General features: G+C 43.2%; 1 protein-coding gene across 1 annotated transcript; it reads left to right on the top strand.

Annotated features, from left to right (window-relative positions):
• Positions 1-38253: 38253 nt before the first annotated feature.
• On the top strand, positions 38254-39134 carry LOC131284375 (GILT-like protein 3). The gene is made up of 4 exons (XM_058313230.1): positions 38254-38457; positions 38527-38691; positions 38790-38936; positions 39042-39134. Exons 1-4 carry the CDS (start codon positions 38254-38256, stop codon positions 39132-39134), a joined length of 609 nt encoding a protein of 202 aa, XP_058169213.1.
• The last annotated feature ends 32955 nt before the right edge of the window (positions 39135-72089 follow it).

Here is a 72089-nt window from a genome sequence, read left to right as displayed (position 1 = left end):
TTATTGTAAAAATTCTAAAACACTAATTTTTGTTCAGGAACAGATTTTAGAAGTCGATGAAATCAGAGAAGCAGAACATTTTATTATATTATCGTCAACAGGGAGATGTATTTTAACAGTTTCACATCTTAACGAAAACTCTTTTTTTATCAAATTTATAAAATTTAATCGTACAAATTAGATCCTACTATTTGTTCTTGGGCTGTAGCAAAGGTATTTAACAAAACTAGATTTTCATCACATATTCAAATAGTAAAAACTTAGAAGTAATGGTTTTTCTCACTTTTCAAAAATAATTTGGTTCGAAATTTTTCCACACTTCCGACTGATTACTATTTCAAGACATCGATGACAAATACCTTACGGAATAACATAGGCACTAGCCAGAAACAGATAATTATTCATAAGGGACCGATGGCAATTGGAACCCGGAAGCATTCAGTAATTGCTTTTTGGTCACTTCCTGTAGGACTCTATAGTAATCCATTGATTTGGTTGATTCGTTAGACACCTAACCGGTACGATCCACTTGAGCTAGGGGTTTGTTTAAACTCTGTTGAGATAAAATGTGGACAAAGATTGTTCTGTTTAGCTTCAACTGTTGGATTTTGATCGCAACAACACGTTCCAGTTGCGTAGCGCCACCGAGTCGTGACGATGATTTCCAATTCAACGATTGGTACATAACAAACTTCAGCTTAGATGAGATCGAACCCTTGCCGTTTCGATTCTTCAACCATCACTATGGGCAATGTATGCGAGCCAACGCAAGTTTCATCCAGGATCACCTGAACATCAGCATCTACTGCCCCGAGGCCAGCATCGTCCCATCGTCGGTGGAGGTAGTGAGGTGGAATGTTATACGGATCAACGTGTGGATGGAGATGCACTATATGCGCAAATCATTCGTTCAAATGAAACTCACAGCGTGCAATCGAGAAAGTGGCGAGCAGGGTTTCCTCACGTTGAACAAGCGATTTATTACATTGCCGGAAGCGATGAATCAGACAACCCGCGTGCTATATGATATCGAGTGTAGGTGTTCTTATCACATCGAAATAGTGATAACGTTTTCTGGGAGAGGATTGAACAAAGATCGTCTCTCATCTTCGAAAGATGGGAAAAAAGAAATTAACCATAGTGACAAGCACACCTTCTACGCAGCAGGGATCATTTTGATTTTGTTTGTGGTCATCCTAGTGGGGGCTTTTTATATTTACTTGTTTATGCAACATGTTTAGATTACATCTTAAGCTATCCAACAAAACTGTGGTTCGACTAAAATCTGTTCAGTAGGGAATGTAAAATAACAGACAATGAACTTTATTACCTTGAAGTTTTATTCTTCGAAAATCCTATGTGTCTGAAAGCAATCTTCTGTTCCCTAGTCAGGTCAATCCTAGAGTATAATAACGTTGTGTGGTCTCCATATGCCGAGACCTGGAAGACTCGGCTCGAAGCGATCCAGCGTAAATTTAGCAGAGTTGCGTTATGCCGGTTAAGATGGACCAGCAAACCAGACTATCATACTCGTTGTTTGTTATTAGGATTAGAAACTCTCGAGAAACGCCGCAACGATGCTCAGACTATGTTCATAACCGGTCTTTTCCTTGGTAACATTGACGCTCCAAAAATCCTCGATCAATTATCGATTTACATTCCACGGCCTAGTCTTAGACAGCGCCCCTTTCTGCTGGTCGATACTACAAACTCTCTATATGCCTACAACAGCCCAATTTTACCGCTAAGAACTATTAAAAACCAGCTCAGGTATAGATATGTTATGCGTTCGTCCTAAAACTGTTAAATGTGCACTAATGTAATATCTCACCCGGACATGTTAAGCCAACAATGGCGGACATGTACTAACAAATAAAATAAAATAAAATAAAATAAAATAAAAAATAAAAAAATCGAATATTATATTTGAAGTTAACAGTAGGTTCAAAGCCTTACGTTAAATATCATTACCAAAAAGTTAATAATTTGTATGATATGAAAAATAATTTGTATGATTTATTTTGCGTATATGTTTCAACAAGTCCAGCTAGACGTCGTTATATTTGACAATTCACTCATATAACCCATTTGCTCCAGCTTGTCGTATTAAAATAAATAAGTAAACAAGCATTAGTTAGTGGTAAAATGGTTCAAATTTCCCATAAGACCTTTTTGGGGTTTTCTTTGCCATACGTCGGCTGACGTTTGTAAAGAATGAAAGAATTGTAAATACAGAGAGAGAAACAGAGTGTGAGAGAGAGAAAAAGAGAACGTAAGAGAGAGGAAAACGAAGGCAACTAGAATATCTATTGGTTGAAAGACAGACTTCGTGGAGCTGATGAGCTAGATTTTACAGCTGAAAATCAAAAAGAAAAAAAGTTCGTCTTCTGAACCTCGCGGCATCCAACAGTGTATGGAAGGGCGGCAAGCGTAGCTGCGAAAAATGGGAAAGTTTTGATGGAAAACGCGCGGACGCGTCGCGCGTTCGAGAGGAAAAGTTATTACACTAAACGGAATTTTTAATGACAAAACGTTAATGTAAATTTTTTTTTGTTTTTCACTTTCTCCATCTCGTTCCACTTTGTTACGTTTCCAATGTTCGCTTCTTTTCTCACTTGCCTTCGGAAAAGTTTTCTTCTCTTTGCCCAAAATCCTCTGCACCGATCGCTAGTACTGTCACAGTCCGTGCTAAACTAATAAACTTTTTGTATAGTTTTCTGAAACGATTCCATAAATCAGTTTTTGCGAGACTCGTTCTTGTTATGCTAAATGTGGACAAAATGGCGAAGTAACAACACCATGAGTATAGAAATAAGAGTAAATTTAATGCTTGATGGAATCGGTGCATCGTTAAAGCGATATCTTTGTTCCCTTATAAATTGAAGATTATTTTTACAACTTTTAATATCAAATAAGAAACAAATCCGTAACAGGAGAAGGTTTTCTACGGATGAGGTGGGAAAATTAACGTTGTTCCATGATGTAGAAATATTTGTATTGTAAATTTTATTGTCTTCAATATCAAGTTAAGGACGTTCTGCTCAATGTCGATCTTCTTTATTTTGGTATACCCTGGTGACACTTTAGTTTGATCAAATAAAAAATCACATTATGTTAAAAACCCGTTTTAGGTTTTGAAATGCTAACAAACTTTATCATTGAATCAATAAGACAGAATACACTTTGCTTCCATGCATTCTGATAAAAAATATTGCACATAATGAGACTCAGTTTGCTAGAAATAGTGAACTATATCGCGAATAAAATGTAAACTCAACATAATACATGACATGTCAATATAAGTAAAATGTTTACAAAAATGTACAATAAGCTGCTTGATTTAGTTATCGATTTGGAAACATACACACACACTTGAAACACGGTTTAACTTTTTTAGATTTTAATACACACGATTCCCAGCACGAGAAAATAGCAGATAGCGAAGCGGCGTACAACTAATGGCGCGGGGATGTGTTTTGAATAAAGCGTAACCTTCGGTACAAGTGCCACTAATTGAAAAGTGTCATGTTTCTCTCCGCTTTTTACCCGGGCACGCAAAGCACCACTGGATGGCAATGTTGTCCAACAGGATGTTATGTCGGGATAGACATTCAATTTCAGCCCAAAGGCCTTTCGGTTTTTTTTTACAAAATTTAGTTTTTGCGTCGCGCATACATTTCGTGTCGCACACCGTCCTCCCCCCATGTTGGGAGGCTCGCACGCCGCTGTAACCTATTAACGAATCATCCCTTTAGTGTTGTGCACCGTTTCGAATGAACTCGGCCGATTGGAACGAGTGCACGGTTCTGGCCACGGAGCACGGTTTTATGCTAGTTGCGTTCACTTTAAATTTAATTAAAGTCACGTTTGTCTAACAAACGATTTTAGTAACCAGCGGTGCAGTGGAGGTATTTGACATTTTTTTTAGCATGGACATTTTTTTTCTCCATGCTACTGATGCTGCTGGTAGGACAATAGATGAAGTAGAATTAGAAAGACCTGAATAAAATTAAAGTAGTAGTGAAAACAACAATTAAATAACGTTTAAAATACGTTCAAACAGAGTCAGTGCGTTCCATGAGCTATGTTAATCTGGAAAACATTTGGATAGTGATAACAATTGACTGTTGACAAACATCAAACTAGATTTGAAGAAAAAAACCCATCTTTTTCGTGTGTTTGTTATTTTTAGGGGCGTGAATTTTACACAAAACTTCAACAAATAAATTTCATTTACTTAAACTAATCCGTGAAATGTACGAACAGCACTTGTTCTCTTGTAAATACTTTTATGTCCATGTTTGGTAGTAACGAATGGGGCGCAAATATAGCAACCACTTGCAAATACACTGGAGCAGAAATTGGGTGTTCCTGTGCCATGTTCCGTAACCCCTTTGTTATCAAATATGCAGCATTGCCGCAGTTACTTTTCGCACCTGAAGTCACGGCCCGAAGTGTGGAGTGATTCCGTGTACAACACATTTTTCCCCCCGAGCAGCGCGACGAGAGCGCGTCGTGCAATATACGAAAAACATGCCATTATCCACGTTTTGTTTTCCATTTGCCACCGGGCAGCATGCATGCAGCCACATTTTTTTATGCAAATGGGCAACATCGATTGGTTTGGCCCGGCATCGTTGGGGCTGGAAGGAGGAGCGCATTGGAAAGGACGTATGGGGTCGTAATAATAAGCTAGTGTACGACACGCAAGCAGGATGCATGTTAATTAGTACGATCGAGCACGATGCTCGGGTTCGGTTTCGTATGCTGTCGTCATTGTTTTATTCTTTCAGCCTTAAGCCATCGGGCTGGGCGTTATAGTGCACCCAGTGCTGCAGGGGCTAATGTTTTGGCACCTAAAATGGACGAATAGCAAAAGGGTAAGCACGGTTAAGTGATCTTTTGGACGATGGTAGTAAATGCTTTGTTTTTATTCGCCCTAGCAAGCAAATAAAATACAATAAAAAAAGCAAATAAAAATACAATAATTGAAGAAATCATCAGTGCCATTGACAGAGGTGAACATTATTCTAGATTGATTTCGATGCAGACGAGAAGTTATTTTGCAATGGCACAAAATAAGAACGCCAAATTAAGGAAACCACAATTAATTTTCAAGATTACAAGAACGCCTACTGAAATACCTAATATTTATCATTTGCTAGGAAAGAGAAACGATAAGTTATATCATGCAATACTTGGTTAATTATTTTGTTTAATTACAGTTTGAAACGGTGATGGTGAGAAACATTAATGCAAAATTAAAATTATATCTAGTTTGTGAAATTTATAATATTTTTAATACAAAAATGATTACTTCCCGATTTTCTTTGGCCACGCCGGTGGTGCATTTAATTACATCATATAATTACAGGAACAAAAAAGCAATTCTCACGATATCTCGCCAAGACTACTCGAATGCCGTGGCATAAACAATCATTTGTTTGCCCTTTTTTGTGCAGTTTAATTAAAAATGCTTCCTAGTCCCCCCATCGCCCATAACGGTACAGGCACATAGAGGCAGGCATCTGGGCAGCGCGAAGGCATCAAAGAGAAACACAAACCTAGCGAACGTATCCTCCCCAAGCCAGGCGTGCACCTTGCTCAAGACTTCGTTTTACGAATTTCAACTTCAGAAAACGCTCCCACTCTTCAACCCGGAACAGGGGCAATTGGCGAGCAGCACTGTTTTGCTCCACTTCGAGGAAAGCGCAAGCAGAAATGGTGATTAAAAAACAGAGGCAAAGGTAAATGGAGCCTGATAACTGCATTCACTGCTGGTGCAAAATATATGGTGTAATAATGGGAACAGGGGTTCTAATTTGCAAAATTAAATGCGCCATCCGGTCCGTACTGGCCAAATGCATTACCAGGCGTCAGGAGGGCGGAAAAAAATGCGGGAAAATGAACCGAACTTTAACGAATCTAGATAAAAGTTATGAGTGAATTGAACGGCGGGAAACTTGAGTGAGAAAACATTGGCAAGGATCGGTTTGAAAGGTAGGAAAAAAGCACACCTTCAGATGGTCCTAGGTATGCAGGTAATTTGAAGGAGCAAATCCTATCCTTTGGTGTGTTCAACATAAAAACAAACTCATCCTATGCACTTGAACAAACGAAAAGCATTGTATGATTTTATAGTGCTACTCTCTCTCTCCCCATAATTATGGAAATATTGTTTTTCAAGCATATATTTTTTAACTCTGAGCATGCCGGGCAAGAATATTGGTAAAAACAGCACATCGAAGCATCACATGGACTGAAGCAAATATACAGACTTAGGAACATACGGGACGTCCAATAACCTGCTTGGGATCGCTTTGCTGGTCGTTCCACCATACGGAACCAGTTCGGGAGAAAACTAATGACGTCTTCCGATGAGGGCATATATTTCAATAATTTCATTTACCACCCTTTTCGGTACGGAGCCGGCAGAACGGGTTTGCATGCGGTACGAGCTTTATGAACGCCACCATCCGGTGAATAATAAGCTTACGCTTCAGCATCGAGTGTTGACCGGAAGAAAATTAATTTTTCCATCCTGCCTTCGTTTTTCGGTGGCACACGAGCGGGCACATATGGCCGTTTCTTAGGCCATTTCACCGCTCACTTGGCTCACGGCCCAAGAGTACACAGTACGATGGTTCTTGCGAGCGTAAGAAGGCCAGCGGACGTTCGAGTAGCGCCCAGTAGCCCATAAAGAAAAAGGTCCGTAGCTGCCCGATGCTGAGCCATGCATAGCGTAGGGTGTGTTCAGGGGGGCAACCCTGTGCCGGGATGCGTGGCGAGATTGTGGTGAGCGTGGCGGTTTTGTCTTGTTGCAGTTGACGTGCCAAAAGATTGTCGCCGGTGCCACCTTCTGGTCGCCTAATGAATCCGAAAAGCAAGATCACGGTACCGCAAGCCACGCCAAAGTGCATGCCAGGAGTCGACTTCTGCTGCACACCTTTATGAATTTTAAATGATTGCAGGGTCGTTCCCTATTCTTCGGTTATGTACCCGAGCGCTATAACTCACTGCATGCTGCCACCACCATGACGCTGGCGAAGGTGCCGCTGGGAAATTTGTTCAATTTTTAATTAATTCATACCCGTCATTTGCGCGGTTTGCATAAACGTTCGCTATATTTTTCGTCCAAACAAAAGTTGGAAAAGAACAAAATAGAAGAGCAGAAATAATCCAAAGCGTATTTCCATTAGCTAGTACTTAATCCGTTACATTAAAAACAGTAAAGTGGTCATATGTGATTCTTCAAAGCCAATATGGATGCATAAAATGGAATATGTTTAATATAAATGGAATTTGACGTTGATCCAAGTGATTCAATGCACGATGAAACCATAAAAGGTTAAACATAAATGAGACAACCATCCATGCAAAGGTTTCCAACAAAATTTCTTATCAAAAATATCAAAATCAAATAAGCTTTATATATTTATAGTAACCCGTGGCAATGCGATTATCTTTGTAGCTTCGTTCATCTAAAAATCATAAAATCACCGAACAGGATCACTCCGAATGACTTCAGCTTACTGTCAGCGTTCAAATGACACTCTCTTAAGTTGTTTATTTTTATCTTTTAAAGCCCCGCCCGATCTGAAGTGAGGCCTACGGGATCATGTCGGTAAAATCCTGTAATCGGCATCAGCTTCACTGCCTTTAAGCCAGCTCCGAGCTCGGTCAGAGCGTATTTATTAGCGTTCAAATTTATTCACAAAATATGATTTAACGACCAACCATAATAATCATTTATGTTTTATTCATAGCGGTCCTCTTTCAGGCGTGATTTTGTTTATGTGTGTGTATGTGAGGTCTGGCTGGCGAAGCTTCTTCTTTGGTCGGGTTTCTCTTCAGTGGCTCTTTAATAGGTCTCCTGGAGGTTATGTTTATGTAATGCTCACTTTGGGTACTGGCTTGAAAAACAAAAATTAGAAAAAATAGCTTTATTTTCATGAGCCTTGGCGGACGAATCGTTTTTCTCCTTTTTAATCCCATAATACTGAGAATTGATCTGAGAATAGACCCTATCGAGCATTCAAGATTTTGAACGATTTGATTTTTGTTTTCTGCGAGTTTAGCTTTTCAAGAACAAGCAAAAACACGTTCCGCCACAATTAAATTAACTTCTATAATTTATCTAACTGTATTCAAATAAAACCGGTCAAACGTTCACTTTAAGGAAAGCGTCTTACACTATGCATTTGTTTTCCATGGTGTTCATTAAATTAAGCGATTTCTTTCAAGCATGTTCTGACTTACTTGAGGGTTTTTTCTTCCTATGAAGCACGCTTTCTCCTAAGTCAAGATGCGCTCTAGAAGACAGGGAAAAACAAAACACTTGAACATGAAAGAGATCCTTTCGATCGGCCTTTTGTACGCCGGCACGGTAAGTAAACGCTTGCAACCGGGATCAAATGTTTCCCCAGTTTTACGGTTCGAGCACCATTTGAACTTTGTTTTATAAACTGTGAATATCCGAATTTCCAGTCCATAGCATTGCATGTTAGTCCACTTGAGCGGGTCGCCCGAGATCCTTTTCCCAAATGAAGGAAAATTCCAATCCCTTCGCCGGTCCGCTGAACAAAGAGAATATTTACGGACGTCGACCGAGGGTTCCCAAGGTGCCTCAAGAGGGTTCATTTTCCAACACGCACCGAATAAGCTAGAAAGACGTTCGGTGCAATGTTCTGAATGGTATAAGAACTAGTTTCATGGCAAGATGGGAAGGCGTTGAAGTTTATCATAAATAACTAAATTTTTTCCAAATCACTTCAATTTGCACAACTATATAGTTTAAACCGAAAAAGTTAAAGTAATTGGATGTTTTGTTTTTTATTTAATGACTTGTTAAGCTAAACTTTTAATCTATAAATTGAATGGACATATTTATTTGATTCTCAACCGTTCGAAGGTAGAAACAAATATAAGGCAACAGTGACTCTAAATAACAATCAACTGTCTTGCCAAAAGTAGCCTTGGCAACAAACATTTTTTTTTAAAGATGTCCGCATGTTTAGGCCCCATCCGAAAATATCACATTTTGTCGGCAATACTGTAACGTGTGTTGGAGCATAACTGAACCGCAGTAACGAACGAAACGATATCCCAAGGTGGGAACGGCGGCGACGGGATTATTCAAATGAAAAGCTGTTTACTCGTGCTCCGCGAAGCAGCTTTACTGCAACCGTGACGCTCTGGAAAAGGCTGCTTGCTATAGTACTGGAACCCCGCCAGCCCAGCGACAGTTTCGGGAGCAAAACTCACGCGCGGAAGATGTCAAACATGGTCCGGTATCCAACCGTCTGCCCGGGAGAAGGGGGACTGCGGTTAGGTCCTTACCAGTGGAACGAGTGCATAGCGATACAAGATAATGACAATCGTGTAGAAGCGTGCGATAATTGGATGTTGTGAAGGTAGCACAAAGTCGCTTCTAAATGTGGTATGCGTTGAAATCGGATCATGTTAGAGGGACATAAAAAAAAGAAACACACCCACAGCAAAACCCCTCCACGGACGGCAGGTGCGGTACGGTGTTCGTGTTAGTGACAAGCGGGACGCCTACATAAAACATTTCATTTAAGCCTCTTATCCATTAAATGAGCTGAAAGCAGGATTTGCACTGTTTGTAATTCACGCGCTTATGGTTTCTGAAACGGATTTCATCGTTACAAGGTCCACAGCGGCTTGTTCATACTGTATTTGAATGAGGTTGAGGGTTGTCTTTGGCCTCGTTCATTATAACCGATGGCTTCCCTGTCCAATGTTTTTTATTTCACCAGAATAATCTTCTTTAATTTTACAGAGTTCAAAGTTATTTTTTGTACGAAATTTGTATTCTTGTGATGTCCTTATGTGTGGCACAAAAAGCGGAACATTGAAGAACGGATCAAACTTTTTCATATTCTTTATAAGTGCCTTGATTACACCCTACTATTGGCAGCTCAAGCAATACTTATACTGTACCTATCAACTTGTTGGATTTATTTTTATGATTATTGCTACAAATGTACTGCTATACGCTAAGTTTTTAAAAAATATTGTTAACGCATATTAGCTCAGCATATTGCAATTGATCAATGTTCTTTGAAATTTGAAACAATAAATTAAATATATCTTTTTTAACACAATTATCAAATGGATCAAATTTTTTTGTCACGCAAAACAAAGTATAATTTAAAATTATATCTTGGATATGACTCATATTGGTAAATCATGTTTGTAATGAAACATTTAATAACTAACCTAGAATCACCTCAGAAGGGTTAAACATTCAAAATTAAGGAAGATTTATTTAAACGTGACATACACCGGCCAGTGTGTAAACTCTTTTTAAACGCAATTTTCGGCAAATTTTAAAGGAGAAAGATTACAGAGCAAGTATAGTATTTTGGAACTATGTGAGTGTTAGGAACGATTAGGATAAATTCAACAAAAAGAGTGGCCAAGGTTGATAAATAAGGCCACACAGGGAGACATCTCAGTGCTATTGAAAACGTATTAAAATGTTTTCTGCGGTTGGATGAGTTATGTTTCTGAGCAAGCTCAGGAAGCTAAAAAATCACATATCACCTACCCCGGATGCATATGCATTGAAAGAGTGTTTCTACGTACCAATAGCTTGTGTGATGTTTTATTTATGTCTCCTGTTAGCGACAGAATTACGTACGGAACGAACTCGCCTTCCGGGCAGCACAATGAAGAATAGCAACCTCTTGGTTCAACCGCAACATGTCGTAACTAATCAGCAGGGCAATAATGCGCGCATCTCCAACCGGCCCCGTCTTCCCGGTCGGGCGACGTCTTGCAGCTATATATTTATGCTCAGGCCGATGCCTGATTGTGGACGCCTCCACAAAGACTAGCAAACCGCAAAGCCATAATCTACAACATGTTGCCCAACTCCATCAAGGGGTGACCGGACGATGCCAGCTACATTTAGCCATCACCAGCGTCCGGCAGAGCTGGAAGCCGAGGCTCGGCAATTCGACCGTCACTTGACCGTTACCGACCGCTTTGCCGGGGAAAACACTGGGCAAATGAAGCGTGATGCTGTGTTTTTCAAGACGCCTGTTTCTTGGCCTCTCCATCAGGCATCGAGACCAGGATTACCCGGTGGCTTTTGCTGGAAGCCACACTACAAAGCCATCCGTTATCCGTTACCGAAGCTCTAGCACTCTACGGAAACAGTGCACCGTCACTTATCCTCCCTTAGAAAATATTGCTTTCGAGGCTTTCCGTTTCCGTTCGCTTTCGATTACAGCTCGTCGCTGCAGCTTCACGTTTGCACTCGGTACGAGAAAGCGATACAGAACTTGTTTCAACACTTGAATGTTGATGGTTTCCTGTGCTCCCTTATATTTTTGTGTTTGTTGACTAGCTAACATTGAATTTATTTACCGGAAGCTTTTTATTCTTTGTCGAGCGATTGTATAGCATACATGTACCGTTGAAATGTCTGCATTCCAACATTTTTACACAAAAAATCTTTTGCTAAACTTGTTTTAACTATCATAAGTAACCTAGTAATTTTTTTATCACGCTGATTAACAATATTAACAGCTTCTATCATTTTCGATGAAGCAAGTGAAAATAGAACTTCGCGTTAGATTTTTATAAATTTAATTACCATCTTTGCGCTTGAGTTCTGCATCTAAAAAGGGCAATAAGAGCAAGTCATTCAGATAGCAAAACGAATTCGTAATAAATAAATCCGCACCGTAAAAAGTCCGTTCTACACGGATTTTATTCGCTTTGTTGAGTTCTCAGAGGATTTACATCACTTCCTTCATCACGCCTGGCTGAGCATTGCCGTCGTTTGAGTCATGAATTTTCCGGCCGGACAGTCTCTTTTTCTCTAGCGGGGTGAGAAAATAAAAGAGAAAAAGACAGCAGAAAGACAGGAAAGATAAAGTGATTTTCACGAGTCAAGCTCATCGTCAACCATGCGATCACGTCGCCAACGTCCAGACGTGGCGTTACCGTACACTTCGGGACGAAAATGCTTATCAGCTTGAAGGAGACAAGGCTTCTCTCATGGATGGTAAACAAGAAAAACAGAAAGTAAAAAAACCCTTAGCATGGTTTCGCTTTCCGGGAACCGTCGAAGCGGATCGCACATCGAAGCGCACTTTCTTTTGACACCTTGCCTGCCTCTAGCCGGAAATAAGCCGTACTTTTACAAGCAGCCTTCAACTTACCGTTCGGCTTCGACATACCGGGTCTTAACTTTGTATAGTAACGTGGGGCAAAATTGCGTATCTTTCACTCGGAAAGCGATAACTGATAGCAATGAACAGGAGAGATTATAATACAATCAGATAAGGACAACCGTTTACAATTCTGATTGAAAATGTCTTGCGTATTAGTAATTGGAAAGATTATTGTACAATGAACAAAGAAGGAACAGAAATCAATTACAGAGATACATTTAGCAATAAGCTCATATTTACTATATAAGTAAGGCCATTAAAACAATCAACTCTTTTATTATTAAATAACTTTTTTTTGTTAATTTACCTTTCTTCTACTGATATTACTTTTTTCTCTACTTTTAAAAATACCAAGGGTGGTCCAAATTGTTTAAACACACACACACACAAACATTTTATCCCATGAATCACAGTTTTGGTGTTAAAAGCGTCTTAAATTTCAAAACTTTATTTTTATTGCAAACCCAACAATGAACGATAGCGCTGCTGAAAACTTTCAAATGATTAAAATTGCACAAGTTTGCCCCCACCTACTTTTCTTAATCTTAACTTATAACTACTCTTTGCTTCTTAAAGGATCCGTTGAAGAGAGATAAAAAATCCATAGAATAAGCTGGAAGAGTGTAGAATAAAAATAACTATTTCATGTCTTAATCCTTTAATTAGTTCCTTCCTTGACATTCCTTGATCCATTGTATAATGTGTTTATGCTATTGGGATGTTAAAACTATTTATATTTTCATAGGTTTTTGTTCTCAATTCCCTTCACCTCACAGTATTTTTTGAAACTGGAACATTTTAAGAAGCGTAATTGCATAGCGTAAATCTAATGTAACTCACGCCCCAGCGCCATCCGGATGATGTTTCGCAATTCACTATTTCGAGCGACACATGCCGAATTAAAACCACATCGGCGCTTGCTCGACCATTTAGGAATGCAAATTTGTTTTTCACTCTTTCCCGGAAAACGTTGCCGACCAGACCACCAGGTTGGTTGACTATTTGGCGGGCTCTAAGCCCCGCCGTGATGGGGCACCTCCACCATACAGTCCCCCGCCCAGGCGGGCAACATTCGGTGAACCGATTTTGAGCCATTGCCGCGGTCTACCACCGATTATGCCATCGTCACGATGCAGCGGTCGCCACCGGCTAAACACCTAATGATGTTTACGTATTCGAGTAAAATGTGTCCCGAATCCGCACCACTCGCCCGCCCATGGACCGCGGGACCGGGTACCGGAGGTGACGTCCGTGACCGCAAAGTAGCCTGCGTCAAGTTGTTTGTGTTTTAATGGGTACCGTCGGCCATGGTTGTCCCTTTTCGACAATCGCTCGGGAAAACCCAAAAGCCAGCGGAGTGGCAGCGAGTTGGCGGGACTTCGTCCAAACATGCGCTCATCACTGTCGGTGCACGTACATTTCGGTTCGGTTTCGCGTGCGTGCAAAGTTTACTCAATGAAAGCCTCATTTTCCGGTGGTAGAGCGGGAAAGCTGGAGGTGGAGTTCCACGAGGGGTGGCGCACATTTTAATCACTTGATCTGATATGAAGTTTAATCCATTTAGTCTGCCCGGTTGGACAGCTCTATCGAAACCAGATTCGACATCGGCCGGGCCCCATTGTGCTCCTCCGAGCGGGCTAATGATAATGATTTCCCTAATGTAAAGCGCTCGCCCGGGTTTGCAGTCGATTAGCGAACGCATTTTGGGCGCTGAAAGTGTAATGTTTCCGATACGGATCGTATTGTTTTCAACGGGTGGCCAAGGGCTTTTCCCAGTGGCGGCTCAGCTACGCTTATCAAACAAAGCTGTTTACCTATCGAACGAATTGATAGAAATTACTTTCACCTCACGATAGCACACGGTTCGTGGCGTGGAGTATTCTTAAACCGCTGCAATTTGCAGTATTACCTTACTCCATGAATCGTTTGCATATGTTTGCCTAACCTCGTTTTTCACCTGCCGGTAAAAGGCGCGAGGGTAGAGTCGTGTAGAACGTATGTGTACGTTTGACTTGTCATCTATTTTTCAAAGGCATTTCTTTTTTCCTGTTGGTTCTGTTTTACTTCTGAGCTCGATGGAAATGGCTCCGAAGTGGCAACAGTGCGTGAGAACGAGCCTTTCCGCAAGCCCTCCGGGCGCATTTCCCACATTCGAAGCCAATATATGCTAGTATACCAGCGCCGTTAGGGGAGGTGTTGAAGCAAGGTGTGTGATTGAGCGCAATCAGTTTCGGTGCGTGATTGTGTTTTATTGACTTTATCTGCCTGCCGTTCGCAGCCATCGCTACCCTTGCGCGGCCATGCTGTATGGCGGCTTGGGCAGGAATCGGTAATATCCTACGCTCTTTTTCCAAATCATTACCGAACCACTCCCCTACCTTCCTCGCGCTCGGCAAAAGTGTCCCGTTACGTGAAGGTGCTCTTTGGTTGACATGTCTTTTTTGACATCATGATGTGAGTCGTTGGACGGTGCGTCGATGACACAAAACGATGAGATGTGCTACCCCAGAGTCCTTATTTGATTTAGCCTGTTTCCTATTAAACTCACTCGGCATTGGTTCACTCCACTCCGGGAAACTGATGCCTGGCACGTGATGTAATATTTCTCCCCTATGGAAGATGGGCAGGTAATTTTCCTACCGAAAAAATCGATCGATAGAGTGCGATAGTAGGAAAGGCATGAATAAAGTTGTAAACGAGACTTTACTTACTCCTAGGAATAGTGCAGGCCAATAGTTCAATTACAAACAAAAAACGGAATATGACAAAATCAAATAGCGTAACAAACAATGAAATAAACATCAAACACTCTTTGCTTGTTTTAATTTTCATTGTTCGGAATGCTTTGAGAACAATCAGAGACAATAAACACGTCCACCCGTTTCCCGAGTTGCATGTAAAATTATTTTTATTTATGCAAAAGCACCCACGGCTAGAGGATAGACATTCCACTTGGTGGAGAACTAGCCGCAGTCATCACTGACCACGAGGTCCATGTCGAGCTGGTGGAATCGCTATAGTTTTTGCCACGATTTATGCTAATACCCTACAGTTTGCTAGTGAACCAGGAATAATAAGAGTAAATTATTCTTGCACCCCGCGCTTCGTCTTCCGTTGCCATTCGTTTGCCGCAATCCACAAGCGTCGTTTCACGCCCTAATGAATGCATCGTTTCGAGTATCGGCGGCCATCTTTGAACCACTACTTTAAGTTTCCCTCGCTAACCATTTCCTCGCCGTCGCCCGGTGGACAGATCAAAAAGGAGACATTTATTCAACCGCATCGGCCCTCGATAAGAAGTCGACCGGGTGCGGGATAAAATCAACTCCGGCCGGGAGGGTTACGGAATCAAAGAAAATGAATTATTTGCATTTTGATGTCCGCAGCCAGTGGCCGGTCCGCATCGGGCAGAGGGCGCATAATTGATACCGGGACTCGTTGGGCGAATGAATTGCATCCACTTTTATTACCGCAACGATTTCCGCTAGATTCCATTTGTTATGCTAATGAGTTGCAGATTGCAGCGGAAAGACCGCGCCGACAGTCCGGAGACCAATTCACAATCACGCAGTTACGATTGACTGTTGAGCGGAGGGCACGAACTAGTTTTTTTTTTCCGTGGGGCACTCGTGGAAATAATCATTTCCCCTTTGCGCCCCTCGCCCCGAGCTGCTTCGAGTTGTGTTTTGATGTCAATCTCATCAATCGCAGCTTTCCACTGCTTGAGCAATGTCGGTTATGACCGTTGGAGGATCTCAAACGACATAAAAGCTCGGTTGTGAGAGGAAGGCATTTTTATGTCTCCATACTCTCAAGAAAGCCAAGAAAGGATTGATGTGGAGAAGCGGTTGAGTCGTGTACAATTTCACGCACCATTGCATCGATTGGAATTGCAATGGACGGATTTGTTCCTTTTGATGCGGAACGGTTCATGGGACATGAAACGAACGAGCCCGTATCCGCTGGCTGGCGAGCGGATCCGTCCAACAACCCTTTTGCTTTCGCCTCCCTGCCAGCCTGGACTGACTTTTCCCGGACTGTAAGGGCGCATTTGTTCGCATAAGCACACACACACACACCGGTTCGGTATGAGCGGCCGCTGCGAAGGCTGTCACGTGTGTTTATACACGTGTTGTGGAGGCGGATTTTCCCAAACGCACCTCCGTGCGATAAAGGAGATCAGTTTCAGTGCTGTGTTATTTTTTCCCAACGGTTTTTCTTCGTTCCCGTTCCGTGCCTATTTCTCCGTCGTCGGTACGGCAACACGCAACCCAACCGGATCATACATGGATAATCGTTAGGATCCTACATACCTACAGCAGGCTCAGCGAGGATATTTTGAATAAACTGTCCAACTTTCAGATGCTTTCCCTCCCCCGCCAACAAGGTGCGCTAGGGGTAGCAAAAAAAAAAACGAAGCGGAAAAGTCATGGCAAACAGTGGCGAATCCTTCACCATTGCGTCCGTTTATTTATCGCCAACTTTGGAAACCCGGTTACGGGTCATGTTTTGCATATGATTCGGTCGTTTTCCGCCACCTTTCCTGCAAAACCGTAACGCGACCAGCCGGCGGGAAAGGTCGCGAGATAACGAGATCGACAAGCAGTACAACAAAAAAAAAAAAAAACGTGACAAAGGAAACGGTGGAAAATAGCCCATCGCTTCCACCGACCGAGGCGGTCGGCAAACATTCGTTGCGCCGGATGCCGATACGCTTGATGTGGAAGCTACTGTTTTTCCGGGGTTTCCACCGCGCTCCGCCCGGACCTAATCGTGAGCGGTGGTGAAACGGTTGCAAAGTTAAAATACAAAAAAATAACCAACGCAACATGGTTTAGCGGTGGACTGACAAACAGCATTGCTTACTGGCACTACAGTTTTCCGTGCATGAACAGTACGTGAGTGGTGCACGTGTCGCGTCCGTTGTGAATAACTCTAAATCATGCGTTGTTGGACGACCTTTCTGGTCGGGGATTAACATACGTTGGATTCAGGCTGCATTATGATAGGAAATTGTCCTTGGAAATGTGGAATGTTTCTGGAAATGTGTTATGGTTGCTCAATCGAACTGCATTATTTGTACGTTGAAAGTGTATTATAGGCGAATCTAGAAATAATCGTATGATTCATCGTGCAATGCGGAATAAAAAGAACCTTTTTATTTCTTTAGGCAGCAAGCAAAAAGAGAATATGTAAATAATCAAAGTAAAATTATTTTGCAAACACGTTTTCGATCATCCTCAACACAATAATGATATTATATTACTAATGTTTCTGAATAGTGACTCTTCCTTTTCCATACTTAACTATGGCATTCTGAACTGCATTATTTTATAATGCGTTCTCTAATTCGGAGAAGGCCATGTCAAAAATAATTGTACAAAACGAAAGCTGGAGTGAAAGTTCTAAAGTTATGAAACTTAAGAGAACTAGTTTGTTTCTCTTAGTTAACTCTGTATTGTTTAGCTTTGCACCAGCATGAGAGTTAGTTATGCTTGTCTGGCAAAGTTATTCGATTAGCTAATAAACTCTCGATCATTCGACGCACAGCATGCAACATGACTATTCAACAGGCAGCTGTTCAATTTCCGCCTTCACCGGTACAGGCGCGTAACACATCTGCAAAGTCATCGAACATTAATTTGATCGTTCCTCACAAATCACGATGACATTCTCCGGTGATCCTGATTACGCGCCCGGTCCCCCCCACGCGGTGCGCGCGCGCTCTACATCCAAATGAGCAAACAGACACCCAAAACCTTGTTGCTGCTGGATGTCATATCCACCGGGTGCCTCGGACTCCACCGCCCCATCCAGATTTCCCCCTTCTTCGGACCGTCCTCGAGACAGGATGATTAATGGAGCGCTCGCACGACGCCCATGGATTGAAGTGTCACATATGCTAACCAACACGACGAGCAGCAATCGCCCTGTTCGCAGCCAGATCTTGTCAGTGAGGTGGCCACTTGCAACTGTGACACTGGCGGTGCGATCCATCGTGTGCGGCAAGGGAGTGGAGGGGCGAAAAATGGATGGATTTAATTTTCTCAACCTTCGCTCAATCATTATTATGCTAACAATCATGCTACTTTTCATTCGATTGTGGGTGTGGGCAGTGTGGGGGGAGGGAGGAAAATGACATGAAGCCAACGGCGGGGAAGAATAATGAGGACGTGTCAAAATCACAATCAATCAAATCAAAGACGTTCGCCTCTCTCTCGGGCGCTTCGTCCTCCGTCGGGATCTAAACGTGGCCCTCGGGCGAACCTGAAGGAAATATAGGCAATCGGTGCGCCCGAAGGGGGGGCTTTTCGGACATGATCTTTCCTTTTTACACCGTGTTGCTTCGGGGAGGCGACGTACGACCTAATGAAATTATGCTTTTTGCTCTACTCTGTTCCCATTTCCTCGATGACCAGCGGTGCCCAGCGTGAGGTGAAAAAGTTGGATTAAGACGTTCCCTCGGATGGCCCCACTTTCCCGGGGATCGAGCCTTACCATGCTTCGCCAGCAGCCATCGGTGGAACATGCAAACCCCAGCCCGAAATGGATGATTTTATCGGAAGAAATATTCTCCTCCGTAGAGATTCCATTAAATCCTTTTTTACTGGGTTTTTCTTTTCACTTCCGTGTTTTTCTGCCAACGGAACTTTACCTTCGCCAAGTTGGCGATAAGTTTTTCTTTCCCATTTACTTCGTGGCTAGTGTAATTTTTGGTTTTTTTTTCTCGCAATGTTTAAGCGGCTGAATAGCCACTCCGCTTACCCCGGCATTATGCGACCACCGGCGGCCATTTGCTTTGTCACCTCCGGTGCGCGCGCTACATTAGCGACAACCGGGCGGGGACGGTTTTGTTGGTTGGAAAACATCGAGCGAGGAAATGAAATTACGCTCCGCTTCTCCCGCCCTTGACCTCCGTCCGGGTGGCCCGGTTGGAAAAGGATTTGATTTGATGCGGGCAATTGCATTGACCCAAGCGTCGCGCGGGAACGAAAGAGAGTGCTCATTACGGCTTGCGTCCGGTGCCCTGTGGCCCGAACGGACGGACGTGTAATTATATAATTGGATAACGTGTAATTATTTCATTATTGAACTATGCTGCGGACCACGGACCGGACTGTTTCCGAGCGCAGCGGAGGACCGCGGGAAAGTGAAAACCCATTTCCTTGGAACCGTGTGCACGGGAGAGGTGTGTAGCCATGGTCCTTCAGTTGGCCTTCCACGATAAACAACGGCGAGTGATTTAATTTGTCAAATCCCGTGTGTTCCATTAAAGTTAACGCGCCCAAATGGAGGGGTGCATAATAATCTGATTTATTAACAGTTCGTCGGCGACACAAATGGAACGGAAAATCACACATTCGGCGCTGTTCGTAATGCTCCATCGATTAACTTTCTAAACATCTGTCGATGAAAAAATTCTTTTGTTTGTAATTGGTTCTTATTTTATTTTCTTTAACGATATAGAAAAGAGTTGCGTCCAGCCTTTTACTCCGTAGAGGAAAACGACGTTTAAGTCTGATTTATTACCAACATGCTAATCGCTAGTTTGTAGAAGCAAGCCTCGCAAAGCCACCCGTAAGCTCGACTTCTTGCTTTCCTGCATGAGCCAACGTTATTTTGTTTCCCACTTGAACCGCTCGCAATCACCAATCGTTAGCGTCGACGTCTTAGCGGTGTGCCCATTGATTGCGAAATCGCCTGCCATTTGCACGTCGTAAGCCCAAATACAGAGCTCAAGTGAGCTCGCCGAAAGCTCAACATTCCGCTCGAGCAAAACTGCCTCTGGGTAAGCCAGCCTTATGCTTCTTTCCGTTCCAACCCCATTGCCACACATCGATCGGCTTCGCATATGTATGCACGGATTGACACGTCGAATAAAAGCGCGCACGTATCCGCCAATTTGCTCTTTCAATTACCGATTGATTTGCACTTGGAGTGCCGACCTTAAGAGCCGACTGGCGGCGCAGGGCATTTTATATCGCCACTGAGACTGTTAGCCCTATCCCCGTCCCCGCGAACCCCATCCACGAGCATCAACAAATCCGAGGTCTCCGAGAACGCCTTTTCCAGCCACAATCGGCAAGCATATGGCATATCCGCCGCCGCCGGCTGGGGGGTGGGAAAAGGGCGAGAAAAGTTTCATTTCCGCGGAAGTGAAAGCGAAGGGAAGCGAAAACGGGGACGAAAGACGCATCATCTTGAAAGTGAAAAGCACAAAACCACACCGGGGCCGAGTGATTACCGGCCGGGGGGTTTGGGGTTTTTCCTCGGAACGAACGAACGTTTTCCCACGCGAACCACATTTTCCCGTCCCGAACGGGCGTAGCAGGCGACGCTAGCGGAGGGCGAGCGAATGTAAATATCATAAGCTGTATATAATCATTTTTGATGGTATCATTTATACTGTTTATCGATTCTGACGGGTGTTGATCATGGGAACAATGGGGATAGGGGAGGAACGAGTGGGCAGGCAAACTGGGGATAATCGAGTAAAGTGATCCGTCCCCGAAGGGAGGCAGGAAGGAAGCAATGCTTCGGAGGCGTGGGTGAGGTGGGAAGCTAATATTGGAGGCTTGGTGGAAAACGATAGAAAAAGAAAACAAATCCACCCTGTGGCCGGGGAGGGATCGGTTTTAGGAGGAAAACTGATAGACTTCATCCGACACGCCTCCCCGAACGGAGCGGTGTGTCTTTACTTTATGCCGCTTTCCCGTACGATGTGTTCGGCTGGTCTGGTTGGTGTGGGGTGCTAAATTGGATTCGTTACGATGTCCTGGATGGTGGATGGTGGATAGAGGGGCACGAGGGGCAAGCGATCCCAAAAGAGAAAGTTATCGATGCCGGATGGATTTTGGATTTCTTTCGGGCGAAGATGGGTGCTCGCAAGGAATGGAATCGAACGCGCCTGAAATAACATTTATTCCATCAGTCATGCGTGGAACAATGTTTCTTACTTTATGTTTTGAGTGCTCCGGTAGCAGCTCAATGGTTGTGCATTATTAATTTCTTCCAACTCGTGGGTGAAATCTTAACGCGTCTCTGATTGTTTTCAGCTTCCGAAGTGTCGTTTTGTAGAGGGATAAAAGGATCGCTTTTTACCTTTACTGGTTAACTATCTTAACACTTTTCCTGTGCAACGGTTCTTGAGAATATAATGATTGAATGAATGAATAAATTCTTAAAGCAACAATATAGTTTTTTCAGTATTAGTGATAGTCTTTGTTTGCCAGTAAAACATAAGCTGACAGTTTTTAATTTCGAAGTTCTTTATCGATACAATTTTTTGACTCCTTGTCTTTTACGCTCCACAGTGGAGCATGTTAAAATGATCTGATTTACACTATTTCGGTGCGATGACAGCTTTATCGATGTTGTAAACAAACCCAGTTTATTTTAACAGCCACACGTTGTTATTGCTTCTATTATGTAGTTTTTTTGTGTGCATTATCTGTTTTGCTGAAACCTATGATTGTCTAAAACTTTCTGTAAGTTTTGGGATAAACAAAAAACATTTATATCAATTAAGGAGTTTTCTTCAATATTATTTCAAATTTATCAGTGAAACAATTAATTATGATGAGTTGATTTTCCTCGGTGTAATACAACATTGTAAAACTCATTCGTCGCCCGGACGACAAAGTGTTAATCTCAGAAAATCAAAACAATTTAAATGTCCGTAATTATGGTATGCAATGCAAAAAAGAACAATTGTTTCGAATAGTTAATGGTTTAAGAAGATTTTAAAACTTGGCTTTTCGTACCAATAAAAATGTGTACATAAAATTCAACAATATATTTTTTCAGGTATTTAGATCAAAAACACGACCGTTTGTGTCCTTGTTACTATTCTCAGTGTTACTTTTGTGAATCATTAAACGAAATAAAACATAGTTTTACTTCAAGCATTCGTGCACTGACACGTTGTAGTGACCATTGTGAGTATCTAATATAAATTAGTAATAGTATTTCTGGCATTTCCACAGAGCGTACGTCATCATACCAGACGACAATCATAATGTTCATGATAAAGTGCAGGATGTGGTACTCGTTTTCCCAGCGGTAAACAACATAGCTCACCGACGCCAGGTGAAAGAAATTCCGCAATTATGTGGTCGATTGTGGAGACTTTTGCCAAAGTCACAGCATGACATACGGCTAGGCTTGGTGCTCGGCTGTGTGAGAGTGCAATGAATGCTCGGTGTTGAGGATTCGGTGATTTGCAGCAAAATTGGAATTTAATAAAACACGAACCGCACAGACGTCTCGTTATGGTGCCTGGTGTCATTACTGCCGACACCGCCACCGAGGTACAAGCCGAGCGGCGGAAATCTGACAGACGAGCAAGAAGCTTCCGAATTCAAAGGCAAACACATACGTGGTGCTGGTAGACCAACTGATTAAAATGTTCCTGTCAGGTTTGGCATTGCACATTCCCGGCTCGGCAGAATGGATCCTCCGAGTGCAACATATTGAAACCAAAATGCATCCACAGGCACACATACAAGCACAGATGCGCAGGGCATCGGAAGCACGGACGGGGAGGTCGATGAGAAACTTCGGCCTTCGCCGTACCACCATCTCACCACAGCCCCCGAAGCGGCCAGACAAAGTTCATAAATCATTCGCATTACAATAGCCCTTTCCTGAAACATGGCTCTTCCACCAGGGCGGAAAAACAAATACAAACGGACCGAAACCGAAGAAGCGGGCCGTGGATGGGCAGCGGCTATGAAATTGTAGCCGTTGCGCCAGAGAACCGTTGCGGCCGAGTCGCCGACGTTGGCGTCTTCGCCCGTGCATCTGTTGTGCGGAAAGATATCAATTAATTCCCAACCATGCGGTAATTACTCCATCGCACACTGATGAACACCAGTGACGTCGGTGTGGTAGAGAGGGAACTGCTGAAGGATCCAACAGCAGAATGCCTAGGAAGTTCGGTTTCCCTTTCCGAAAGCATCCGTCCGACCCGCTCGGACTACCCTAGACGTATTGGCAGACGGTTGGGGTGGTCCCGGAACTTTGAACCCCGGCCACGACACACCCGGACGGCCTGCAGCTGCAGTTCATAACAATCGTTGGGTCTTTCAGCAGCAATTACAGTTCATATTACATCTTGATTTATGCTGCCAACTGTGCATCGATGGACCGGCTCGCCGATGGAGGCACAAGTAAGTTAGTTTCTCCGGGGCAGCATTTTATTTAGCTTTGGTATTTACCGATTTGAGACTTCTTGGGATATGGAAATGGTTGGGCAAAAATTTGATTACTTACCGGATAATATTGCAAGCTAAATTCCATTCCGATTTGCTAGTCGTTTCTGAGACATGATGATTGTTTCATTAAGCTGAAATGACTTTTCAAATTCCTGTTCGTCAGTATAATATTCTCTACCGAACCAAATACAATTACTAATTGGTATGTGTAATCAGAAATCCTTACCTCAGGATGTAATTCAATATTGAATCTCACGTAATCCAGTCTTTCTTGGAATATGATTTACCCAATAATTTTACAAGTGCGAAAAACATGTTACATTTCCGTATGATGTTTTCATCAGAAGTATGTAGTATTGAACATTATGAGAAACCCATTAATAATGGAATGTAGAAACAATTGGTTGAAAATGAAGCAATATCAAACACCTACTCAATAAAAAGTACTTCTACATGATTTACTTCAGTGAAAGATTTACCAATAAAATGTTCATTAGTTCACACACGCAATTATAATTGACAAATGTACGAGAAGGGAATACATAAGTGACTCCGAGATATATCACTGCTACCATTGAATACTCCTCGATCAGTTAGGTGGATTGTTCTTCGATTGTTTAAAGTGTACATGATACAGCAATTTAGTTTTGCAGAGTCACACCATATCAACATTCTCCTATGTTGTAACGAGTTGCTGCTTGTTGTAGGTAAGTGCATACCGCACCAGGCCAGATAATATTTTACTGAACCGACCGGTTCCCTGCGGTGCAGTGAGAGGAGTCTGTCGAACCGGTGTTCAGGAAATATTCGACCATAACTGGTTATAGCTTTCTAATGCTACTGCTGCCCTCTTCCCTCCGTTCCAAGTGTGTAATGACAATATTTGTTACACATTCCCGACCGGATCCTTTTCAGCATTAATTATTGAGGGCAATCTTCAGCCAACTGCTTTGCCGACGGGGATGCGTAGAACCACTGCTAGGCTCAGGTGAAGCAGTCAACTGGCAGCCTTGTGGGAAACCGGCTCCCGATTCTTCGGTAACGAACGGCAGTTGGTAATAGTGTCCTTCGGAGCCAGGGTGGCCCTACAGGCTAGGTTTGTGTTGAACGAACAATTACATCGCACCAGTAACTGATCTGAAAACTTTCCACATTTCGATAGCAGAGACGGCAGCAGACTGTTCGGACTGGGCATGGCATCGATCTGCACTCCTACGACAGGGTATATTCCTTGATTTCTTCGACCTGCTCGGACCAACGAGATAGAGAGAAGATTTCTCCATGTCTGCGGGGTATCAACCGTTCGTTCGGATGGGAAGCCCTGTTGGGACCGTCGGTCTATCATCCCCTACCAATCCTCAAACAGCAATACCTCGTCTCTCGTCGGATCCGCATATAATAATAAATGTAAATAATGCCCCATTATTGAGTGCTCCTATCGTGCTGCTCGTTTGGAGTGGTGGTATCATTACGATGATTTGCACAATCCATTTGTGCTCCGTTGTTCTCTGGTGATTCTTCTGTAGTTCTGTACCTTCGGGGGAGAAGGTTATAAGAAACCAACGTTGCAGTCGTGTAAAGGCGATTGCAATCGATGCCTTGGTTGGAACTGATGAGATGCTAGTGGGGTAAGCAACGTTGGAAGACATATGGTTTGAACTATATTCTCGGACTCGAACTGGGCGTGCATTTTCCCGTGTTCAGTATTTGATTGAACAGGACCTGCGAGGTGCTGCTGATGAAGAAAAGTAATCAATCCATCAGTAATTTGTTCCGAGTGCGAGTTAGAGGTTAACTCATATAATTTGTAAACTAAGCCGTGTTTTAGCGAGCGTCATTGGTATACCTCAATTGGAAAAACGAAATAGTAATTGAATTCCTTTCTAGGTTTGCTTAACAACTTATATGCACCAGCTTGCGGATAAATTAGTTTGAAATATACACATACACATTGAGTTATAAATAAATCACAGGTTGTTGCAAATGTACGTGGAAGGAAATCGGTCGGATATGGCGAGCATTGAGGGAAATGGTGCAAGGATGGCATCAAACAATTGACTGAGATTGACATGTTAATGCACTGGCTAACCAAAGGTATCAATCACAATCAGAATGTGGTAAATGCTGCCAAACGTCGTACCACAGCCCGCTGGGAGTATTTCCAAGAAGCATACGAGTTCGCTATGTAGTCGATGAGCTTCATTTCAGATTCAAATATGTATGGGTTTAAAACAATAATGCGAGTAGCGGGTTGTACATAATGCATCCGTTGTTGTGAAGAATGTTATATTCAGTTAGAAATTACAAAAAAGAATATAAAGTTGTCCAATAATCCACAATTGTGGTGTCGCAGTTTTTTTCAGATCTATTGAATCAATTCCAGTTTATTGATATGTTATTTCGTGTCAGACATCACATTTCGTTTGCGATGATACCAAAGTAAAAGACTAATAACCTTTGAAGGAGCGTTTTTAATTGCGTTAAATTAATCCCCGATAAAACTCGAACGGAGCTCGCAATTGCACATGCCTTCCCAGGCACCAGGACGGGTACGTCACGGTCCGCTAGGAAAGAGGGGCAGGGGGTATGAAAATTTTGATTTCCTCCCTCGCAGATGATATTGGATGAAATAATTGCCGCCATAAATTTGGCCGATTTATGTGAACCCTTTCCATGGGCTGCCATAGCTTGTCACGATTGAACGCAAACATGAATCAACGGATCATCCAGGCGGCCTCCAGGCATGCTCGTCGCTCCCCATCCCGTAAACGGGAACTTTTAATGGGAAAACTCATACCAGCCGACAGCACGCAGTGGATACGAAGCCCCGGAAGGATATCACGATGCGGGACCCAATGCAGGTCGATTGGTTATTGGCACCTTCGCACAAAATGGCCGCCCGTTCGTTCCCTGATACCATCATCCTTAAACCATCCCGGCATGGCGTCCAGCGGGACCCTGCCGAACGATGGCAAGTTTGTTGCAATTCGGACGGCTATCTATGTTTAATGACCGCCATAATTGAAATGTACAATCGCGCCGTGGCGCCATTTGTGAATGGATCAAATTCGGTCCGGACCTAGCCACAACTAGACACACATCGCGTCACTCGGCGTACTAATACGCTAATCAGCGACTCGGGGCGAGGTCGGCCAGCGTGATTACCGCGGGGCACCGTAAATTAGTTTATAGCGACGTTAATTAGAACAATAAACAATTATTATCCAATTAAAATTATAATCAAACGAATCCCAATTCGCTCGACGACGGCGATCTTGCGTCCCTTCCTTTGACATCGTGTTCCGGGTGCGTTCGAATGAATGTTTGCATTCCGATATGTTGCATGTTTTTTTTATAAATTCCTATGCATGCATATTCCTATGAGATCTGAGGAGTAAATTTAATAGACAAACGCTTGAGGCATCAACTTTGTCATTCATTTAAAAAAAAACTACTCTTCTATAGAAATCTATGTAAGGAAAGATATAATATAATAAATAAGGTTTGGAAGCGGTCTGTTTCTAGGAGTTTTTATGGTTAATTAATTCCTACCTTAAGAAGGTTAGATTGAGTCTGCTCGTTGTTTAAATTGTTTTAACGAAGGAGCTGATTTGTTCCTTTCAATATAGAGTTGTGTCGAATCAGTTTTATGAATCTGAATGCCTCTTTGCTTCGATTTAGAGATCAATGAATCTTTGAATGACGGATTCATAAATCCAAAACATTCATAATTGTTTTAAAAACAGATTAATGAAACAAAATTAGTAACTAAAATGATAACCCCAGTTTTTATGTTTGGATGGCCCACACCCATCAAAGAATCATGGAGATTCAATAAATTCGAATCCTGAAACATTCATGAGTCAATCGGAGTGATTCTTCGGAGAAAGATTCATATGAACGGATCTCATTAAAAAAAAATCTTGAGTAACAATTCTATTTCAATACCTTCCTAGAGTTTGGCCCAATCAAATAAATAAAGCCAAGTGTGCACGAACTATAAATTTGAGCTGATATTCAAGCTGAACAACAAAAGCAGTACAGATTTTAGAAGAGAAAAATCATACCGATAACCTAATGTTTAAAGGCATCAACTCTATTTCCCATTTACAAACGTTTGCACGTGTTTTCTTTTTTCCGCGGTTGTTCAAGAAGCGCATAAGCATCGAACACGCGGTGCATAGAACGAACCGGATGGTTAACCGGATTCCGCTTTATCAAACGCTGAGGAGTCCCGGCACTCACGGATGGCCACTCGCGGCCTGACGATGGACGGCTACGCAAAAATGGTACGCTGTAGCAGGAAATAGAAAAGTATAAAATTTATTACCCAGTAGATAACAAACTTTTATCGCCCGAGAGCAATAAATTTAAATTTTATACTTTTATTGTCCTGCGATGATGTCCTTTTGCCGGCTGCGCTGCTGTCGCTGCGTCGTTATTATGGTTTGTTTCGGTTTCACTGCATGCGATACAATGTTTGGTTGCTTGTCGCTGTCCTGGCTCCACTTCCAGCCCCACATCCCAGTCAGTCCTGCACTGCGGTAACACACGGGTTCCCTCCGCTGCATCCAGAGGCGAAGAGAATGAGGGTTCACCAACGCTGTCACCACCTGCCCGAAAGGCAACTCCGGAGCTCCGGGTCGCAGCCTGCCCAGGCGCAAGCTTCCTTTCATCTTTTACACGTTATCCCATCGTTCCTAGGCTAGTTACCATGAAGTGGCACACGTATCCCGCCAGGATCTGCCGCCTGTACGGCCCGCGAAGAGCTGAGGACACAAAAGCCGAAGGCCACGGCCACTAACAAGGAGATACTAGCGAGTTCCACGTAGTAGTATCGTATGTGTGTGTGTGTGTGTGCATGTCTGTTCATCATCTCCTGTGTGCTTCTCAAGGGAGTGAGAGAGAAGTTTTGCGGCCTGCGGAACTCGCTCGAGCGGGCCATTGTTGTTGCGCGCCCGTTCGGTAGTGAATCCGTGGCGCATATGTGTGAAAAATGACTCGGGGACATCGTTATCGTTAAGACTGTTTGCCGAGGAGCAGCACGGTGGACCGCGTGCGAAGTAAAGTTTCGGGCAAAAGGAAGGAATGCCTCCCGAAACCGGAAGGCGCACTGGCGCTGCCTTATTTATTACAAATATTAGTTTTCATCTCGTTTGTGTTAAAAATGACTTCCACCGGCCAACTTTGTCGTACGACGGGACAGTTGCCGGGCTAACTATGGCTGGGCTAACGATGGCCGGCGGCCCGGCTCAATACTGACCGGATGTGGCCGAAAGGTTGTTAGCGAGCGAGATTGTGGAAACTTCGTCGGTCTCTCCAGGCGGACGGTGTAATTGACTGTCCTCAGTCACACGCTCACGGTGAGATCGGAGGCAGCACGGAGCGGGGCGAAATTCCTTGAAGGTTTGATGAAAAATGACGCATAGTATCGAATTTTTAGACCAACCGGCCGCAAACAAATGCATGTGCCTTTAGCCTGCCCGGGGACCCGGTACAGTAATTCAGCTGCACCGACGGTGGCATACAACACTCGGCAGCACGATAATTGCCTGAACTACTGGAATTCATATAAATCATCGAAGTTTCGCGTCCAGTGGATCAACAATTAGTGGAGGGAAGAAAAGGGCGGACTCATCGTTGTAAAACAACGGACCACCCTTCGGTTGCACGTGTGCATACTCCGGGATGATAAATGTGTCCCAGGAATTGACCATTCATTTCACTTTGACACTGGTCGTAGCGGAGTCGGAGCGGTCTGTGCACATGTGTGAGGGTTAACTTTATGTAGATAAACTTTGCTAGTTTGTTTTTTAATAGTTACATAAAATACTGTGCTCACGAGACAAAAAGCAAACAACACTTTTTAACACATCGGAACTTAAAGAAACAAAACAAATCATCAACGTTCCATTACCAACCCCACGAATAAGTCAATTAAGGTTTGGTACTTTGATTTTTTCATTTAGAATTAGTAGCTACCGGACAATTTTCCCTCCTTGCTGCTTATTTATGAATGTACCGATTTGTTTGTTCAGCAGCCCCTCACCATACACTCATAATGGCTACCAATGGTGATGACTAATGTCATATATGGTTTCTCCAGTAAACGCGGTCCACGAAACGAACCAAAACCTTCCCCCACCGACTACCTCTCGACGCTGGCTTCATATTTCAGTATTAGTCTAGACTTTTGTGTACATTTTGGGTGCCACTAATGCTAGGTGCTTCAGTATAGTCAGTTGGGCGCCGATCCATTTTTCCCAAGCTCCCCCGCTCACTCGCTGGAAGCCGATGAATAAATCAAACACCACTCGACATTTCCCCACGCATTCGGAACCATCTGTCACGCCCAAGCGAAGGAATGATCTTTAGGCGCGTGGTTTCGGTGTCGAAAGAAGAATTTTTACCCCCCTTTTGAAGGAGTGAGGGTAAGGAGAGGTGGTATCCCGAGTGAAGGGCACCATCGTCACCATCTCCGTCTTCCGGCTGCCTTCTTAATTGAGCCATTCAATCGATCAATCATAGTGCCCGGCTCGCCGTGGTTCAAAGGAGTCAAGATCTGACAATCATGACTACCATTATGTACAGTTCAACACCTCTATTATGGTCAATCAACGCGTACGTAAATTTGGCCGCGATGGGTGGACATAGGAAAGGCCCGCGGGGTGGATGGTTTTAAGAAAAGTGAATCCCACATTGTCCCGCTCGGTGGTATGAAATCTTAATGAAAATGATTAATGCTCTTTTACGAGCGAATCTGTTTCCAGTAGTTTTTATTTGAAATTAAAATGCTATGAATAATGCATCCGACATCCGGGGCACCAACGCTAATAGCAACGATGTTAAGCGCACTTTCCAAGTGGAAACCGAGCATGGGCGAACTAAATTGTAGCATTGCTGGCGGAAATTTTGCACCAGCTCCGGAGTGGCAATTGTTGCCTCCTCACCGTTCGTGACTGTAATTTGAGCCAATTATTTTAACAGCCCATCGTTGGCGCTCCAACCGTACGAAGGCTCCGGGCTAATTTTTCTTGCCCGTTTTTGCAATGCTCCATTCCATAAACGATGAGTAGCGGCTACCCGGTTCGGTTCGTGGCTGACCAGCAAAAAACAAAACCCCCGAGAAGCTTTCCCTTCCGTCAGCCTCAATTGCAAACTGAATTACATCCGTACATCGCTAGGTGCCGCATTGAGAAAGTTTAGAAATTAATCAAAAAACCATCTCCGGACACGGGCAACTCCCATATCCACCGACGATCCGGGGGCGGAGGGGCACGGCGCACGCCGCTGGCAGGAAATTTATTTACGAAACGAAGTGTAATTAACTTGTCAGGTTGCGTGAAGTTTTAATGTTACGACCTTATCTGGGCCAATCGAGGCCCAGCCTACTTTGCTCGCTCGTCGCCGGCGCTGTGCATGTTGAAGTCAAAGGCTCGGCCCACGTGTCCAACGTGACTCCATCTTTGCGAGTCGTACCGGCGTCTCCGGAAGCATAAAGTCCGCAGCACGCAGTGGAAGTCTGCCCGGTGGCATACCATTAATGTTCCGAATGGTTCTGCCGGTCGTCGGCTGGCTTCGTGCCGGTGTAAGGTGGCTTCGAGTGGCTGACCGTTTTGTTGGACGGTCCAGAGAAAGAACCTTCCCGGAGGGACCCGTCTGTCGGATTAAAGGAAGCCTACGAAGCTACTGCCTAGACTACCTGTGGTTTAACAGGACTGTGATAGTTTGTTCGACTGTGTGGCTGGGGCCAATCATTAACGCCCAGAGAACCTAGGAAGAGGCAGTGTCTAATGGTATTGAAAATAAATGGAACGGCAAAGCCACTGCTACGGGTGTCGTAACATGGGCTCATGGATTTTCTTTCTGCAGTTCTCTAATCAAACGCTGCCCAAAAGCCCCAGTTTCGCACGAACTACTCTCATCCATCCCGACTCTGTCACTCTTCCTCTGTTGGCAAACAAGCCATTTGCTTCGGATGACATAACGCATGGAATTATGAAGCCACCTTCTCGGTCGGCCTCTGATCAGCAACTCCCGTGTACCGATGGCCTAATCCCGTAGAGCAGCCGGCAACGAGTTGCCATGGGAACGATATCATCGGTGGCGTAGTCGGGTGCTCCGAGACTGGTCGTATCACAACGTTCTAAAGCCGATTAAGCAGCAAAAATCAACCTCAAATGCTAACAAACCAGTGATAATGACATAACAAACTATTTGCCCAGGGCGCTCTCGGTTCTACTTTACCGGTGTTGAGTTTTCATTATCCCGTTGCGAAAGCTTGTTGCACAGACTGACGAGTTTGGGCTGGAGTGCGACACGGAATTTTCAACCTGTTTGGTTTGGGTTTTTTTCTAATAGTGAGACGATAATTTAATTTTAGTAGGAATAGAGCAATTATCTTCATGTTTGTCGATAAATTCACCAATAAAATAAAACTTATCTGAAAAGATAAGAAACGAAACTAATCATTTAAATTATCCTTGGGATTAACACAGGGACAGTATAGCAACTGATTCCATATCATGAGTTACACCTTCAAATCCTCAACATTCCTATTACACACTGCAAGATTATGTAAAACCTAAGGTGGCATGAAGGACGGAAAATACTTTCACCCAATCAAAAACGTACAGTCCGATATACGATCGAAACGGATGCAAACTCAGCACAATACCATGGGATTCCGGGATCCCGGCCAAGGACATTAGGAAACCGTCACTCGTACGTATCTAATCCACCCTCGTGATCGTCAGCACAATTTCGGAACATTGATTTCGATTCCTACGAAAGATGCGTACGCGGGCGCTAGAGAAGGAAGAACCGATGTACGTAAGAAAGACTCCGCAACGAACGGAAGCAACCAAGGCACGCGTCCGAACATTCCCACCATCACGCCGGGGATAGCGCTGTGTGCAAATAATAAATCACTTCTCAACAGGGTGAGGATGGGTGCGCTGAATGTTTGCGTGGCCACTTGACAAGGCTTGGGCTGCCTTAGGTTCACATTGTTCATGTCAATTTACGGACCCGCCCCGCGCCACAGCCAATCGTTCCCAGGGGAGACAGGCAAGCAAACGCCAAACGTCGCGAAACCGAGCGGAATCGAAACCGAATCTCGTTTGATAAATTTGAGATAAATTGATTTTTAATACAAACTTAAGCTCCCTGGCTCGGTCGTGCTCGGTTCGGTCGGTTCGCGTTCGCATCAACAGTTGGGACGAAGGAAGGACCACGCCAGTTTTCCGTTTGCTATAGGCGGCAGGCAAGAAGGACCGAAGAGGGGGCGCAACCGGAATGTCGACTTCCCCTTGTCGACCGGGCGATCGGTATTTCCGTCAATAGACTTTGGTTTCAGTCAATGCACGTCACCGAGCGGAAAATTCACTTCTGTCGAGGAAAAGAAACCGGAACTACTGTATGCGTATCTGTGTGTGCGTGTTTTTTTTTTCCTTCAACTCACTTACAAGTTCCATCGCTAGCTTTGATTTGAAGGACCGTTCATTCGCATGAAACGTTCACTTCCACTGGACTGATTTTATTCAATGAACCGTGCGGGTCGGTTCGCACAGAATAGCGAGGGTCACTGGAGCGTGTTTGGTGGCGGTGGAAGGGAATGCCGGCGGATGCTGATTGATGCCAATCGGCTTTTCAAGGAAGAAGTACATGTTGGATTCGAACTCGAGAGCAGATGGAAAGAAGGATCTAGAAAAAAACCCTTGTGTTGTAGCAAAACATATACAGCAAGAGGACATGCAACAACAAGCTCAACCTACTTTACAACATTGTGATTTAACATTGTTGGACAAACATGGCACGACATCTTTTGCATCGATGTGTTATCGCTTCCTTAGTACCTTGTATCGTTAAATTAACATACTTTGTTCTCTATTCTAAGGAAATATTTTATATTGCTTAATTGGTAAACTTCTTTTATCAAGGCTGATCATAATTCCTGAATGATATAAATTTAAAGTACATCAATTTATTAGTTTGCGATTTTGATATACATTAAACAACACATTAAAGAGAAAGCTGACCCTCGTCGAAAAAGACATAAACTTTGATAGTGTAGAAGAAATAAAAGCAAAAAAATACAACATACCGTTCCGTTTCGGGACGGTTCTTACAGTGGCCTTACCGACTTTGGTTCGATAACTATAGCAACAAACCGTGTCAAAGGCACTCGCATCTAAGGTGAAAAACCTGGCGAAGCAAAGAAAAAATCAAAGCAAACGTAACAACCGGTGCATGGAAGTCGATGAGCGATCGGCGATGGGCGTCGATGGGCGATCGGGTCATTTGTCGCCCTAATCTTCGATAAGTGATTAAATGAATCGTTCGACCATTCAGGTGGGATTTTGGTGCGTCCGACCTGGGCGGGAAGGAGATTTATTGGCCGCCAAGTGTCGGGCTTAATTGAACTTATCGTTCCCCGGCACGCCGTTTCTGGCAGGTGGAAAAGGCGCTTCACGATGTCGTCGAGCATTCGGTGCCCCAAGGTGAGTGGAAGTAAGCGGATCAACGCGCTACATTGACCAGCGCCCGGCGTGGCAGCCGGGCCGCCCTCGATGACTGATGATAGCCGGGCTTAGCCAAGGAGGGCGGAATAAGTCCACATGACGGATTTGGTCAGTGCTTCTTGCACGATATCGTGCCAAGAATAAATCGCGCTCACCTTGTACATATAACCAAACAGAAGGAATGGGAATCATATCGGCGAAGCAAACCTTAAATCACTGCAGTCAGCTTATTCTATAGTTTATGAAAACGGTTGTAACATAGATTTAATGGAATATGTTGGATACTTTCTTCCACTTTTATTTTACGAGAATATGTTAAATTTAACAATCCATTTTTGTCCACATTGACTTCTATCAATTGAAACATCTAATATTCCGGGAAGATCATCAAATAATCAATCGTTTATAAAGTTGTTTTTATTTCTTCCTCTCTCCTTCTCATCAGCTCGCTCTTCTTGAAACGATAAAACTTGTTCCGGTATAGGTTGAAAAGTGGACAAGTGCAGCGGCACAGTAATTAAACGCTTAACGATCCATAAACAATTCAACGATTTACCGAGTGTTGGCGTACATAATTCCAAAAAGGGTAGCTTAAACGCCAACAAAAGCCATAACATCGGCCGACTTTGTTCGAACGTCCTATTCCTCTAGATGCTTACTCTCACGCCAGGAGAGCAAAAGTGCTATACAAAACCATCGAACCCCTAAGAAAGCAAACCATTGGGAACCATGGCAGTTGGGTAGTACCGAAAACTTTCTCTATGATGTGTGAGCTAGCGCCAGAAGGATGTCTAAAGACCACGATATTGACTAGGGGATAAACTTCACCACTGTTTACCACGCATGAAGCTTGTGAGCGATTATGAAGTAAACTGTTTTCGGGTTTTGCCGTGATATGCCAAAGGATAATAAAGTTTTCACTAATCTGGAAATTAAAATAAAAACTAATATTTCCACTCGTTCCAGTAATGAAAACACATCAAATTCCAAAGATCTTCGTACCAATGGAGACGCCTGGTTATCCAAGTAACAACAATTAAATTTCAAGGTTCTTGGTATCGATGGAGACGCCTGGTCATCCAAGTGACAAAAAATCATTTTTAAAGTTATAAACAGATATTAGAATCGGTTACAATGAATGTTTTTTCTTGAGATGTTATACTTCAATTCCTTAACATTCAAAATACAAAACACAACAATACTCCAAAATAAAAGTCTGCAGACCGCTGCAAATACTCACTAAACTAACTCACTCATACTAACTCATTCTTCCTAGTAAAAGTTTATTTACTCAACGTTGAAGTGTGCCAGAATGCTGTTAACAAGAAACAAAAGTGAACACCCTTGTTCACTGTACCGTTCCGCACAATCAAAAATTTCAAACAAAGTCTTTCGCCCAGACCAGCAAACAATGCACAGCAGAGTCTTTGTATCGCCATTGTAGGTGTCTTTGGGCGAGCAAGAATCCACAGGCGATGAGATAGAAGAATAACTCCAACGAAAGCTGCAGTCACGACGAACGAAACGCAGCAGGAAGCAGCCAAGATGAATGCAACACTGGGAAAGTGCGAATCTGTACTCGGGCTGTAAAGTCGTTTAAGTGAAGAGTGTACCTTTCAACAGAAGTGTAGCGCTCCTCAGACAGTAAATGGGCATCCTGTCAATCCTCGTGTGCCGGTATGTTTGCTCTTTCCTCGCGCTTTCTACATGCTTTTGTTTCTACAGTGAACTGCATCTAAGGTTTGGCATTAAGGCATTTTACATTCGGTTGTGCAGTGACAGTTTCTTTTCCACGGCGTAGAAAAGGAAAATTTCAACCAAACCCATTTCAACATGACAACGAGAGTGCTCATCATATTCAAGCTGGATTGTCATTGCTCTCAAAGCCGGGTATGATAAAGCGTCCAGTGTGTGACGACAATTTATCTTTAACACTTTGCGTTTCCTATGCAATAGCAGAAGAAGCCCCAATAACGTACACGTAAAAAAAGCAAGGTTATCATAATCATCACAAGGTACGCTGCAAGAAATCAGTAATGTTTAATAGAATGTGTGTGTGTGTCATGAATGTAATAAAGACAAGTTTTTGATAGCCTATCCTAAAAATAATCATAGCGCTTTGCTTGATTGCATTGTTTTATGCGCACAACAAATTAAAAACATCGAATTTGCGTTTCATAATGGTTTGATGAATTTCTGAAAACACGCAAGAACACAGCCAGCTCTAATGCAGTCATCACTTTACAGGAAGTTTTGTCGAAAGAAATAACAAAAACGCTTTAACCGGTGCCACAACTGCAGCAACAGACTCCCAAGCGTTGGTGCAGCCGCCCGGTTGACTGGATGTGTTTTCGCCGAGCTCAATCAATGTCGCATTCAATTTCCAGACATGCACGACAGCACGTCCCGTCCAGTCGGTCGGCGCACTCAATTCACCGTGCACATACGCACCGGGACGACGATCGATGATTGACGTGTTGATGCAGCAGCTGGCCGAGCCCATCAATCACGTCACCAATTTACGTCACACACCATCCGCACGCCGAAAAAGACATCCACCGGCCGCACACACGCGCAGCCGTCCATAGGTGCCACCGCTTCGCACCAACCAGCTCACAACCAGACTGTTAACAACGGACGCTTTCAACCACAGAAGATCGCCTGGATGTTTTTCGTATTTTGGCCCTGCCTGCAACCAACACCGACGTGCGTCGGGAACTGATGGAAAGTTGGCAAAATTGACCAACCTGCAGTAAAGACCCCGGCGGAAAGCGGGCCCGCTCGGAACCTGCACGCATGATGTCCGCGAGTACTCTGCTGCGTTAATCTAGCTGGCTGCAGGCGTCGTCGAAGCTGTTGGTGGGACGTTGTCATCGAGAGATGAAAGCTGTCAAAACGAGGTGTCGCTTTTTCACGGAGATATAGTTTTCTGAGGGGCAGAAAAACTGTGATTAATTTCTGGTGTGTGTGCATATCAGAACCGGTTTTTGAGTGTATAAACAAACACAATAACCATGTTTATTGAGAAATAAAATGTACGCCATGAGAAACTGAGGAAAATTGAATGTACAAAAGAGAGTTTCAAACGTAAATGTAGTGCGCCTCGTAGTTCAATAACACGAATACTACATTAGCATTTACGCTATGATTACTAACATATTCCGTTCACGGCAGTAGAAAAATAAAAGTATGTCTAAGGCTCACAATGCTTAGATGGTTCAGCTTGTACGATTGTCACATGAAGGTATGATGAATTTCGACCGTTATTGATCCCAACGCAGACATTAATCGCAAAACATCTGCTCCGAATACATCGACAGAATACGGGTCGCTTTGAGACAATGTCCAAAACCTGCCGTCCTTATCTTCCCGGGTCCCGATTGAGCGGCCGAAGCCGGGTGATAATGGCACATAGATCGGGCTCGGAAGGTCAATGCGGGCCGCAGACGTCTGGCTTGGATTACGCTCCGGCCCTTCTCCGAAGGGGCGAAGCATTCGGTGCAGCTTCGGTCGTCGTGGAGATAACATAGCGCTTCCATGGAACGCTGTAGTTCGCGCGCACACGAAGTGGTTAAAGTCAGTTGAAAATAAATAAAAAAAATGGATAGAACATTTGGTCCGAGATATTTATTTGAAAATCGAAATTATTATTGCTCTGATTAGAGAAAGTTCAAGCATTCAAATTATTTTTGGACAATCGTTCAAATGTGAACAGCTACATCAAGAAATATTGACCATTTCACACCTCGCAAGCAAACCATAGTGCACCCGGGCTGTCCCACAATAAACTGTTTACAATCAAGTGTAAAATATCACGTTGATTTCCGACCTCTTCCGGACGGCATGCCACCGAGGTCGAGTGAATCATTAGAACGGAGCGATTGTGAATCGGTCCCGGCGTTGATGTGTCCAGCATCAAATGACAGTCGTTGAAGTTTCTTCTAGCATCTCGCACGTTGAATTTCGGATCGGGTCGGCCGTGAAGGAGGTAGTAGAATCTGAGGTAAGCTTAGCTAAGGTAAAGAATGAAAATAGATGGCCCTACAGTTGATATTTGGTAACAACTGAGCTTATGAACACAAGTGTTTTACCCCTACGCCAGCACCGTTTGGGTTTATTCCGAGAAAACTGAACCAATGCAAGATGGAGGCAGTTACAACACGTTAATGGAAGGGTCTTTTTATGCTTTCAATCACTTAGTTCAACTCGTTACATTGTTTCGTGCTCGTACCACAACATCGCTCGGCGATTGAACACTATCGACCCATGCCTCTGTCGGTGCTGACAACCATCGCTTGCCTAATGATGATTTCATCATCGTTGGCCTTCCCCGCGGGTGAAGAAACAAACACCACCACCAACCAGACTGTGAAAAAACTTCCCGTAACCGTCTACTACGAGACACTGTGCGGCGACAGCATGGTGTTCATCACCTACCATCTCTACCCGACATGGTTACGGCGCAGTACCGAGATGAACCTCCGGCTAGTTCCGTTCGGCAAAGCATCGGTAAGTGTACCATTTTCAGTAAGTTTCTTCGAGTGGAGCTTATCAGTTTTATTTTTCCACGAATTGCAGATTGACGAGGAACCGGACACGCCACCCAAATACTACTGCCAGCATGGACCACGGGAGTGCAAGCTAAACATTCTGCACGGCTGCATCCTCGATAAGCTACCCTTCGAAAAGGCGTTCCCCGTGGTGGCCTGTCTGATGAAGAATTTCCGCACCGATTTCGAAACGGTACGCTTACACCAAACAGCACATCCCTGTTAGTTTGTTTCGAACCCATTCTCACTCTTGTTTTACATTCATTCCAATCCCCGTTGGCAACATTAAAGTGCATCAAAGGGCACGAAGCGTCCAAGCAAACGATTCTCGACTGCAGCGAAGGCCAGCAGGGGGCAACCCTTTTCAAACAGTTCGCAAATGAGACGGATAACGTGCATCGGCCGCTACCCTTCGTGCCTTCCATCGTCGGTGATCAGGTGGGGCTTTCGATTTGGGGCTTCCAAGATCTAAACGAAAAAACAAAACGAAACCTGTCCTGGGGTTAAGTAACCTTTAACTCTGCCCTTTTCATCCCATTGCAGCCGTACGATTACTACGAGCAGGACGATTGGTTGTACCGTTTCGATAAGACGTTTGCGAAGCGCTACGAGGCAAAGTTTGGTGTGAAACTGTGAAGTGTTTCATTGAAGTGGAAAACATTCGAAAACAAGTTGATTGTTTAATGGACACCTGGTTGTCTATCAACACGCTTCTTATGCTTATTTTGTGATTTTCAAATATCTCCATAATTGTTTCTTATTCACATTCTACTACTGTACTTTTGTTATCTATTTCAAGTCACTTTTCCTCCTGGTGCGTACTGTCACGGCCGAATAAATGGTTGAACTTATCAACATAAAACCACCGACACGTTCTGATTTGACATGCCCCATAACGACGGCAAAACTGGTGGCCACGCTCGAATGAATTTGTGTTAACATGGATCGATGACACTCTCAGGTCATGGAGGGCAGCGAAAAACTACCTCCGGGGCCAGCTCATGCTCCGTGAGGGCTTCTCATGACATCGAAATGCGTACGGGAGCCCTCGATTAATTACAGTAATTAGCAATCACATCGATCATCGTGCCCGTGCCGTGTGGATGAAGAATTTCGCAAATAAATCTTGCCCGCTCTTATCGCACGAAAAATAATCTCGACAGCCTACTCGGGGCCAGAGCTTAGCCAAAAAGGTGCGTGCAGGCATGGGGGACCGACCGGCCGGTGGAGCTGCAGAAATCGGGCCTACAGATCTGATCACGGCGTGGTCACCTCTTGCGGTCCGGGACCAAAACCTTGCCAAAGCCAACGGTATGGGCGCGTGCTGAGAGTAATAACTTTATTTCGGTGGCGTGTCCCTTTTCTTGGGGACGTGTCGGTCGGGCGCGGCTGCACCTCAGACGTTTTCCTTGCCTCGTGGCGGGTTGGCGGTCCACGCCGCAGGTGAGTTGTTACAACGACAAGGGTCACTGGGCATATATTATCTTTATTATAATATTCATGCCATAAATCGTGAACACGCAGAAACCCACACATTTTTGTTTGCCACTCCAATGAAATAGACGTTGTATAGCAACACACACACAAACACTGAAAGCTAATAAAACCATCCCATATTGTTAGAAAAAAATTTTGAACAACGTTTTGATAAAACATGGTAATTATGTGATATGTAGTTCAAACATATCGAAGCGGAGCATGTTCAATTGCCAGCCTTATGTTTCCAAACACGATTCGCCACAGTTGAGAAATGCCCTTCTGTTTACATAATTATCAATACTTTTCCACTAAAATTTGAAGGTAAGCGGTCGGGATGGCTTCACTATTAATATAACTTGTGAACACACGATGTTCAGTGTTGGTAGAAAATGTATTCAGCAACGTGCTACGAAGGTTTAAAATGAATTTTATTCACGCATGAAGACAGCTAACAATCAAACATAGATTAGATAGTAGATTAAAAATTCTTAACATTAGAACTCACTTTATGAGACGTCGAAAAACGTTGTTAAAATTGAGGCTGTTTATTCGATGCATTTCGATTGCATTTACAAAGACGATACGTGCTCCTAATTGGGTTCACCTTGATTTGATATTTCATTATAATTAAAGAAAATCGCAACCAATATGTGCCATTCGTACGAGAAGATATCGAGCAGTATCAAGATTTATTGCGGTGCACCCACCGCATTCACATTCTATTCGAAGCAGAAACACCAATTGTATTGCCATTTCTAGGATCGCAGCAGCAAATCCTTGCCGTAGATGCGTACAGGCGTCTTTCGTCTAGCCTTCTGACCGGACCTGACAGCAGCGGCCGATGGGTGTTAAGAAAATCGAAATTCAATCAAAGCGAACCGATTTCCCATTGATCGTCTTACGTTACGATTCGATTACACTTTCGCTGCCTTTTCAATGGCAGTGGGGGTCAACCGTTGGGTCAACGCGGATCCATCCCTGCCATGCAATGGCTGCTGGGGCTGCTGAACGCGCACCTGCAGGCCCGTCTGGGAGCAATCTGTTATTTCCGGCGCATGCTGAACGCTCGCTCGCTCTCCGGGTTTTGCCTGTTTCGGCCACGGGCAGGGAGAGCCATTTATTTTCATTTGTATGGTACCGTTGCTACTTCCTTATGAGATCTGCTAGAGCAACCGAGCAGCAATTTCTTATTCCTGACACTAATTCGGTGGAGGCGTGGTTCGTTGTTGGCCTGCAATATTAATTCTAGGAAAAGCGTTTCTTCGTTTGTTTCCTTCGATAGTTTCAAGTCAATCCACTGGTGAAAGGAATGCGGCTAGCTTCAACAGTTTCATCTGTTATTGTTGAGTTTAACTTAAAATGATATTATTACTTTGATGCATTGATCCTTCAGAAAATGATCCCATCATGATCCTTTAGAAAATGTACAGCTTAGTAATTTTTAATTTTTGAATAAATGAAACGAAATGCGATTATGCTAGCTAAAGTACCTACAACGCCAATGCCGATCAACCGATATGTTAAGTTGGTGTTACAGTATTTCAGCTGTTGATTGTGAACCGTACAAAAGTTAATAAATATGTGGACTGCGTAATCGCACACGCAGTCACTTTCATACGATATAGTGTGCAGACTTAAGTGTAAAATGGGGTAATAAGGGGACATTCGCACAATCTCTAGCACACCTGAATCATTGGTGCCCGGTTTGCATACAAACATTTTAAATCTCGATACAGGCTTTTCTGGAGACAAAATTACGTCTACCGCAACCATTGAAACGTCCCAGGTGACAACCTCTTCCGATGTTATAGTTGCATTCATGCACATCAGGCTCACTGTAAGTAGGGGTCCGTTAAATGTTGCACTTGCCGTGATGCATTGTCCATGCGTGCGGTTGAAGCGTTGAAATGCTGAAGGCTCCAGGGCGTCCATGTCGAACCTGAACAAGTTGCCTTTTAGCTCGAATTTTTCCTTAGGCACATAATCAGATTTTTCCATGCAGTCACTTTGCACTAAGCTGAACCACACTGCCAGCCAAACTAAAGCTAAGACGTGGTACATCATGGCAGCATCAATAGAGAATGCAATGAGCATCCGAAACGTCACCCTACCAACAGTTTTTGTCAAACGATGGTCTAGGAGTAATTTGTGCTTAACGTCGGGTGATTGCTTAGTGAAAAGTTTTTGATTGGTTAACAATACAATGTATCAATTACATTCTACGAATATTTTTTTCTTTTTCTATACTTAGGAGTTGATTTTTTCACAATAACAAAAAAATATGATCAGGTATCAGCTGTAGGTACTACAATTTCAAAACCTTCCAAACATAATAAAACAATCCGCTGGTGCCTAAACTAAACCACAGTAAAACAAAGCACACAGAATCACTATGAATAAGTAAGTTTTTCCAAGAACGGAAGCGTGAAACTCCTGCTAGGATGTTACCTCGAAGTGAAACGCGGAAAGTGTAAATGCTAATCACTGAATGGCGTGATTTGGGATTATTTTCAGCCTCACGCCGGCAGCGCGAAGCTTCCACCTTGTTTGTAACGCAACCGTTTCTCGTGCCAGAATGAATGGAAAGTGCTTAGCTCGAAGAATGAAGGGCTGCCGGTAGGATGTACTTCATCAGCGTTGATGATTTAACAAACGTTTGCTCATAGACGCTACTTTATTAGCACTACAGTTTGGACGGGTTTAGATTTTGGTTATCATAGTGAAATATTTTGAATACATAAATTATAATCGAAAGGTCACAACCTGGCGTATGTTTGCCGTTGTAACAAAGCCTTGGATGCTTGGTAGATGGAGAAACGGATAGAGTGAACCGGGTAAAGCTTGGTTGGAAAAACTGCTTGAAAACTTTACCGTTCTACTACAACTGTTCTATTCCACCTTCCTAGCGGCGTTAGTCTAACACGCGCCCAACCATCAATTAATGGCACTCGTGAGTGTAATCCTACTCTTCTGGTTCATGTTAGCAGGAGGCTTTCCTGCCAAGCGCTTCTTTAAATCCACTACTTCTCGATGGAAATCACCCCACTCGCGAGGAGAGCGATTCGTGAAAAGCTATTTATTACCGCAAGAACAATAGAACACCCAGCGCGCGGTAAACGTAACTGGCAGCTGGCAATGAAGCTCCACATGATGATCCTTTCTAGCAGACGACAGCCACTTGCCTATGACGAGCCCCAGACACTGCGGAAGCACTTAAGTACCTACAACCTGCATGTGATAGGATTACGGCGAGTGTTTGGGACGACGCGGGTCCTAAAAACGGTAGGTCTCGTCGGAGAGTATGTAGACTTACGAACAGCATGTGGAATATAGTATACTGGGTTGATGAATATAAGAGGAATAAGAATATGGGTTTCTGACATTCGTACACATGAAGAAAAATTCAAATTATTTACTATAACAATAAAAACAATACTACAGACGTTGGTGGTATAAAACATCGTATAATGTTCCTCGATTCAAAATTTATTGAAGTGCATTTTCGATTGTTTGAATATTTTCATGACTATACTAGTACTCTATTGTAAAAATTTACAAACAAACGAAATAAACGTTTACAAAAAAAAACATCTAAATTACGTTATGTAAGCGACTTTGAGGTTTATGAGATGATTGCAACATAAACCTTACCTAACAAGAGAACGGAATACTTTTTGCACATCTTCAGTCGAATAAAAATGAGATATTCAAATACTTCAGCTGAATTTATTTCCATCTGGAGTTGTCGGGATTGATTTGTACTTTTCATGCATGCTCCTTAATTTATTTAGCATGGTGCAGAATTGGTTTTGCCATAGGCAAGTAGTTGAGCAGGATACAACATCAAACTTCGTTTCAAAAATAAAAAACGTAGCTCAATAGCATCATGACCTGTAAATTCGAAAACATTCATAATTAATAAGCTGAGCGATTGAAAGCTACATCGAAGGGGTCTAACAGGGGGTTTCTTGCCCTTTTCGATTTGAATCCTTCGGCAGCTGAAAGTTCACTCCCGATAAGGTATATGCCATGCGCTAGTGACCGGTGTTCCAACCTCCAACAGCCCGATATCGGACAGGCCAGCCGAGCCTGTCAATCAAATAGCTGCCCAAGCGCCTCAATCACGCTGATGGTGAGCAATCATATTTAACCTTTATGAATCTTTTGTCGCCTGTCGCACGAACCCGGGACGCTCGTGCTCTCCGCTTCCGAAGAACACACCAGCATGCTGCACGCTCCATTAGTGGTCGGTTTTTCGATGCTGAGGTCTAGCGCTTGGCCCACTTCTAATCAATTTCGCCTTCGCTCGTCAGCGGCAACGTTGGATAGACACCATGTTCGATATTTCCGTCAAACGTCAACTTTGGCCCATCGGATGGATCCACACTGGTACCGATGGGAAATTAATAGTCGGACGTCTTCGGTGGGGTTTCGCATCGGCCACGGAGCAATTTAGGCTCACCTTTTGGGGGCGGGCGAACGTGGCGGGAACTATGCGGTGAAACCCGCCGTTTGCTATTTACATCGAATGGCATCACCACATCCCGGGAGGACGTCAGATGGTAAACGCAACCCCTGCCACAAGCAAACGCATGACAGATGATATTGAATATCATCTGGTCAACATTGCTAATGGCACATCCGCCTAAAATATAAGCTTCTCGTCCTCCGTCCTTCGTTTCCCAGAATGACTCGGACCACGTTCATTTGGTATATTTTATTTCGTATGTTTATGAGAGTGATGTTCTGAAAATTATGAAGTTTTATACATGCAAAGATTTACTGTTTTAAGTTATACGGGTTTTTTGTATATTGTTTTAAGTATTTCCATCAGTGTTTGGTTAAAATAATCGAAAGTTTAGTCATGAAACGGTTATATTATATTTTCTTATTCTTCGTTCAATTTCTGTAATATTTATCCGACTGCTTTAAGTCAAGGTCCGGTTGAAACACTTTTCCATCCCGATCAATGACAATAGCTTCGAAGAAAAACTCTCTTGTTACCGAAAATGTTGATGAGTAGTCGACTGCAATAATGTATCTATGATTTGCTTGAGCCGGACATGAAAGAGGACATACATAAAAATATTATCGCTACTGTATTGACGATGTTGTCGCTACAACACGTTATTTCTATCTTGCTGTTCCTATATTGAGTTATAATTTTCACTTTTAAAGTAATAAAACTGAGGCTAGTTGCAACCGTTACATCTGCCATTGTTGAGTTTAACTTAAAATAATATCATTACGATCATGCAATGGATCCTTTAGAAAATGTACAGCTTAGTAATTTTAAATTTTTGAATAAATGAAACGAAATACAATTATGCTAGCTAAAGTACCTACAACGCCAATGCCGATCAACCGATATGTTAAGTCGTTGTTACTGTTTCGCACCTGTTGATTGTTGACCGTACAAATGTTAATAAATATGTGGACTGCGTAGTCGCACACACAGTCGCTTTCGTACAACATAGCGTCCGCATCTAAGTTTAGAAAGCTGAAATAAGGGGACATTCGCACAATCTCTAGCATACCTGAATCGTTGGTGCCCGATTTGCATACTGTCATTTTTAGTCTCGATACAGGCTTTCGTCGACCCAACATCACGTCTACCGCAACCATTGAAACGTCCCAGGTGACAACTTCTTCCGATGTTATAGTTGCATTCATGCACATCAGGCTCACTGTAAGTAGGGATCCGTTAAACGTTGCACTTGCCGAGATGCAATGTCCATGCGTGCAGTTGATGCGCCGAAATGCTGAAGGCTCCAGGGCGTCCATGTCGAACCTGAACAAGTTCCCTTTTAGCTCGAATTTTTCCTTGGGCACATAATCAGTGTTCTCCATGCAGTCACTTTGCACTTTGCAGTTGAAGCACACTGCCAGCCAAACTAAAACTAAAACGTGGTATAACATGCTAGCATCAATAGAGAATGCAATGAGTACCAAAACGTAAACCTACCAACAGCTTTTTGTCATGGTCTAGGAGTAATTTATGCTTAATGTTGGGTGATTGCTTAGTGAAAAGTTTTTGATTGGTTAAGCTGTAATGACATTCTACGAATAATTTTTCTTTTTCTACTACCAAAATCATTAAATAGTTGAAATTTATTTGGAAGAATACTTAGGAGTTGATTTTTCCACATTAACATGAAAATTTGTCCAGCTATCAGCTGTAGCTACTACTTAGTGTGCTTTGATGGTATTGTGAAAAACCTGCCCTTTGGTGGGCGAATTCTGAACATGTGCTGAAGACCACCTAAACATCAAAAGTAAGATTTTATAATAACAATACTGTTTGACTGTTATTAATCATTAATATGGAACGCATGAAAAAAAAAGTTTGAGGATATAGTGACGTCCATTGGATGACATGCGTAAAACACGTTACTTCTATCTTTCGGTTCCTATTCTTAGTTATAATTTTCACTTTTAAAGTAATAACACGTTTAGCTGTATGGCATTATAACATAATTATGACAATAGTCGGGCAGTAAATGTAATTACTATTCCTATTACTAAAATATGTTATTTCAATTGAAAAACTGTTTAATCAAACCTTGTGCAAAACGATAATAGTTAGGAACTGTCATTTGATAGAGCTCGCCCTTTTACAAGTGGTTTATTTTATCATCGTACCTTAACCGGAACGATACTTGCAATTAATTTTTAACTTGCTACACAATCAACTACACTGTTTCAAAACGACCATCATTCTGGGGTATCTAAATCAGGCGGAAAAGTGCCAGTTCACGGGACGCACAACCAGTCCTCCTTCTCACGCCCCCAACGGTTGGTGTTGAAAATGATGAGGTATTAATTTGCTGTCAAAAGAACAGAAGCGTTTCAAAGGTACCAAAATAGCCAGCCAAAGGCCAGGGTGCCGACGAACGATTAAGTCATCCTTTTTCCCATCCGACTGCGGCGTGTGGCTCCTCGCTCTAGGTGGAATGAGAGGAGCCCCATTTCGCTCCGGCCAGAAGGTGTTGAACTGCACCAAATATAGGGCTATGATTGTCAGAAATGGGCCTCAACCTAGCAGCAGTCGGTGAGGTACGGAACCCATGATTGATCGGTCGAATGGGTTGATTGGAAGCAAAAGTCGCTGGGATGGAACGGCCTCAACGAGTCGACGGGCTTTTGTTACTTCCCCGGCACGTGGGGTGGATGTTCAAAAGGCCCAAATCAGGGCTCTGGGAAATGTATGGCCAGATTTGTAGAGACGCGTGGGAAAGCCAACGCATTCGAGCACTTACTACACATGGCGATTGGCCACAACGGTAGAAAGCACACCAGAAAGCGATTTATTCATGAGTCCCCCGCACGACTCTACTGCTCTTTGGCAGTGAACAATACCTTCATTTTTCTTAAATAACCGATGGCGTGAAGGTTTTTCGGGAATTGCCAGGAGTAGGAGGGAAAGATTTCTACCAAAACCGACGGTTGTCCGACAAGTGAGGTTTATTTAGAAGAGTTTTTTTTCCTGAGTCAATAGTGTCCTGGGCCATACGAATGGTCGAGCCGGTCGAATGGTAAACATCATTAGTCACTGTCAACGGAATGGAAGTAATTACTTCGACCCAGCCCATGCCATACGAGCAAACAAATCTGTGTATAAATAAATTAGTATTACCGAAGTAGTGACACGCTTCTGACACCATCATTTCGACTGGGTGTTTCCCAAAATAATGACTTGGGAGTGAGAAAAGTAATGTACCCGAAGATGCCAGCAAACGGGGTTATAAGAAAGCTTTAGCAAACGAAAGACGGTGATACTTGATTAGATTATATTTAATTACAGTTTTATTAAAAGTGAAGATATCTGGTATTAAACCGTGATGAGTAAGTTATCGCTGCACCAATGCGTAGAATCCCTGATGCAAAGGGGGAAAATACATAGTTAGACGGGCATTGTGCTTTCTTCGAGACCTTCAATGTTCTTAATCGACATGAGGATAGCTTGGATAGGCTTCCCCTAAGTTATTTTCTGGCGTCTACATCATCATACATTAACTCACTGCACCAGATAACATCTATACTTTCCAATTTCCTTCAAAGAGATAAGAAAGGATACACATTAAAGGAGTTGATTTTTTAACACAATTTGTTTTTGCTGGAGCCACACAAAACACATAATAATAAGCAACACGAATGATACATGGTGGCAATCGACGCTGCAATGCGGAGGAACGCTAACGAATGCAGCAACACAACGGAAACACACCAACAACACAGTATCGGACACATTTTCAATGTCGGAACCACGAGCCGGAACCACAACGTCCCGGCTGACAATGGCGGTAACAAGAACCTGGTGGACCCATGCGGACATCAACACCGGCCCACGGTACAAGTGTGAAATTGGAATTTATTACTCCTGGGCGATAAAAGTTTGGTATCTACTATGTAATAAATTTTATGCTTTTTGATTTCCTGCGCCCAGCACGTGGTTTAACTACCGGCAGCGGATGAACCGGACGAGAGAGTTACTCGTTATCTTTCCCGGCTAGGACAACCTGGTTGAGCATATGATTGTGGCTGCTGTGGATTTATACCAACTTTCTCTAAAAAGTACGTAAATTACTGTACGTTGAGCCGTTTTATGAGATCTAATAGTGGACCAGAAATTGGCTTATGTTATACACCAAAATTATTGAAATGTATCAAAGAATGTTTTTTACCACAACAAACCAATGAGTCATAATTCTGTGACGGTTTTTCATGCTATTTTATGTCCTTCTTGGGGAATTACTCGAATTCCTCGCATGAAAACGTTGTTATGCCAGAAAGCGTCATCACTGGCAGATATAAACCCAACCCTTCAAATGATTCATAAACTCGAGAAATGTGCCGCCATTGTTTCACGTTCCTCAAATAAATTGTATCTGAAGTTCATTCCATACCATCCTTCCATTTAAAGGAGATGTATTGGTCAAACAACCGCCGAATGGTTCCATTCCAAAAGGTCTCCCATTTAACATAAATCGGTTTAATTTACGGTGCCCATTATTTGCTGTAATTTAATTTCTTATGGTAGGTGAAATCTAAAACTCTAAGCCGCAAAAAATAAAACATGCCCTTACCAGGCCCAAAGGAACTCTGTTTGAAAAATTCAGATCCATCCTTCGTCCGGTCACGCATACGCGTAGGACGCATTACATCATCATCATATGGGAATGGTAGAGAAACGTCGAGTGCCGACAGCAAATGGTGCGGAAAGCGCTGATGTTTGATTTTTCCGGTTTCCTTTCCGGTTTTCATGTCCCTAGGGTAGTTTAGAATTGTTTCCGGAAGTATTTCCGCTACATGTCCATCCCTTGCTGTAAAGGTTGGTTCTAATTTATTTTCTGTGTTTTAATTGTTTGTTCGAAATTTATTCATTTGTTTGAAAATCTGCCAGTGAATTATTCATTACATTTACTTTACGTGCTTGGTCCTTGATACCAATACTTAGGATTTGCTTTGAAACTAGCTTCAAAGAAAAATATTTAACACTAGAAAACAAAATGCAACGAGATGGAGATGGTTCTAGTATTGAGATTTCAAATGTAGTGAACTGACCGCGATGAGGCGGATTTCATAATAGATGATTACCGGTAATTTGACCATCTGTCTGACAATTACGCGTCCAAAGTCGACCGACACTACTCAAAATGCGATGGTCGATAATGAGATATTAATGACTAATGAGCCTAGTCATGGAACGGGACTGACGGATGGATGGAAGTACAGGGCAACGGGAACCTGAAAATTTTCATTTCATACACCGGTTTCATGCATACAATCGATGGCTCGCCGGATGCGGGATAAATTCGACGATTTCGAAATCGATCAGATTGATATGGTGAGGCGAACTGGTTCCATACCGGTAGCACAAAAAAAGATGATCATTAATTTCCAATGTTTCGCGAGGTAGAGGCTGAATTAAATCTCGACCAACTGCTGAAAGCTGACAGGTCCATATTCGTGATACTGGAGCCGATCTGATAATCGCATTGTTAACTTCGTATGACTTACTTCAATCGAAATATTTGACTAATTGAATTCAAATGTAATATACACTCATCATTCGACGAGTTGATGTGACTCCTCGTCTACCAAATGTTTGAATAAAGTGTAACGCATCCAGACAGTTTGCTTGCTTTTGGTTAAAATCTATTAAAGAAAATTCTGTAAAGTAGTAGAAGTAACAAATTTACTACAAATTTTAAAAGCATTGAATAAGCTGAGTATGTGAAATAAAATACATCCACAATCAAGAAAAAGATTTTATAAACCATTCACTTGTCTTCAAATTATTCCCCACCCACAACGGCCATACAAGACCGCACAAAACAACTTCGGAAACATTCAACACAAGACGGGAAACATCGTGACGAGGGAAATGATTGAAACGAAAATCAGTAAATACGTCTGGGAAAGTATTAAAACGGTAGTCGCATAGCAGCAACGCCCCTGAACGGAGTATTACTATTGCGCACTGGCACGGTTGAATTATTCATGTCCAGTTCCGGTACGATTTGTCCGTAATTTTTCATACTTCCCCACGGCCGGATTTGGCTTTCCACCGGGTCGCGATTCCGTCGGGCCGGGCCAACCATGCGACCGGACGATGGGCGACCGATGGTGCGGTGGGAATGATGTAAAAATGAATAGAATAAATATTAAAATTTTCCCCACCCACAGCCCCATTCTACCAAGCGCCCCTTTGCTCCATCGTCAAACAAACGCGTTCCGTGCCGAGAAGTTTTGACGGATCCGTGCTCCTGAGCGAAGGTTCGCGTGTTTACTGTCGGTGTTCGTGCGGCAAACATCTTGTCCACCGTCCGCGGTCGTGCTTGTATTATTATCATTATGCGGACAGGTCCTCGACGTTGTTGCCGAGTTTCCATTCAATCATTTCGAGCATCCTGTTACCACCGGTCGGCCACCAGTCACTCAGGTCATTTGTCTACACATTTTCCACCGCCGGGCACCATCGACCGGTCCGGTCCACTGTCGCTGGCGTTGTTCGTGCGGACAGCAAAGACAAAACAAATATCACTCAAGCTGCTTTCAAAAATCACTCAAAAGTCACAATCGCAATATCTCAATCTTCGCCACGCCAGTGGCTTTGTTCTTAGCTTTCGATTAAATACACACTTTGCAACGTTCGGTAAACCCGTCACAATCACAAAATTGCAACTAGGGAGAATGAGAAAAAAGGGCAGCACATTTTATTATAATTTTCCTCCAACCCACGAGAGGGAATCTTGATTTCCCCAGCTCTTTGATAGCGCTAAAGGATGATTGCTTACCAGCACTTTGATGGTGTAGAATGGAAGTGAGAATGGCAAAAACCACTAGCACTCAGGTGCGGGTACAATTTTTCATTCTTCGGCACTCAATTCTTTTGCAACGTTCCAAGCGCATTCCGAAAACTCCTCAGATCCATTAACCAATGACATTTATTGCGGTAAACGGAAACGAACAGCGAGATGCGGGCGACAGGACAGGAACTTTGTAATCGTTTTGCTTTTTTGTTTGTGCCGTAGCTCAGATAACATATTTTCATCCATTCTGCTTGCAATGAAATTGTTTTAGAACAATCAATTTGGAGCTTAGAGACTGAGCCTCTTCTTGTTCCTACAAATCAAGAATAATTATATCCCTTAGTAAGCCAGTAAATTAAATCCACTTCTGTACACAAAGTAATACATATTGCAGACTAATAAGTGATCCTCTAGCAATATAACTCCATTGTAAATGAAACCACCAATTAGTTTGGTATTATTATTTACGCTCAAATTGGAATTCAATCCATCATATTGACGCTTCTGACAGTCTCAGAACATCGGAAATTATGCGAATGCGTTTTATACACTGCAGGGTGGCAGTAAATTGAACATTATTGAACTGCATGACTGCATTTATTTCATATTGTATAAAAAATCAATTAAGATAAGATCTGGACTGAAAGATAATATAACAGGAACATTATACTAAATTATTTCAAAAATATTTGTAACCTGCTCTCTTATTCGTCTGTTTTAGTAATCTTCAATCAGTTGCTTCACTTTGCTCATTTGTTCTGATCGATACTCGTTTGACACTAGTAAGAGTGCATAATTTCCTGCAAACAGTTTCAAACCTAGATAGTTAAGTTTCTTAGCCTGTGGTCATATTTTTGACATTTTTTTTTTTTTTGCGAGATTGTCTTCCTGAATAGCAAAGTTTACTTGAAGGAGATAAATTTGCAATTATCTTTAACATAATTTTGGCAAAGTTTGTTTTTGACAATAACGTGACGTTCAATTTGGGATAAGCAAATAAGAATAAATTATTAATAATTCGTTAAATAAAAAAAATCTAAGCTGGCCATTAACATCTCTGCACTAATGGTAAGCTAGCAACAAGCAGTCCAATAACACGTTATGATCATACTTTTGTTTACTTAGCTAAGCTTTACTTTACGTAACTACTACATTGTCAGATGAACAGTTTTAAAAGCGCTTATATAACCAGATATTCCGTTCTTAAGTGATGAAGTTCGCCTTTGAAAGATCTTCGTGTTCTTGTTACGGATGAAGACGTTTCTCTAAAATCCCGACGTTTCTCTGCTCCCCGCAAATGCAGGACAGGTGAAAAGGCACCACACGGCAACGAACCAACCGTTCCGTAGGTATCAACATAGACCGACTTCTATTGACGTTTACGATGGATAAACACCGATTTAAAGCTTCCCGTACCGCGTGCTCCAAAACATCAGTGAAAGTTGCTAGAAAGTTTATTCAAACCGGTTCTATAGCGTTACTCATCCCCTCACTCTCCTCGCGCATCTGAACCACTGCATCAGTAAACCTCATCGCGCACACGGAAAATACATGAAGAAAATCGGCCAAAGAAGAAATCCTTTTTTGCTCTTCCCAAACGCGTGACTACAGATACGCTGGGAAACCGTTTCGTAGCACAGCACGTGTGCAAACAAAAGGGTTTTGGTTTGGAACGAAGATGGTCCCGGGTGAGCGGTAAGAGTGGGTTGACGGCAGTAACATTTCAATACGGCATGGGAGCGTCTTCGCCCGACCCACGGCACTGTCGGACTAGCACCTGAAGTTAGTTTTGCTTTTCTTTCCCATCGCCAAGCAAACACCGCATCGGAAGCGTATCGATGGGAAGTAAATGTTACAAAATGGGTGGATCAGGGTTCCGGATCGCAGCCAAAACAGCATCCATCTGCACGGGCCTCGAGGTCGAGGGGCAATGGTGCGTGAAATTGTACAAGACTGTGTTGCAAAATGACGATAGGATTTTGTTGGATAGTCAACTGGAAAACGTTTACTGTTTCATCAAAAATCTACGGTACCCACTTGTAAATACATGAAGTTCGAATTTGCAAAAGAAACCAAAGCCACTAGCTTGAACAATTAGGAACGATAGAACTTTTTTGTGCTGTACAAAATATAATTTTTGACATGAGGACAAAATTCTTCGTGATTTCAGTTCCAATTCCCAGCGTTCGTTCTATCATTTGCAAATCACGCCACATTCTTTAAGTTATCATTGTTATTTAAATCTCAGAGCAATTATTGAATTACTAAATGTCATCACCAATTTGATTTATTAAAGGCAAAAAAAGCCATTTTGTTTTCCTATCGGCTAGTTTTCAAATTATCTTGAATGACATTTGAACTAACACGGTTAACTTATGGTGTTTTATATTTTTGACAATAAATGTCAGTTTTCAGAAGGGTCATAAAGGAAAAGATTTTCAACTTGATTGAAAAACTGATCAGTGTACCCCTTTTTCTGTTAATGCTATTCTTCCAAAAAAGGGTTGGGTCAAACGTCAAATTTATAACGGTTTTGCAAACATAATTAACCACCGTACCATGCCACCGTATCCAACACTAGTGGCCCATCACATTGGCCCTTCTTCTTCGTTCATGTTTCACTAGCTCTCTTCCCGTCCTTTTTCTTCTCCTTTTCAGAGAAAGAATGACGAGTTTACTTGTTCCGGTTAAGTTTGAGGTCTCGACGGCTTGTCGGACCCGCAAAACCAACCATGCTAAATTTTGATTTTATATTTATTGTCTGTGTCCTACGCTCGTGGGTTTTGCACCCGGACCACGTGTGGTGCGTGTGCGTTGGTATGCGCCGGAATAGGGATATCGAAATGCAGCCGCAAGGACCAATGTTTTCCGGCCATGGATGGCCCATGTAGCAGGGCTCGTTTCGTTGCGGTCGTGTTTATGTTGATTGGAAACCGGGTACGCAACTACATTGCATGGACTTTGCCAGCAGGCAACACACAGGCGGCGGGTGGTCTTCCAAGTACGGGGTAAAACGGTAATCTAAATTGGACCATATTTTACACCTGCCCTGCCCGCCGGCCGCTACAACCAGCGCTCTAGCCCTTCTACCCTAGCGGCAAAACCGATCGGCCCATTTGGCGTTTGCATCAAAATCCCTGCAGATGGATCGAGCCAAAATGGCACCGGAAGGAAACCGCTCACTTGTATTATTTCGTGGTCATGTTGTTGCTCACTAACAGTGAAAAACGGCACCGAAACATGCTGCTCGATCGGGTTTATTGGGTGTTTGCGCCGCTGAATCGCCGAAACATACGCTGGAATTATGTTTTCGGTCGAGCCTCGCGGTGAAATCCGCCGCCTTGTTTCGAACGGACACAAAGCGACGGTTTTGGATTTGAAGGAATGAAAACATGATTACGAGGAAAATACAGAATGGATCATTGTACAAGTAAATGTTAGTATATAGTAAGGATTCCGAGAATCTCCTGCATGCAAATAATGTAACAATTTAAATCAGACAGTGGCAACCTTAAACAAGTTGATGAGCACAACAATACAGATCAAACACCCTGAATAACGTAGGAAGCACGACAGGCAATAATGATTTAAGTAAGCGAATTAAATAATCCCTGCTCTCTGTTGTGGCCCCGTTCTTGCTGCCCGACCGTCTCGCTTTAATCCGTCGCCGGAAGCTGTTAAATCCAGTGTCCCAGACTAACAGCTCATCTTTAGCATTGGCACCAGCCGGTCCGGCCTGGTATCTCGGAAGAGAGATAGAGACAAAGTCGCGATAAGTCGGATAGGTACCGGAAGTACTGTTTCCATTCGGCTACGGCGAGTTCCGGAGGTGCAGCAAAATTGTCTCACTGACATTTCTGCCTTTTTTTTCTTTCTTTCATTTTTGTGTGGTTTGCTTTCGGTCACGACAAGCGGCTGAGCCTTTGACAAGTTCCGCCCAATTCCCGTGCGGTACGGGGTGCATGAAAAGATGATGATTCTATTTGCACTGCCAAACCTCATTTCGGTAAATCCCATTTCTTTGCTGACTCCGTGCGCCGGAAGAGAAGAAAATCTCTGCATATGCCATTGGGTGCCCCCTTTTCCCTAACGCCACCGACGCAACTTCCATCTCGGCACCGAGCGCACGAAGCCTTTGATCATGGTTAACGAAAAATGCTGATTTCGGTTTTGGGGGCACACTTTTCTGCACTCCGCAAACATCAGCGTGGAAGCTCGCTGGCACGAGCCGGTTCTGGTGGGGTTGCCACCCGCGCACGGGCAAATCACTTTGAAATAATTCTGGTGTACCCGAAATTTCGTCTCGCTCATTCCCCTCCCTAGGGGAGCCCAGAGAAATGGTAAGATATGTAAGGTAAACTGGCTGGCAAACAGACCCATTCCCGCCGCACGGCCAACCGTTCGCAAGCGATGATATCTATCGCTTCCACTTTGTTTTTTCTGCTCGTCGTAAGTGTTCTTTTTTGTCTTGTTTTCACTTCCGCATGGAACCAAGCCACTCGAGCATTCCGGTGTAATGCAAGCGGAACATTGGGGAAAACTCCCGGCTACCGTGCGAGCTGATCGTTTGCTCAAGGATTCCGGCTCGGATTCGCCCAGCCGTGTAGTGAGCATGTTATTCGTTTGAAATCACCTGAAAGGAAGTGCCGGATTCTCTCACGACGCTCCTTGCCGTTCGTCGCGCACCAATGCCACCATCTCCGCGGCCGATGTGCCGGATGAATGGACCGCGAAATTGATCAGTACCTGTCACTACGAAGAGCCACGCCATTGGTGATCTTAGCGAACTCCTTACGCCACATTTCTGTGCACGTTTTTTAAAGTTCGTTCGTGTTGTGCTTCTCGTTTTGAGTTTTCTCCTTTAATAAATTCGAAAACAAACGATTCGCAAAACCATTTCCCACCGTCTTAATTTCGAATCATTGACAAAGAGGCAATCAGAAATGTTCAAACGCATTTTATTTTCAATCTGATTCGTTTAATCTATTTATTTATGGTGTGGCTGATTATTTATTTAAATCATACGACGGCGATTAAAACAACTATTTATTGAAATCCTGAAGCAGGACCGTCCATAACAACTTCATAAATGAAGCTTGATTGGTCTCATGCTTTGGGTATAGCAAAATAATGAACATAGTTCTGTAATGGTCATTTCTACCCCCGTATTGCTTGCAGTTTTCACTCCATAGACCATCTATCATTGAAGACAATGTTGCGGGATTCAAAGTACAATCCATTTCTTATTTCCATTTAAAATTGTTCAATTCTTTCATTCCACCGCTTTCCATGGCAGTTCAACCCTTAATTGATCGCATTGTGGAATGAGGGATTATTTTCTTGGAGCTCGTTTCACGTAATATATATCCACAATCCCACATCTAACAGCTGCTGTTGTATCATGCTGTTAACGTTTATCGTTTATCATAAAAAATAGAATAATATCACAATATTTTCCGCTGAACTTCTCACGGCAACACAGGCCATTGCATGTGCAGAAAAGAAAGCACATAACTAACAAGCACACCCAGCCAATCATGTGCTTACTAAACTGCGTTATGCAAGAGGCATTATTAACGGTTTGTCTCGCAGCAACGTCTGTTTTTTTTTAAATCTTTTGTTCTGCTCACCGTATTGTGAAGTGCAAGTGGTAAATATATTCTTTTAGAGTTCACTCCGCCCAACCCGCTGAGAAGCAAAACAATGCCAGGAGGACGGAAGCTGTTGTTTGTTCCTCATTACTTTTGCCAAGGTATTGTTCATCCGTGTTGAAGATTGCCTCTTATGCAAGGTACAACGTTTGCACGTCGAACAGGCGCAGCCTGTTGCACAATTCAATCCCTGCGAGGGATCTGCATATTACTTCCCTTCTCTAACAATTTCCATGTTTGAAGTGCCCGTTCTTGAATGCCATTGTTTAGCACTTTTATTATAAGATATTTACAGTAATATTACACAAGAAAAGCTTCAAAATTACCGTTGAACCAATAAGCCGCTATAAAATGCCGTTGTATTAATAAAGCTCTGGTATTTAAATTTTATATTGAAAATACATATGTATTGATCTATATTAAACATTTTGTTCTGTTCTTATGAAAGTTGTCAAATGTACACTATCAACTTTCGAATTTCTGAATATTTCAACACAGCTATTCGTTAGCAGGAACCATCAAATATCAAACGTATCATTTACTAGCCACAATAAAGGCGTAGTCCAACAAAACAAAACTATAAAATATACCAACAATAAGCCCGTTAAAAGCTACACGATACTATTAAAAACGAGTGCTTAGTGCTTCATTTTTGTGCGCATCGGAATACCACATCCGTACGGCTCATATTTGAGCACATACCGATTTTGTTTGCGTTCCCACCGACCCAGAGCTTTACCCTCATTTTCCACTGACCTCAATGATTGTTTAAATGAAGAAAAAGCTACAGCAACCCATTCGTCCGTGGATGGCGAAGTGGGGCGGGAAGTACGGTCATTCAAAAGCGATATCAATTAGCCAAATTAACAGTCAACTGATGAGCAATAAAGAGTGGCTTCAATTTGGTAATAAAACACCTCCAATCGGTGTCCGGTGATCAGATGCACCCAGTGTTCTTTTTTTTTTGTGCTACGTTTTTGCGTCATCCCAGGCTGCATATGGCGCCCTGAATGCCCGAGCCTTGATCGAGATGCGGGATGCAAGGTGACGTAATAAATTAAACGATAAAATTCGATAAATTGATAAGCACTCTTGTGGAGGGGCAAAAACGAGCTGCTGCACCGATCGGGCGTGGAACTGCTCTATATCGCTGGAAAAACCTTGGAGGTGCCACCTATCCACCCGTGTCGGGTAATTGGTGTTTCGCACATTCGCCCGATACCGATATAACAAATTGACGCCGGCATTCGCGGTGCCAATAATCGAACAGCACTAATGATTATTGTTATTTAGGTTCGCCTGTTGCCATCTGCGCGGGCATAATATTAATCGGCAAACGATTACTGGCGCGGTTTCCATTTCTGCTCGTGCTTTGCTAAATATTGTTTTTCAGTTCCCCATCCACCTGAAGTTCCTCCACCACTCTGGCTTATGCAGGTAACTTTTAAACGACTTCCGATTGACAGCATAATAATGCTATCAGACATCGATGACGTTTGTTTTTTTTTTCGATTATTCACGATTTTTTTCTCTCATGTGGCAGAACCTTTGTTCACGAAATTTTCTAGGTCAATTTAATGAAAGATTAGAACACAAACAACAGTTTAATTGAAGCATCAAAACTCCACTTTCCGTAGTTTAATAAATCATAAGGTTTAGTGTTGTGCTTTATGAATATTTAGGCGACATTCAATCATATGAATTTTTCATCTAAGATTCCTTCTGATTGATTCACGAATCTTTTGGAATCTTCATGGTTCTTTCATTGGCGTGGATTAACACACCAAAACCAAAAACAGGGGTTTGTCTCCCGTTTTTTTGGGCCTTCTCAGGACAAAATTCAGTAGAAAGAAATTCGTCAAGCATAAAGTATTTCGTACGCCCCCTTTTACACATATTTGGCCGTATTTCTTCATTAGTTCTGATGCCTACTGAAAGCACCCTGTTACAACTCAGCACGGCTACTTGCCAAACACCTTCGGGTCTGTTGGCCAACCTAGGGTAAATAAACATATACATATTTAAATTTCAGAATCACATACGAAGATTTAATACGCCATTAAAATTCGTTTATTGCCATTCCTACTCCGTTTTCAACGATGCTGCCTTAGTAAACACTTTGTGCACATCTTTACGATTTTGTTTGAGTCGGAGACGAATTATTGCTAGCTAGCTTTGACATGAATTTTATTCTATCTCGTTGAAAAAATACCTTTAAATCGAGCGGAATTTCAAAAATGGTATCCAGTTGTACTCCACTTACGATTATGGTATGGCAGCGCCAAATAAAACGACGCACAATGTAAATTGCGGAAATATTGAAGCCTCGAAAAGGTTAATGCACGCGGAAGCGCACAAAGCAACACACGAAGCACGTTGAATTATGTACAGCATTTGGTCGACTTGATCGGTTTCGTAAAATCTATAGCTTGCGAAGTAATCCGTTCACCAGCCATTGAAATGGTGTAAACAAATCAAAGCAACACGGGCAAGCATCCGGAAACGCAGAAAAAAACCATTCGACCTTACCTGCGTCGAAGGAAAAAGCTCGGAGCGGGGTAGGCGGAGCTAAGAAAACGTTGTCACCGGATAACACATCCAATGGAATGTAGCAGCTTATCGGAGGCGTGAGGAGAAGCATTCCATTCCAGTTCGGTGCGCGATTGTTCCGATTTCTCCCCCTTTCGGTATGTAATTTATTCATTTCAAGCAGTGGGATAAATATTTAATGAAGAGGTAAAACAGGGAGTGAAGTGACGGAAGCTGGTGGGTCTCGGATGGGCCGGTAGGATGTGAAAACATATAGCGCACACAGAAACTTTGAACGCACCAAAAGCACAAGGGTACGGCAAGTCTTTCCACATTTATCCGCACACCGCCCCGGTAACATACGGGCTCTAAATCGATGTGTGGTACGGCTGTTGGCACACACTGTGGATTCGCTTTTCAACAACATCCTCCCTGGAAGGAAACTTCCACCCTCCTGAAGAATACAATGTTTGTGTAGGACCATCTTAGAGTAAGCGAGCAACAGTAAAGCAAACAATGCTGAGGAAAAAAAGCGAAACAAAGCTTGGAGGCAAATATTTAAAACAACACCATTCTTACGAGCTCCTTCCGTCCATTTGCGTAATATAAAACGATGGAAGACAGCGTGCTACATGCAAAAATGGGTTCGAATGTGAGATTTCAATCTTCAAGATTGCCTCCCTGGAAAACGTTGCGTTATATACGTTCTGGAGCAACCTATCCTGGAATCTCGTAATTAATTTGATTGTGGGGAGATGTGCCCCAACGACGTTAAATAATTACGAGAAAGGTGCTAAAATGTTTTATAGATTTACAACGTTACGAGATGTCACTGCGAAAAAGTACCTTACGAGTAATACACATCGGTGAGTGTGATACTTTTACATATCGAGTAAGGGAAGCCAGATAAGGAATTAAATGAACTGACATAACATTCCCGGAAAATCACCAACATTTATCCGACACCGCTTCGTATCTATCTTCATGATCTAGATCGCATCGTGCATCATGCATCGCTGATCCTTTCAATTATCGTTACATGGTTGAGGATAATCAATAATCTGATTACGAAATGTCACACACAAACACAGATGGTGGGGCAAATACCAACCCACCCAAACATCTGCCTACGTTCGAAACATGAAATCGGCAACCGGCCGAACGCGGAGGTGATTTAAATAATTAACCTCTCCAGTCGGATGCAGATTTCATAATTATCTCGTTCATCACCGTCGTAGTCATCATCAATTAACCAACCGGAGCCGGATCCTTGCCTAAGGAATGTGAGATCCCGGAGGGTAGGTTCCACCGCCATCCAGCTTGGAAAGTCCGCACGTTGATACTGCAGATTCACGCGCTTACGGAAAGCATCACACAAACCGTGCGAACAGGTGAATAGGATATGGCAGTGGGCGGATTTGGTCTTGTACGTTACAATTAGAACTGACGGTATGCTCTCAGACGCTCCTAAGACTCGCACGTGTACAGGAACTTCCACTAAACGCACAACGTCGTGCGTAGAGACCTGACACACACGCTTGAAGCTGACCGACCGGATGACTACCGAACTATTGGAAGCAGGGTTTACGGGGTGACGAGATGGTGCGGATGCTCCCGTCATCGGTAACACCTACACCTTCGCGCCTCGCTAGACATACAGCCACACGTACAAACCGGATGCGCTAGCGGAATGTTTACCGTCGTGATGGCGGCAGCCAACATAGTCAACACCGGCAATCAACACTCGAATCTTGGCCGTCACTGGCCACGATTCGGCATAATTAATTTACGGTTAATTATTTTGTTTGCCATAATTTATTACGTTCAAACGCCTCGTCAAGGGAAGGCTCCAACTGGTACGGAAACGCACGTACCATGGGAACAGCAACAACAAGTGTTTGTCGAAGTGGTTTGAAGAACGCAAGAGAATTTCGCAGAAAAAAGTGTCAATCTGAGTTTACGCAAAATCAATATTGTTTACAATCATCATTTAAGTTTAATTTTTCTGGGAAGAAAAAACTTTACTTTCTGTACAATGTAAAAAAAATACAACTTTTCATATAATGTTAATTTATATTGTGTTAAGTGGGCCCATTTGCTAAATTACCCAAATTGTTGAGCCATAATACAATATTGATGAAATGTCATCATAAATTCATGCCTACATAGCATGAGATTGGCCAATGTCTGCACTGCGGCCACACCGTATACACTTTCATTCAATTATACAATCGACCAACAATCTGAAATAATGTTTTCTTTAAAATTGTTTTGAAAATATGATGCTGAATCGGGGCAGACATCCAAGTAATACGCCTACGTTGGTTTGTGTGATGTATAACTGAAATATTAAAAAGACTACCATGCACCGAACTTGCATAACACTAACAAGGCACAAAAAAAACAACTAAATTCGAAATGATTGCCATAAGCACCCATCTTCCCGATGCAAACAAAAACCAACCACGCCAAAGCTTCTTGCGTCCGATTTCAATTATCAGCCCCTGATAACCTTTTTCAGAAATCCGATATCAATGTTTCTGCCCGGGCTACGATAAGCCTGGACGCTGTTTTCATCCACGCTGGTGCACTGTGCATATTTTTTTGCTGTTGCTATTCTTCCGACCGATGTTTGCATCTGTTGCCCTCCTTGACGATGATGAGTACGCAGCATGCGATTCATTTTATCCGGTAGGATAATCCTTTTAATTGTATTCGGTCGGACCGGGCAAAGGAATTGAATTGCTACCCCCTGCTACTGCCACTCGCTGCACTCCACAATGCAATGTTATTATCCTTGCTCCGCAGAATTGGCCTGGAACTATGCGGAGGCGATTTATGCCATTTTTACCCCACAAGGATGCATTGCTCGTGGCTCGTTAATTTTCCCGGAGAAAGCAAACGGAAAGATCAGGCTGTGAGTGTATCGATATTGATTGAATCCTTCAATACATAGGTATTAATTTATTTTCTTCAACGTGGCACTAACAATGTTCCAATTAAAAAATATAGCGTTGTAACATTGTTCACTGATTCAAATGGTGATTACTTAGAGTTTTAGATTACGTTGAATTACAGCCATTTAATCACATGTACGTAAGTCTTTGTGTAGTTTATTATAATTAACTCCGATTATCTTTGGTGAACTCACTGATTCCATAAAGTCTTAAATATAAAACAAACCATTTTTGAAATGAAATATGGAAATATGCAGATTTCCAAAATACCACATGACTGAAGCTTGAGTGCTCAACTTGCCTTACAAAAGTTGAATTCAAAACCATGATCGTGCAGAATAATTCTTTGCCATATGATGCCGTACAGAAGGGTACGGGAAAATCTACGGTCCATCCCAGAAGCAGACGAATGCAACAAGCCACAAGAAAGAAACAGTACATATGAACTTGCTACCGCTGCAGTAGGGCCGAAAATCCGGACCCTGAGATTGTCCATATCCTTGTCTTGAATGCAGCAAATGGTGGAACCGACCGGGGCATAATCGTCAGTAAAGAAACAAACCAAACGGTGACACCTGTCACCTGCCACATATTAAATTTGCAACTGCGGTTTGCCACCCCATGCGCTTCTTAGAAACTATGCTGAGCAGCATTCAGCCGTACAGCATAATACAAGAGCCAAAAACTGCCCTCCACTTCGCTTCAAAATTATACTAACAGATAGCACACACATCTTTTAAGAATCGCTCGGAGGTCCAAAAACGTCCAGTGGTAGCCCTGCCGCCATGCTGGGAACGTCAAGCCCGTTCCTTCGGTCATCCTATTCCTTTTAACTCCTGACCTATGGTGGAGATGATTCTGGTTCAAATCAGAAACAGCTCTTGGTGTCTTAGAAAAAATGCAATTTTCCTGCTTTTCGTTCTACGAGTGACAGAAGAGAACAGGTGTGATTTAAATTTCAAACGAGTCTTGAGCCTGTCCTACAATCTTCTAACTATTTTATGATTAAATCGAAAGGCAAAAATGGCATAGAAGAAGAGGTAAATAATGTTATGGAAGTTGTGAATATTTATTCTTGAACATTGGTATTTTCTTTCAACGTTTTGACCAACACATATTTCTCATTATAAAAAGATATATCTAAATAATAAGTGACACGAATTATTTTAATTATACCGATGCACATTACAGACCAATAACCAAAAATGGTTTCCTTAAAGATCGCCAAACAATAGATTGATTTATGTATCCCCTTTTAGTCCGAGGCGGATCGAGAGAAACCGTTGCAATAGACAGAGTTAACGAGCGATGGTGATGGGTCGCTTCCCATCGCGAGATCGTCTCAACAGCGGTGGAAAACCCACCCGTGAACGGTGTCAAGAGCGATAAGCATGGCCAAATATGCCTCTCGTCCCCAAATGTGCGACTGGACAGTTTGAGAGACCATTAAACACCCCATCCCGCACACAACAAACTCCATCGCAGCAAGTGGTACACGTCCCATTCGTCCACGTTGGGATGTGCTTACGTCCACAACCAGACAGAGGAAACTCAGGAACACAGCGAATTGGAACCGCACCCGCGATGGGGGAAAACGGCACCCGAGGACCGAAATTAAATACACTGAGCAAATTTTGCATAATAATAAACAGAAATCATGGCATGTACAAACCATTATGTGACCATTTTTTACCACCCACCCGGCCCACCGTGCCGTGCTGCGGTGGTTTCCACCGAGCAGGCCGCATGACCACGCGAAATACACTTCCGCAGGCTCAGGGCCCGCAATGCAAGTGTCGACAGACAGTCAAAATGTTGTTGTTATCACCAGACGACCCTCATCCCCATCATGTCCTTGACGCTACCGGTGTTGCTATGTGTTGATGTGCGCCACGTTCGTGTTACGTCGGGCCCTGCATGTGCTCGTAGCTGTGCTTCTCTTCTCGCTGCTTCATTTGAAACCCGTTTTCACTCCCTCCGGGAGCTGTGGAAAGCGAGAGGCCGCACACACACACGCGCTCTGGTGCACCGTAGGAGAAAACACAGTCTCCCAATTCCCGATGTTCTACCCTCGGTGACGTTCTTCGACAGGATGAAAGTGGGGAAAAAGATTTGCATTTTACTTGTCCTGTGACCTGAGCTCGCCGGTGCGCTCGGTGCATTGATGCTCGACTGGCACCCACCCAACCGTCGCCGGCATTCCCGGGAGGGCAAAAGTCAACGCAATGAGACAACTTGCAGCGCAACTCAATGGTGTCGATTGTCACGAGCGAGTGTGAGTCGTTGGGAGGGCACCGGTCGAGGATAACTATTTATCTCAAGTACCATAAATTTAGTCACAGGATTCATGCGGAACCCGTGGAAACTGATACCTGCGACGACAGGTCCCATGCCGGTTTCAGCCGGGTCGAGATAGTGCCGAGGACAGTCCCCAGCAGACTCTGCATTTCCATTTCCTACCCGTAGCTTGATGCATTTGGTTCGAGGGATAGAGCGAAGGAGAGATAGAGAGCGTAAGAGATGGAACAAGGATAAACGATGCGAGGACGAACGCCTAGATGGTTGATAGACATTTATCCGACAGTTCGCCCATATTTATAGCGCTGCGTCCAGTGACCAGTGTTGTCCAGTTGGGACGGTGTTGTTGTGCAGCCCGTGTTCGCACCGAGGTCCGTGCCGCACACAAACACTTGGGCGATGACAGCACGGAGACGTCGCTGGTGGTGGATGTCGGGATATTTTTCATTTAGTACCTGCCCCCGGGACGGTTGCCTTCCGGATGGCACGGTACCAAATCATTTCACGATGAGGCAACACGGTCACCAGACGAGCGTGTATTTGTTTAACGGACTTTTAATTATCCTTTCCAACTGCACAATAGTTGCATTACACACCGGCCGTCGCTGGGCGTGACGGCGTGCGGTCAAAAAAGAAACGTTAAGCGAGCAAGGACCTTCTGGACGACAGTTAATTACGAGCATGGTGCTGTGGCACCACCGGACACCGTTGGTGTTGGAGTCAGGGGCAAAGGAAAAGCTGTAGAAAGTTGTGATAGCTCATAAAACCATCAACCTAAAGCAAGATGCAGCAGCAAAATCGGTGCCGCACCTGAAACTGTATGCCTTTTTCCAAATGTTTTCGTGGTCGAAACAAGTTACTTCGCCGCTGCCAGCATTTCTAGACTTCCAACTGCAGTCGAACAGCATCCCCGGTGCAATGAGCCGGCACGGGGAACAAAAGAAGTCCTGATTGAAAAACTTTTCACGGCGAGGTCGGAACAGGATTCCCGCTGCAAACGCGGCCCATCTGCGCGGTCTACGCTCTTCGGATGCAGTTGGTTTGTGTGGAGATGCATCCGCCAACCACCAAGACGTTACAAACTCCGGTGTTTCGTGTTCCTGTTGGATGTTCTTTGGTTAACTTTAACTTTCCACGCAAGAATACAAAAAAAAGAACATAATTCGTTGTGTTTTTTTGCAACCGTGAAACATTCTCCTAGTGCGATCGAGAACTCACCACCGGGCAAAGACAAAACCAAACACTAGCAGTTTTCCAAAGCCTCCGGTTTCCCCCGCCGGGTGTGCCGATGAAAAGGGGAAAAGTTTTGGAAGAATTATCCAGCCAGAATCCAGAAACCATTGCTGGGCGAAACAATCCGGCGCTTAATTTGTCCATTTCCTTGTCTTCAACTTGCGTGCCACCGCGTGTCGGAATGCTCCACCAGCGTGCTGCGTACTGCACGTCCGAGTAGTAATAGATATTCCCGCTTGGCCGCCAACGTACGGCAGCGTTGCTACTGCTTCCGGAGGAAAAATAACAAACCAGGAATCGGGGTTTTGGTAGCAAAATTCCTCGCGCAAGACGACCGAACAGCGGCGGGGGGAAATGCCGTCATCTTCATTGCCGCCCACGAACCTGCCGCCAACCCCGGGCGCACCACGGATAACATCGTTAATTTACTTCCTTTCGGTGTCTGGCAAGTTACGTGTTTTTCATGCTCATTTACTTGCGTCTTCGTCGGCCAGTTACCGTTTTGCTTCTGTTTTCCATTGTACCCATCTACAAACTTTTACCGTGCGCAATGATTCTTTCGTGCATCATAAGTAAGACACTTACGCTCGGCGGGTGGAGAGGGAGGCTTTCCTACTCTGTGTTTCACTTCCAGCTGGAAGTCTCTTCTTCTGATCCAGGTGTTGTGCTGGAGCCCACTGGCTAGCTGTAACAGTTAATTTTTTTTCCCTTCTGTTCCCGTTTACATGATGCATCACAAATCCACCTATCTTCAAGTGCCGTTACTTATTATTTGGTTACAGAAGAAACTTATTCGAAAGGCACATGTCAAACTATAAGTTTATTAAAAAACAATTGAAGCCCAATTAAATGAAAACTGTCTAGCTCTAACGTGCACCAAATTTCAGTAAATTCACAAAAAATCACATAAAAATCATACTTAGATTTAAAGAAACACCCAAAAGAAATTTCCGCAGAACTTCAAACTAAAACTCGCTTACAACACTTTGTCAATCCCGAAGAAGCCCGTAAGAACAGTAACGCCCGGCGGACGTGGAGGATGAAGCAAAGGAAAAAAACCGCCCAGCAGAAAACATAACCACGGCGTGAATCTTGAATGATGTGTGGTGAAAGTTTTGACTGCAAGTAAAAAAAGTTTTCCCATTACGTCTTTCCGCCCGGGGCCACCGCTCCTTGACGCTCTTGCAAATGTGTAAATGATGAGAGGACTAAGCCTTTGCTAATGTTATGGCACCGAAAGCAACCACTTACCGGAGTCGATTCTTTTCTTTTTACGTTCGGTTCATACCAGTCAGCTTTCGGTATGGAAGCATATAGTCTGTTTTTTTTTTGTTTTTCCGTGCTTCGTGAGTCTTGCATACAATTAGCCTCCTATCGGCAGTTTTGCATGGTGGCGACCATTACTTTTTTTTTTGCGTACGTCGCGTTAACTTTTGCACATCATAAATTCGCTGCCAGCTGGTTCCCGCGAGTGGGTAGTGTTATGTGAGCAATGCCGTGTTTTTGCACATTCACGATAAACAAATTACATTATTTTTTATTGGCTAAGCATATCCTCTTTTTTTTTTTTGTTTGACACTTTTGTGGTTGATACGCATGAACGTTGTTTACGTGTACATAACTTATTATGTTCAAACAAATTTCTAAAAAGTCGTATTGCAATTTAAAATCTCTCAGGTACATTTAAACTAGTAATCGTTTGAGCAACATCAATAATATTTTCATGAATAAATCATGTTCATGTCAATAACTGTTGTTCGTTGAGCAATGAATACATTTAAATACGGATCTTCACACCCTTGGCACCTTGGTTTCATCCAGTTCAGGATACGGTGATCAAATGATGAACATTAAGAAATACAATGTTGGCATGTTCATCTGGAATACGAAAAAATAAATTCTCACTGAGATATGTTATTACTTTCAATAATTTCGATTGTTTTTGCGTGAATACAAATTGCACCTTGGATTTTGTACTTCCATCTACAATGCATTTGAATGACATTATGTAAATATGTTAGAGCACTTATTCTGACACTTCCCTGACACTTCCCTGACTCAAAAGCAATTACTATTATAAATTTAGAAAGGTTCATTGAAATTAAGTAATAGGAATAGAATAATAAAATAACTGAGCGAATTGGTTCCGTTGTGACTAAACTCCATCAAAGGTTCAACGTCACCTTTACTAATATATTAATTCAACATTTAAGCCGGTACGTCCTAGAGGTCACAAAGGTTTGGCCAGAAACTTATTTATAACACAGCTGGTCCATGCTAGCCAGAGGCATAAAAACCCGTGCATCTTAAAACGAGCGTGCTCTGCCAAGCCTCTCCGGCGTGGTTAATAAAATCCACAGGCCGTACAGTTTTATTTGATTCATTCGAATTCTCCTCTTGCTGACTAGGCAAGTCAAGGAAAGCTGGAGTGAACGAGGTAGAAGTAGACCGTAAAGTAAAAGTGAGTATTAATTAGCATTTTCTAGCGATCCATGCTGAACGAAGGCAACCTTCTTCGGGCAGGTGGAGTGTTAGTAATATTTCAAAACCGGATAAATGAGAGTGATGTTTATGTTGCCTAATCACGACACGCTTTGTCGCATCGGAACCACACCTGATGGATGGTAGAAGAACAACTTTTCTAGAAGGGAAGAAAAACGAAGAAATGCTGCAATGCTACAATTTATTTTTGCATTCTATTAAATAAATTAAATTACTTCTTGGAGGTTAATTTGTGCCTGTTAATTTACTGTAAGAAGGATAATTTTAATTATGATGAATACACATTACGACTGTAAACCATTGTATGAGTAACGTTCACCACCTTTCAAACTTAATTGTTGTAAAGTAGGTAATTTCCTTCCCCCAACCCCACCCTCAACCCGTCTAGCATCTGTCATCTGTAACTCTCAATATGATATATTTATTTAAACATTCTTTTAAATCAATTCAACAGAAAATTAAATAGCTATTTGTTGCTATAGAGTTTCTGCAAAATCCTTTCAAAATAGTAACAAGATGATAAACCAGATAAGGTAGGCTGAAACGCATTTAATTATTACTAATGAAGGTCGTCGAAATCGAATCCCTTTTGATTAAGGGCTCTCGGTGATAGGTTTCCTGCAGAAGGATTGGTTATTTCTCGCAGGGAAAGAAAGTGAGATGGAAGTGAAAAAGAAATCATTCCTGCCAACATCCGGTCGGTGGCAGTAAAGTTTATAGCCGGGGCGTGTAGAAACGCTGGGCTCGTAAAACTGGCTCCCATCAGCTCCGTTCGTACTGTCGCCAGCCAGCTAGACCGCCACCTACCCACCTACCCATTGGCGGATGTTTCCTGTATTTTATCTCCCCATGCCTTACCGTCTCAGAAGGAGAAGAAGCAGCGTTTGCTTAAGTGATTAGGTGAAAGTGGACAGCAACATCCGGCCGGTACGAGATGACGAAATCAAGCACCTGCACACCGCACCGACAACGTGAAATTCGGTGAACGAAACGTCCTATCCGGTATCCCACCAGGCACCCCGTCCCATCCCCAAAGGGTGTTCGCCTTTCCGACGACATAGGGAAACACCAAGATTGACTAGGGCCTACCCTGGTGACCCTTCCACGGTGAAAGTTCAGGGTTCTTGGGTAAAGTAAAGGGGAGAAAACGGTAACGCAATAAGATTTATTGCGAAACACAGATTTCTTTCCCCCAACCAGTATACGATACCGTCATTTTTTAAACATCAGCACACCAGTATATTTTCCGGTTTTCATTACTCCTCTTTGCACCCCGTAAAATCGTTCTCTTCACCGAAACCCTCACGGTGTCGTAGACAGGGTTGAAAATTTATTGAAAATTCGATGCTCGGTCTATCAGGTGTTATTTAAAAAATCATGATTTTGGAACACCACCTCGCTAGAATTGGGGGTAAAATTAAACAGTCACAAAAAGAAAACAATAATTTTGTTTATTTGTTTTCCCCGCTTGTAAACGCGCAGTATTTAAATTATCGATGATATGTACTTTTGAATCCATCCAAAGCTTCATTAATGCACCTTTACTACAAAGAGGCCGAAAAGTGCGAGCTGACAAAACAGATTTATCCGCTATCGGGTTCAATAATGGCGACGTTAATTTTTAATGAATTATCACGACTTTTTATTTCTCACAGAGGCCGTACGCTTTTCCCTGAATCGCACTTGCTCCCACGGCCGGGCACTTCATCAACAGCAATCCACATCGCCATCGTCGATACTGTGTGTTCGGATTATAAACCTGCTTACGAGCGACAGACGTGACGTTAATTAAATTTAAAGCGAGCCCTCGAACGTAACCCAGACCATCGGGGAGTGGAATGAATGGAAAATAAAACCGGCACGGAAAAACATTGCAATAGAGTGGCACCGGCATTCACGGAACGGGCATGCCGCACAATAGCGAAAGGATGACTCGTTAATGGTAACAAAAGCAGAGTGTACAGGCCGCGGGAGGGGGGGGGGGGGGGTTGCGATGGGCAGAGAGCGAAATAATACCTGCCCGGAAAATGGACGAGCAAACACCGGTAGACGCTGGGTAAATTTTAATACAACCGGGAACCAGCTTCCGGCCATCGAAAAAGGAGCAAGGTACAGAGCATCGCGGGAAAACATGACACTTTTCAATTAGTAACGCTTGTACCGTTGGGTTTTATTCAAAACAATGCCCCGTTTCGCCCCGCGTGGCCAAACGCTGAAGTGCACGAAGGATGAAAAACGCTTCCCGCGTTCGTTTTACGTCTCGTTCGTCTTTACATCACTCACAGCGATATGAGAAAATAAAATAATTTAAAAGAAAAGAGCCCAGCCCACACAATAGCCTCGTTAGTGCTTTATTATGAGAAATTCAATTCATTGCATTCACGTTGATGTAGTTCCTCTTCGTTTAACTTTCTCTTTGTGAGCATCGGTGCCTTACACGCATCGTATGTTGATGGTCAAAAAATGTCATTATGTATTTTTAAATAAATTAATGCCTCAACTTACTCAAAAGCAAACAGATAAGTAAAATCATGAATTATGAATTGATTGGCTCGATGGTAATAAAGAATTGTTTACGAAAAATTTATATAAGTGAAACAAATGCTGCTGAACAATTTCATCTAAATTTCTTTTAAAGAATGCATATTCCCATCTTTAACCAGACACACGCGGATGGTATTGTCGTATGCGCCAGACGCATTCACTAGTAAAAATCCAACGCTATAACTTTTCCACTTGAACGCGCGTGCAACGTGGGAACCGCATTTTCTATCAAAACTTTGTAATTTTCCGCTCGCAAACTTTACGACAAGTTTTCCGCGCGTTCCACCCCCATCGAGCCATCATCCCGTGCGCTGGAACTTGTGTCATTTTATCACATTTAACCAAGCACTGGCGCACTTACTTTGCGTGCTCGGCTGAAACCACCCAGCCGCTTCCCGTGCCGTGAGGTGCGTTATCAAGCTGGGGTGGGACTATCGGCTGCATCGGTAGGAAGCGATCCGTCGGCGAATCGTAGATGCAGAACCGATTCACCGTTGGCAGCCAAAGTTTCACCACCAAAGTCACGCCCGGTTCCGTCACTCGGTAGCGGGAGTTGTAAAAATTGACAAATGGAACTTTTTTGATCTTTGCATGAAGTATACGGGTAGCCTGCGTGTGAATCTCGAAAAGTTTGGTTATGTTGTGCAATCACAACCTAACCTCTGATTGAATCTGTGGAATAGATTTTTTTAAATATAAAAATCAATAAAGTTTTGTACTAAGGGCATTCTTCAGGCTTCGACCGAATCATCATTCGCATCATTGATTGATCCAGAATCGCGAACAAAGTATCGCAATAAAACACAACTCTTGCCTTATCATTAAGCTGCACAATCTTTGCGTTTCATCTGGTGTGGAATTGGAACCTCCGAAGTTTGCGGCAGCCAGAGACGCTAGCCCTAGCTGGTGGTAAAACTTTGCAAATAAATCCAAATCACGAGCACACGGCACCGGTTATCTTCTCCGTATCATCTGCTCACTCTATTATTCCCTTCGAATGACTAAACTTTGCCGAGTCCCGGTTTCTACGCGGCCCAGCAACTAGTTATCATTACCATACCATAATCTACCCACCGACGGCGT

This window comes from Anopheles ziemanni, chromosome 3, assembly GCF_943734765.1.
Source record: "Anopheles ziemanni chromosome 3, idAnoZiCoDA_A2_x.2, whole genome shotgun sequence".
Taxonomy (NCBI): domain Eukaryota; kingdom Metazoa; phylum Arthropoda; class Insecta; order Diptera; family Culicidae; genus Anopheles; species Anopheles ziemanni.
The sequence above is the reverse complement of the archived record's forward strand: the minus strand, read 5'-3'. Positions and strand labels throughout refer to the sequence as shown.

Excerpts from the sequence above, each read along its gene's own strand:
- LOC131284375 (XM_058313230.1), top strand. The coding sequence starts at position 38,254 with ATGATTTCATCATCGTTGGCCTTCCCCGCGGGTGAAGAAACAAACACC. Across the intron at positions 38,458-38,526 it reads TTCCGTTCGGCAAAGCATCG|ATTGACGAGGAACCGGACAC; the intron begins GTAAGTGTACCA and ends CACGAATTGCAG. Across the intron at positions 38,937-39,041 it reads CTTCCATCGTCGGTGATCAG|CCGTACGATTACTACGAGCA; the intron begins GTGGGGCTTTCG and ends ATCCCATTGCAG.